Genomic DNA, 71,728 nt, shown 5'->3' with positions numbered 1-71,728 from the left:
AATCACCAAGTCAGAATTTGAACCCAGATCCTCCATTTTCTACACTACTACCCTGTCAGTAGAAGGACTTGAAATCAGGACTTTTGACTACAAATGCAGTGATCTCACTACACCATGTTTTCCCTCAAAGCACATTTTTCATCATTACAAGTCATTCTTACGAAAAATAGGAAAAGTCACACATAACAGAGAGATGGCTATACCTACCTGACTGGCCAATGAAAAGATCCCAGTATCCTACTGCTGGATTTGAGAACCACCTCCAGCTCCCAGAAAAGGGAATATTCTGTATTTCATTACACAACTTCCTCAGTTATAACTGAACTCTGCAAAATCCTACCATGTTAGAAGGAGCAGGGGTTATTTTAGCCAACCCCTTTGTCACCAGCCCTGATCTCCTAGGCTAATATTGCCACCCTCCTTTCTGGGGTGGTTCCCCAAACCGAAACCAAAGAATACTCACTTTGCTACTACCCACTTGTGACTGGAGGGAAGGGGTGTGGGGGTGTCATGGAGGCCAGAACTCTCAAAGGTATACAGCAAAAAAGGGGAGGTCAGCCCCCCAGCTGATCCTCAATAAATATCCATGCATACTGATTATACCAAACTGGGCTATAATTTATCCAGAAAAGAGAAAGATCCTGCCCTACCCAGTCACCTGAAATTGTCTGATCTGGCCTGGCCTTAAGCAATCTAGGAAAACCCAGCATCGAATGGATACCCTAGTTTATGTGTAAAGATAGAGATGGTGACAGAGCTAGGAGAATGGCTCTGGCCTTAAAAGACTAAAATAGGGCTAATGATATTTGGTTATGCCAGCAGCTAAACAGCACCCAACACACACTTCCCCTGTGGTTAAGAGCCTGTCCCTCCAGCAATGCCTAGGCACCTCCAGGAAGATTCCCCATGAGAAGGAAAGCATGTGAGCATCTCACCCACCTAGGCTATGAAAACAGTGCTAATTCACTCTCCATGGAAACCTGCTCAAGAAAGTAGGTGTCCTGGCAAAGAAACTGATTAAAAGGCATTTCCCCATCCCACCCCGCTCCAGCCCAGAGGAGGGAGACGGAGGATTATCTATTATTTTTGTGTGCGAATATTAGAACAGAATGTCTCCTTCCACACAGCAGTTACTCATTGGCCCTGGTAGTAGACTTGGTCATGGGAGAGTCAAGTGTCCTTAGAGGTCAAGGAAAATGTGTTTAGCCGCCCCGGTCGTTCTAAGTCCTCAAAGTCAGGGGAGGCCTTGCACCTGCTCCCAGCTCTACCCACACCTGAGGGTACTTCTAGGCTGAGGTTTGGTTTACGTTTGGGTTTTTTTTTTCTTCTTAAACTGCCTAAAGCCAGGCCAGATTGGACAATTTAACAGGACCAGGCTGGGAGGGAGCAGGGGAAGCAGTGTGGGCACGTCAGGCCAGTGGGCAAGAGCTGGCTGAGTAAGGTGAGCCTGAGGAAGGGGTTTGCTCCCCGTCCCTCTCATCCCCACCCCGGGAACACGGGTGGTACGGCCCTCCTCCCCCTGGCCCTTTTCCCACGGGAGGTAGGGGTAGGGGGCAGCAGAGCGCCCTCCCTCCGTTTCTTAGGCTTAGGACTTACTTGGGTTCCACTGACCACGAGCCCTGCCATAGTGGGCGCGGAGCCAGGGGAGGACCTGGATTGGGCTGGACTGGGCTGGATGGGAACGGGATAGGCCAGGGCAAGCGCAGGGCGTACTGGGCAGGAGCGCGGAGGGCAGAGCGAGCTAGGGCTCGGCTCCTCTCGACTCGGCTTGGCTCAGCTACCGGGCCACACTGGCCCCAACTCCTTCCGCACGGCAAGGTCAGCTGATGGGGCGGAAGGCGGGGGCTGCAGCGCGCTACGCTCCGAGGCGGACCGAGGCTCCTAGCCGACCACGGTCGGGCATTTGAGACGCTGGGGCGTCAGCCCTCCGGGAGGCTCGGGCAGCCCACGCCACGCCCTCTGTCAGGTGAGAGACAGGGACTGGGGCTGCAGACAGCTGCACAGGACTGCCCCAAGTCACCGCAGCGGGCTTGTGGGAGAGCCTGGAGAGTGTCAGGACAGTGCAGGAAATGCTGCTTAAGCGCCCACTGTGTGCCAGGCGCTGGGGTTCAAAAGCAATAGAATCCGCATTGCTTAAGCACCCATGGTGTGCCACAAAGGGTTACATAGGCAATTGATCGCCCTCTCTATGCGTAGGATAGAAGACAAAATGAAAGGACCCCTCCCCACCCCCGCTCCAGGAAGCTTACAGTTTAAGGTGGTGGGGAGAGGAGGGAAGCATGCAACCATAGATAGCTAGATTCAAAGGAATTCAAGAAAGCAGTGACAATCTCAGCTCAATTAGTCAAGTCAGACCATAACTCAAACCCAGGGATCAGACTCCCAAGCCAATATTCTCTTTACACTTACACAGGCTTATGCCTACAATACTTTCCTACACGTTTTCCATGCTATAGTGTCATAGATTTCGAATTGGAAAGGAATTTGGTGGGCATACAATCCAATGCTCATCACTTTACAGATGAGGAAACTAAGGCCTCCCAGAAGTGAAGTGACTTGCCCAAGGTCATGCTTGTAGTAAGTGGCAGAGATGGGATTTAAACTCAGAGCCTGACAAGGGAAGAAGTAAGAAGGAGTTATAAAGAAAATGTTACTGGAGAAGGAGCAAACTCCTGGAACTGGAAGAAACCTCAGAGAACAGGAGAGACTTGAATTCAAAATCTCTGATTCTTACTAGCTGGGAGGATTTGTACAAGTCATCTAACCCCTATGAGCCTCAACTTTCTTGCCTGTAAAATGTCAATAATATTAATATTATTGTTGGCCTAGAAATCAACACTCTCATAGCACTGCTGCAAGAATCAAATGAGATAATATTTTGAAATTATTTAAGCAATATGCAAGTCAGTTATTGCTATAAGAATCAAATGAGATAATATTTTGAAATGATTTAAGCAATACATAAGTCAGTTATTTATTATCTGCCTGGAAAGGTCACCCTTGAATCCTGAATCCAAAGCACAATAGAGTTGAAATTTCATCTCAGCTCTACCAACAGAATATTCATGTGTCAGTTTTCCCTCAGTCTCACCAACATCTGTCATTTTCCTTCTTTGCAAAGTTTGCTGTTCTGGTGCATATAATACTATATCTCAGAATTCCTTTAGGTTGAGGATATAGTTCTTAGACTTCCTACTTCTGAGGAAAAGACTGGATTTGCATTTCGAATTAAATAATTTGGAACCTTTTTCACATGGCTAGTGATAGCTTGCATTTCCCAAGGCATTTGAGAAGGCTCTAATGTAACTGAAAATGTATTTTGAAGGAAATAGAGAATATTCTAGACCTAAAGAGCAAGAGAGAGATGATTCCAAGTGAAGCCATGACTTCTTATTCTTTATCTCCCTCACTGACATCAATCCCTCCAGCTTTGTCATGGCACTGACTTGGCATGACCCGCCTGAGTCCAGCAGCATGTGATAATGGTCCTGAGGTTCCCGGCACCCAACCAACTGGCTTCAGCCACTGTAAGGGGGGAGGGAGAACTGGGGCCTTTCCTGTGTTTCACAATCCTGTGGTATAACAGTCCCTAACAACATCAGCAGGGTCTCACGTTCTACCCTGGCTCAAGAACCAACCTTTGGGAGAAGAAGAGGTCAGAAGGTTGACAAGTAACTAGGCAGAGAGACATCTGCCTACCCCCAGATCCCTGTGGATATTGGACTCTGTAATGGTGGAGCTGTCCTCATCCTCCACCCTTCTGTGCCTTCTCACTCCACATACCATCCATTCAAGAGATAAAAATCAAGAAGCCAAATTTTAACTTAAGTGAACAGAGGAAAAGAATAGAGACAGAACCTGAACACTGGTACAGAGAAGTCTGGGTGAGGAAACACCCTCCATCAATACAAGTCAAATCTTCTCTACAACTTCTCAATCTTAGGAGAGTTGAATCCAAGTATAGTGTAATCCTAGCTATAGGAGAGGATAAGACTGGCAGATCTCTTGGTTTGGGAGCTGCAGTGGGCTATACCTAGGTTTCCTCACTAAGTTGGCTATCAATATGGTGAGCCTCCAAAGTTGAGGGAGGAACACCAGATAAATAACACCAAGTCACCTAAGAAAGGGCAAACTGAGGGATCAGCTGAGTAGCTCAGTGGATGGAGAGCCAGGCCTAAAGACGAGAGGTCCTAGATTCAAATCTGACCTCAGATACTTCCTAGCTGTGTGACCCTGGGCAAGTCACTTATCCCCCATTGCCTAGCCTTTACCACTTCTCTGCCTTTGAACCCATATACAATATTGATTCTAAGCAAAAGGTAAGGGTTTAAAAAAATGGAGCAGGTCAAAATTCCTGTACCAATTAATAGTCCAAATGGCTGGCAAGTAGAACCAAGGTAAGGAGGCCCAGTCTTGAATAAAATCTTATAGAGTTGCCTAGAGGACTGGAAGGAGTTATTGCCCCAGTAAGAATTTAATCAGGGCCCCTCATTTTACAATTGAGGAAATTGAGGCCCAGAGGTTAAAGGTATAATCCTTACACTCCCTACTTTTGAGGAGAAGTCTTTGGAAAACTTCTAAGACTCATAGAAATGTTATAATTATTGGGACTGATAAATCCTAGACACACTCCAAGAATGGCACCCCCTGCCCAAAGAGGAAGTAACCCCAGGAAGCCAAGACACCAGGCGGAGAATCCAGGTGCTTAGAGTTCTAGAGTTCTAGTTTAGAGTTCTAAAACTCCTTCATTCTAAACATGGTGTCTTACACATGGTGGGTGTTTAATAAATAAGTGCATGTTCCCTGGAAAGGAATAGATGGGCCTCAAAGTGTGGATCCCCTCCCATCCTAAGCTCATATCATTCCCCTCTCCCTCACCCTCAGCATATGCAAAAAATACTTCGTTACATCTTCATTTTTGTTATTTCTTCAGTCTTTTTCCCCTCACATTTCACCCCTTCAGTCAAATGGGTATAGGTACAATATTATAGAAGAGGGAAAACTGAGGCCTGTTTTGTGTGCCAGTGGGCCCAGAACTTCACCTCCACATAATGGAACACAGTTTACTCAACCAGTTGCTTTTCATTTCTGAATTAGCAGTGTTCATGGAATGTCTTTGATTGTTCCCTGAGGCTGAGCCACATTTAGATGCTGTTGATTATTAACAATGATAATACACATTTCACTGACATTGTAACTACCCCCAAAGATGCTGGGGTTTGGATTATTATTATTATTATTAGCATTAACATTAGCATTAGCATTAGCATTATTGATCTCTGTGACTTCTGACCCCTTCCTGCTCTTCTACCTGAAGCAGCAGACTGAAGGAAGAGCCACAGGAATACTGGATTGTTTTTTTTTCCAGGAGTTGGAGGAAACCCAAGCTGGGAGATTCAACAGAGCAAAATAAAACAAGCCCTCTAGAGATAAGGGAGATCAAAGGAAAACTTCCCCTGGCCTGTTTCCCCCACCCCTCTTTCTATTCCTCCTCCTCCTTCCTTTCTCTGCCAACTTCTTGTCTCTTTCTTTCCATTGTTTGACAAGGGGATGCTCCTGAAGCTTTTATTTGCTTTCCCTCCCAAAAAAGAAGGAAGTAGGATCAGTTGAACTCTGGTCTTGATCTTTGCCCCCTGCATGTCCCCTTTCATCCAGGGCTCTCCCAGAGCTGCTTTCTCAGACAAGAGGGAGCAGAGGAAGGAGCTAAACCAACCACAAGGGCAGACTTCCTGAGAAGTGTAAATAGAGCTCCAAGAACATGGGGGTGGGGAAAAGAGGGAGGAACTCCCAAGATCCTTTCATCCTGAATCAGAGAGGGCCAGGATAGAAGGAACCTTCGAGATCATTTAGACCAACTTCCTTTTTACAGACAGGAAAGGAAGCCCACATAACTCAGCTGACTTGCCCATGGTCACAGACTGGAGAAAGTTGAACTCCACACCAGATCTGATTATCAACACTTGTATTCTGTCCTGTGTCCTCCCTCCAGGCAGGACATTGTCCTCTACCCCTAGCATGGGCATAGAGTACTGCCAGCATGAGCTCTGTTCATATATTGTGTTCATCTTCCCCAATGGTGCTGAAATGAACAGTGGCCCTTCTATAGGTCCTCCCAGAAAGGGTGACCCAGTGCTGTCCCCAGGGTGAGTCATTCCTGTTCTGTCTGTGTCTCACTCACATCCTTTCTAGACGGAATCTTTGCTTAGCTCAGCAAAGTCCAGAGAGAGGAGACCCACGCTGTCTGCTGGAGTCAGAGAAGCTATAAGTTGTTTCTTTCACTTTCTTTCCCATCATCTCTTTCAATTTCTTAGTAGAGATCATCCTTAGAAAGGAATCCAGTACTGACTCTGGAGTTACAGGGTCTGAGTTCAAAACCCACCTCCTAGTATGATCGTTGGCTATTCACTTACCCTCCAAGGATCTCAGTATCCTCATCTGCTAGGTAGCAGAGTAGCAAGAGCACTGGACTTGGAATCAGGAAGTCTCATCTTCCCGGGTTCAAATTTGACCTCAGATACTTACTAGCTATGTGATCCTGAACAAGTCATTTAATCCTGTTTGCCTCAGTTCCTCATCTGTAAAATGAGCTGGAAAAGGAAATAGCAAAGCACTCTAGGATCTCTGGTAAGAAAACCCCAAATAGGGTCATGAAGAGTCAGATGTAACTGAACAACAACAAACATGGGGGAGCTGGACTCTGAGTCCTACCAAAGCTGGGGCTACTTCAAGGATGTGAGTTGATCAAGGAGTTTGTCCTTCCTCCAGAGAAAAGAAACTTCCATGCCCTCAGTCACTGGGCACTCTGCCCATGGTTTGACCCCTGTGGCCAAACTCAGCCTAGGCTGATCTTAGGAAGGCAACCTGCCCTAAAAAGACACCTTTGGAGGAGAATGGAGGAGAACGTGAGGAAAAAGAGAGAAGTATTTTCACTAATATTTTTCTTGTTCAGTCCCCAAACAGGGTTTCCATCTGCCCCCTTTGTTCCAGTGGAATTTTCCTTGAGATTTCCCTAGACATATATTCCCTAAGGGGGTTTAAATCTTCCCTGGTCACATTCTGGGAAGGAGATAACCACTTAAATATTTCCCTTTAGAAGGAAAGAGTGCATTAATGAAGGCTATTTTCTGATTGCCCAACTTAAAACTCTCCTCCAGGAAATCTTCCCAAATTAGCCTCCTCCCTACTCTGTTATTCCTTTATTCTTCTTCCCTTCTGTACTTTTGTCCTCTGTTTGAACTCTTCATTTGTACCTGTTTGCTTGATGCTTTCAGTAATGGGTTGTACTAGACAGTTTCTAAACCAGCTCTGAAAATCTGTGATACTGTTAATGGCTCAGTTGTGTTCATGGGCATACATGTCCCTTTCCCCATTAGATATGATCTTTTCTCTTTCAATTCCAAATTTCTTATTGGATCCAGCCGATGTAAGGCTCTATCCATAGCATAGAAGTACCGTCACAAGAGGAGGAAAACTAAAGGTCAGCTTGCCTTATTGTCTACACCAACCTAATCACCATTGCCTAGGCTCCAGCTCTAGCCCTTTTCTTGAACCTGGGGTCTACAAGGCCATAAGAGAAATTGATGAGAAACCCCTGAACACCACTGATTATGGCATGAATGACCGAAAGAAAAAATACTTCCAAAATCACTTGGATCAACATTGTCTAATCCAACTAGGTGACAAATAAATATTTGGTGAGATCTCTGGGTAGATTTATGCTGGAAGTGATGCAAAGAAAAATACAGCCTCACCCACAAGAAATTTGCCAATCAGAAGCTAAAAACCTGCCACTGCTAGATCTGTGATTTCATCAACCCATGTTGTATTGTCTCCACTATAGCAAATAGCTGCCCATCCAAGCACTCATCAATGTGGATATTGCCTCTATTGTTACTAATAGCAGTCTTTCTATGTCTTCTCCTATGTGATTCTTGTCTGGGTCTTCCCATGAATCCTCCAAAGAGGGTCCACCCAGCATGTTAGAGGTCTCCCCTTTGGTTCACTTAGAACTGGGAGGGGCTTTGGAGAACATTCAGTACAACACCTGGATTTTATCAATTTTATACTTTTAAGATCACATAGGTAGCAAAAGGTAGGATTTGAACTCAGGTCCTCTGACTCTAGAGTCATTGCTATGTCATGATAGCTGCCTCCTTTTTTTCTTTTCTTTAAAAACAAAAAACTTTTTGGAGTACTAGTGCAACCCTAGAACTGGCTACCTTTCATCCTTTGCTTTGGCTGAATGACCAACATATCACCCTTTTCTGATCACATATTTCCTTGATGATATGTTTGGGTTATTTGACATCCTTCTTCCCCCAACATACCTGAAAAGTTTTAATCTGACTTTGGCTTAAAGGAAATAAAGGGAAATTCATTCACTACCCCAGTGAAGCTACCCCAAGTAGCTTAGTAGTACTTATAGGACAGATAAATGTCACACTGGATCAGACTAAGAGTCAGAAAGACTCATCTCCCTGGGTTCAAATCTCGACTCATATTTACTAGATGTGTGACCCTAGGCAAGTCACTTAACCCTATTTACCTGAGTTTCCTCATCTATCAAATGAATTGGAGAAAGAAATGGCAAACCACTCCAGTATCTTTGCCAAGACAACCCCAACAGTATTCCAGAGTCAGACATGGCTGAACGAACAAAAAAGTATAAGGATGTTTTTTCTTTGATCAAACCTAAATTTCTTCTTGGTAACTTCTGCCTGATTCCCTTATTCTTCCCTCTGGGGCCAAATAGAATAAGTCCAATACCTCTCCCAGATGACAGCCCTTCAAATGTTTAAAGGCAGCTCTCGTGAAGCCCAAAGTGATCTCTTCTTCAATTTGTTCAGTGGATCTGTATATGGCATCAACTGGAGGCCCTTCGCCATTCTAGTTGGTCTCCTTGAGCTGCTTACACATGGGTATGTAAAAGTCTAATTAACAGTCATCTTAATTTGTAACAGCAATTATAGGACTTAGGGAAGTTTTCTCAAAAAAGTAGGATGAAACAGTAATGTTTCAACCAACTTCTCTTTGTTATGGCACACATGAAGTAATCCAAGGAGACACCCAAGACCTTTGAGAAAGCATCCAGGAACACAGGTGAACAGGGACAAGAAAGGAGGGGTTTGGGACCAAGAATACAAAGTAAAAAAGTATTGACTCTGGAGTACAGGGACCTGGGTTCAAATCCTATCTCTGATACTTTGGATCTCTATGTTTTGGGGCAAATCACTAATTATATCTCCCTAGACCTTTTTCCTCATCCATAAAATAGTTGCATTAGTCTTTGAGGGTCTTTTCCATTCTATCTAGATCTTGGATAGAAAGCAATGGTTCTCAGCCTTGAAAAGGAAGGCATCCAGATCTTTAGGCCACTAGGAATTAGGAAGCAAGAAGAAAGTCAATGACAGTCTTGTGAGGTACCATCCTTGGACTTGGCACATCTAGGTTCTACCAAGTTCCCCTTACTCCTCTTTGTTGAAGAGTGAGATACCTGTGTCTTTTCTCTCCACTGGACCAAAAGCAATTCAATCATTGAAGGCTTATGGATTTTATAGAGGGAAGGGATATTTTTTAACGTTTTCCTATCTCAGATGACTCAAAGATGCCATGAAAATCCTTCTTCTCTCTACAAGCATGGGCATGGAAGTTTCTAGAAAACAAAGAGGAGAGGAATCAATAGGCATTTAGTAAATACCTATGATGTGCCAGGAACTTTTAGGTTCTGGGACTAAAAATTAATAATCAGTCTGTGTCCCCAAAGAATTTTACTTCTATGAGGGTAAAGAAAATGTGCTCATATATGTAAATATATGTGAGGTTTATACAAAGTAATTGTGGAGTACAGCAGAATTGTGGACAGAATTATAAAAAGCCTCATATAGGAGGAAGCATTTGTTTTGAATTTTGAAGAATGCTATAGATTCTAAGAGATATTGAGAATGGCATGGCCAAAGGCATGGAGATGAGAGATTAAAAGCCTTGGGCAAGGAGTCCAATGGAAATAACAACATTGTTCTCATGGAGCAATGGGAAATTAGGTTGGATAGCTAGAGCAAAACTACAGGAGGCAAATGATAGAATGCAAAGAGAGCAATGGGTCTTGGAATCAAAAAATCTGGGTTCAAATCTTGACTGCCATTAACTGACTATGGGGACATTCAACTAACCTCTCAGGCCTTAGCTCTGTAAAATGAAAAGATTGGATAAGATTGACTTTTATGGTCTCTTCAAGATATAGGTCTCCAATCTTAGATTGGAACCAAATTGAAAAAGTCCTGAAATGCTGGAGCTGAAATGCCTTTGGACTGTCTTGTGGGAGGTAGGGTAATTTGGTTAAAATGAAAAAATCAGTATCAACCTTACAACATGTATCTTCCTTAACCAGAAAGGGTAAATCTCTCCAAGGCAGCAGTTCCTTTAGTTTCTTCCTCTGCCAGGTGTCCTTTCATAAACTATTTTTTGTTGGTGGTGGTCAAAGCTTATGACTTTATGAGTGTGGAAATTCTTTTTAGAGGAAGGAGGGGATATCCCTCAGCAAGAGTAAAAAGAGACCCACTCCTCAATTTATGATCTTAAAGACTAGCCAGGGTTCACCAAGAAGGTCACCAGTATCAGAAACTGGGCTTGAACTCTGGTTGATCCTGAACCTAGTCCCTAACCATTACTCTATGCTGTCTCTAAAATGCTTGGCAGCTCTGAAAATAAAAAAGAAGTGGTATAGGAATTGAAAGGAAAATCAAATAGAAATAACAGCTATGAAAGAATCTTTCTGAAAAGGATTGGCAAATAAATGATCTCCAGATAACCACTCAACTCTAGGGCTGGGAGGGATGGGAAGTCAGACGGAATCTGAAAGAAATCAGGCTATGAGTGAGTACAAGAGGTACTTGTAACTGAAAAATGCTTGTGCTGGTAATGGGTAGAGACAACCAGAACTTTACTTGATGGGTTTTCCCTCTTTGATATAATTAAATTCAATTTTGAAAATTTATTAAATCCCTACAATGTACCAGGCACTGTGCTAGGTGCTAGGGATACAAAGACAAATAAAAAAGACCCTGCCCTCAAAAAGCTTACATTCTATTAGAGAAAAATGTTACACATATAGAAAATTAGAAACAAAAAATATATACAAAGTAATTTCTGGGTTTTTCATTGGAACCAGAGGACATTAAATTGTTGAACCTTTTACAATAGCAATAGTGATGCAGATTTTAATATAGGGCGTATTCATTCTAAGGAAACCAATGGACAGGGACTTATCATGTATCTCTATATTTCATTTATCCAGACTCTTCACCTGTCCCTTATTATAGCTAGTTGAAAGTAGGCTTGAATATTATTATGCCCTGCTTCAGTACCACATGGCAAATAAAAACTTGACTCTCCTTTCTTGTTTCTCTTCTACTAACTATCATTTGTAGCAACCTCTGCACTTGCTTCACTTGAAGGCTCCTGGAGGGCAAGAGTAATCTATAAATAGTCATCCCCTTCAGATTGACCAAAGCCCAAATAATGTGTACAGTTAGTCTCTTGAAAGTGGGAGGGGGAAGTATATTGTTTTTGTTATTATTGTGATTGTCCGTCTTCTTATTTCATTAAAAAAGGCTCTCTGCCCAGAGTTCTTCCTCCATCACATTCCACTAGAGTGAAAGGAAGATCCTGTTTATTTCCTGTCTAAGGGATTGATTGTGGGGTTGGCCAGAGCTCTAAAAACAGGAACAAACTCTAACTCTCCTGGTCCCCAGCCAAGGAGTCCAAAAACTGACTGGGTCAGTTCAAAAGGATAGAGAGGGTCAGGATGGATTTTCCATTTCTGATCAATTTCTACTGAGCCTTGCTTCATTTCTTTCAGTCCTAGAACATTGGATAGCTAAACCAGTAATCCATGCTGAGATCTGGGGTTCTGAAGCTAATGTGCCCTTTGGTTCAATGTGCCCTTTTCCATCTTGAAAAGAATGGAGTATTCGGGGGTCTGTTCTGTACAGCACTAAATATAGTTAGTTTTGAGATTCTCTCTTGATGTATATTTAATACGTGGATGGTATGATTAGAGAGAGAGGAGGTAAGAATCTGCACCCTCATACATCTCTCCTATCATGAAAAAAGCACTGGATTTGAGGTAGGAAGTCCTACTCCTCTGCTCTTCCACTTACTACTTATGAGTCAATCAATACATATTTATTAAGTACTACCTACTAGATGCCAGGTATTGGGAACACATCATAAAAAAATAAATAGCACCAACTGTCAAGGAGTTTGCCTTCTCTCATAAGGGACAAGATATACAAATGTGTATTCTCTGGACCAGAGTTTCTTTATGAGGGGTTGGACTGTATAGGGATTCTTAACTTTTTGTGTTATGGATTCCTTTGGCAATATGGTGAAGCCTCAGGACCTCTTCTCAGGACATCATTTGTTTCTTTTCAAAATTCATAATTGAAGGATATGCTAAATAACAAGTGGAAGAAGTAGTGCAAATAATGATGAAATTTATTTCCATCCAAGTTCATGAATCTTCTGAAACCTTTCCAGTATGAGTGTCTGTGGATTATCGGTTGGGAAATCCTGGTCTAAATGGTTTCTAAGACCCTACCCTGCCCTAAATCTGTTATCCTATGGCCTCACAATACTTAAAATGTCACCACTAGGGATTACTTAGTTTTTGTTCCTATGGAATTTTGTTCTATCATAATGCAAACACTCCTGGGAGGAGTAAGACCATAAACTTCTATCTGTCACTAATGTGGTTGGTATTAGTTTAATCTGCTGAGACTACAAAAGAAAGCATTGTAAAATTGGACCATTTTCCCAACAGCCTCCCAGAGTTTACCCTAATCAGAGAAAATGAAGACAGAAGATTTGTTTGGGTGTGTATGGATGGGTCTGTGGTTGACTGGAGGTTGGAAAGGCAAGATGAAAAAGAAAGTTATAATGGACTCTTCAAAATCAAAATGGCAGCTGGCATTTATATGAGCTTCATCATTTTATAACATACTTTAGATATATTATTTCATCAGATCCTCCTGGGTAGTCCCATGATTGTTAACCTCATTTTATAGATTGGGAAACTACCTCTGAGACTCTGGGGTGATGTTTTGGCCCCAGGTTGCATAGAAGGTTAATAACAGAGCCAGCACTCAATCCTAGACCTTTTGAGGCCAGTATTCCTCTTCCCTTAATACCTACCGTAACCTCCAATGACCTGTTCCCTTGGGTGGGGAATACTTTTTCAAAGAAACATGAAACAGTGGGAAGATTATCAACTCTAGAGTCAGAGGACTTATAGTGCCTGCTTCAGATCTTTACTACCTGTATGCCTTGGGCAAATCACCAAATCTCCTTGGGCCTTGGTTTCCTCAACTATAAAATTAGAGGGTTGTACTAGATAGCCTCTGAAGTCCCTTCCAATCTAGATCACGATCCTATAAATAACAATGGCATGCAACCTTGGCCAACCTCCCCAGTGGCCAAGCCTGGACTTCCTCTCACCTTTGTCTCAAAATCCCTAGTTTCCTTCAAGGTTCAGTTCAAGTTCTGCTTTCAATAAGACTTCCTTGATGCCCACTCCACCCACCCACCCAACTCGTAGTATTTTGTATCTAATTAATTACACAAATGGTAAATTACACCAAAGCTAGGTGGCATAGTACATAGAATACTAGTCCTAGTGTCAGGAAGACATATTCCTGAGTTCAAATCTGGCCTCAGACACTTACCACTGTGTAACCCTAGACAAGTTACTTACCCATGTGTGCCTCATTTTCCTCATCTGTAAAATAAAGTGGAGAAGGCAATGGCAAACCACTCTAGTATCTCTGCCAAGAAAACCTTAAATGGGATCACAAAGAGTTGGACAAGAGACTAAGACAACTGAACAGCAGTTTTATAAATGTTAACTATTATCATTGTGATGATGGTGATTATGCATGTTTTCTTCCCAGGAAAATGTAAGTTCCTTGAGGACAGGGACTGTTTTCACATCCATCTTTATATCCTCAGCTCCTAGCACACTCCCTAGAGCTTAGGGAATTGGATTTGTGATTTTTTTTGGAATACGGAGCTCTAGAGTCTGGAATGCAGTAGGTCTTTAATAAATGCCTGTAGTTTGATGGATTGATTGACTAATTGGAGAATGTCCCAGTCAACTCAAAAGAAGGATATTCAGCCTCACTTCAAATCCAAGAATGCAGAGAACTTCGATCATAGTACCATAGAATGTAAGTGCTGAAAGGGACCTTTGAGATCCCTTATTTTATAGCAGAAGAAACAAAGGTCCCCCCTGTCAATAAGAGGTCCAAAATCATAAAGCTTTTAAGTGGCAAAAAGGGGACTGGAACCCAAGGCTACTTCCTATCTTGGGGTATGGGCTGGGGAGAGAGGTTCGGGGAGCTTACTATTCTATAAGGAAGAAAAGTAACCCCAGTAAGAACAGGGCAGGCATCAGAGAGGAGTGTGTAAGAGATGCCATTTCATATCTAATCACTTCCTGTCACGTTGAAGCCATTTTCCTCATATGGAACCTCACGCTGATGGATCAGAAATAACATTTTCAAAGTTATATCTGCAAGAAAATGGCTATTAATGTTCTTCCTCTCCTTTTAGAGCACTGAGGAATACATATTAATTTTCTCTCTACTTATATTGCCTATTTGCAAATTGTATTCACTACCCAGTGCTATAATTTGTCTACCACCAAAGAGATTATGATGAATAAATGTGCTCCTGGAAATATAATAAAATAAAACTATTTGTCACCGAGATTTATTTTTATAATTATTTACAGGGATTATTTTAGGATATATGGGGAACAATAATAATAACACTCATGCAAGGGTTTTGGCTTGATTTACCAATATTAATTTCAGGAGCCTCTTCTGACTCCTGAAAGATGGGCCAGGGCTCTCTCTGCAGCTCTAGGCCAGGAATAAAATAAATGTCACTTTCTGGCTCTGTAGGTCAGCAACTGGAGGAAGAGAAGGCTGAGGGCAAGAGATGAGGAGCTATTTAATAATGCCTTATGAAATGATATAGTAGAAAGAGCACGGGCCTGGAAGGCAAGGGAGCAAAGTACTAACCCCAGGCTCTGCCATTAACCAGCTCTTAGAGCAGGAGCAACCACTGAATTGCCTGGGCTCTAGTTTCCTCTTCTACAAAATAAGGGGAGCTGGACAAGATGATCTCTAAGGTCTCTTCCAACTCTAAAATTAAATAAGATTAATACATTAATTTCCCCTAAAAAGAATTCCAGGGCTTTTGACTCATATTCTCCTTTTCTTCTCTTAATTTTGAAGTGCCATTTCCTTCAGCAGTATGTCATTTTTCAGACAAAGACTGGATACACCACGGTCAGAGCTGAGCTTAAAAGAGTAGAATTGGAGTCAGAGAATTGGGTTCAAATTTTGCCTCTTTTTTCAGTTGTTTCAGTCATTTCTAACTCTTTGTGACCCCATTTAGGGTTCTCTTGGCAGAGATATTGAAATGGTTTGCAATTTCCTTCTCCAGCTCATTTGACAAATGAGGAAAATGAGGCAAACAGGGTTAAGTGACTTGTCCTGGGTCACATAGCTAGTAAGTATCTGAGAGCAGATTTGAACTCGGGAAGATGAGTCTTCCTGACTCCAGGACTAGCACTCTATGTACTATGCCACCTAACTGCCCCAGTTTGAACTCTGCAATTTGTGATTTCTGTGGCCTTGGACAAGTGTTTCTGGGCCTCAGTTTCCCTATCCATAAAATTAGGAGTTTTGACTGGATGATGTTCCCTAAGGTCTCTCTCTCCCTGCTCTAAATCTATGATTTAGTGATTATATTTCCTGGGCTTTGAATTTTTCCTTCACTGGCAAGTCAGATGATGAGCAGGCTTTGTGCTACTGGAGCCAAATGGGCAGTAGCCTTCACAGATTCACAGAAGGTCCCTCTTCATAAATAATTGCAGCCCCTTATGTTTTGTGTTCCTTCTGTTGTCTCATGTGATTTTTATAAAGAGAAGAAGACAGGGAGAGCAAGAAGTACTAGAGGACCCTCATTCCTCAGAAACTGGTTCTAGTACACAGATATTCACAGAATCACACATGCATGATGTGCTATGCAAAGACATACAGACTTGCCACAGTTACATACTGAATCCAAATAGGAGCCACTCTTGCTCTGCTTTATGGTGGCTGGTCACTCTTAAAAAAAAAATAATTATCTTCTATGTATTGGTCCCAAGGCAGAAGTATGGTAAGATGTAGGCAATAGGGGTTATATGACTTGCCCAGGATCACCTAGCTAGAAAGTGTCTCAGGCCAGATTTGAACCTAGGACCTTCTGTCTGTAGGCCTGGCTCTCAGCCCACTAAGCCACCTAGCCACCTAGCCACCCCCAATATTGGTCACTCTTAACCTTGACCATCTCTCTTACAAGTACTGCTTACTATACAAATGTAGCTAATATTTTTAAGTCTGGGAGAACCATTCTTTGCAGACAGTCTAAGAACTTTAGAGGCAATGTGACAAAATGGGAAGAGCACTTGATCTGGAATCAGGAGATGTGAGTTCAGAACTCATCGATGATATTCACTACTTGAGTAGCCTTGGACAAGTCACTTAACTGGTACTTAGTTTCCTAATCTGAGGGGTCTGCCAACTCTGTTTCTATGATCTTATATCCTAGCACTTTCTAATCCCTTTTCCACCACTCTATCATCATCACTGTGGAAACAAAAGGCACCTGCAAAAGCAGAAGGTTATTTAATTTTTATATTTCATTGGTATCTGTGGCTAATTTTAATCACCTAGTGGTTAGTTTTCTGGATGAGTTTTTGATGACCATATATAGACCAGAGCAGGACCAGACTAGAAAAGTAAAAGATTCCTAAACTGGTAGAAGTAGCCACACCAATGAGCCAGATTCATTGAAGTATCAGAGACTTATAGAAAAGCATGAAATAACTTCTTGGTTTTGAGCCCAGAATGCCCCACTTGATGCTGACTCTTGCAATGGGTTATATTAGATCAAGGATTTTAACCCTGCAATCCATGGACTTTTTAAAAAATATTTTGATAATTATATTTCCATGTAATTTATTTCCTTTGTAATCCTTTGTATTTTATTTGATGCATTTAAAAACATGATTCAGAGAAGGGATCCATAAGCTTCCCCATGTAAGAGAGAAGTTGCAAAAAAAGAAAAAAATCAGAACCAGCTAGGCAAAGGAACAGTCCAATTGGGGGAAGGGCAAGGAAGACTCAAGATTCCAGGAAGGAACAGAGGGTCTGAGAGGATTCAAAACTGTCAGTTTACTTCTGATCAGCTCTCTCCTGGAGTGGAGAGTCTGAGAGGAGGACCTCTGAGGCAGAGGATCCCTCTAGACATTAACAACCTTCCAGTGAACCCCTAAATCTCTCTGGTTACAAATGAAGGCAAAAGTAGATTGGGACTTTATAGAAAGCCATCTACTAAGAAGATTTCTCTTTCCCCAAATTGTCCTGAACTTCCAACTCAAAGCCAGATTAGCTTAGAAGGAAGGACAACAACCCAACAACTGACCAAAGGAGGGTCAGGCAGACAGCCTGAACCCCTCAGGATTTGGAGGGAGGTCAGTTGTTAATCTATAGGGATTCCTATCTCCCTCTTTCCTCAAACCTTAGAGGTCACCAAGTCTAATTTTTACAAATGAGGAAATAAAAGCTCAAGGAGGTTGCACAGGGCAAGTAAGAATTAGAACTGATCCTTCTGATTATTTCCTCCATTGACTGTGTGTACCACTCATCTGACACATAGCAAATGCTTCTTTCTATTACTATTTATCATCTGATATGCTGTGGGTATATTCTGTGGACTGACCATAATAGCTCCTTCTATGAATCCTTTCCAGATTCTCCCATCTGAAAGTATTCTTTCACTGCTCAAATCTTTATAGACCACTTTCTCTAGAATAGAGATCTCTGAGCAACAAGGTGGCTCAGTGGTTTGAGAGGCAAGCCTAGAGACATAAGGTCCTGGGTTCAAATCTGACCTCAGATGCTTTCTAGGTGTGTGACCCAGGGCAAGTCACTTAATCCTCATTGCCTAGCCCTTACTGTTCTTCTGCCTTGGAACCAGTACCCAGTATTACTTCTAAGACAGAAGGTAAGGGTTTATTTTTTTTTTTAAATAGAAATCTCGTTTGCTTCCTCCTTTCTACTCTTGCCTTACCTATAGCCCTAAATGCATGTTTATTCGATTTAATTAAGGACCAGGCTTCACTCTTCTACCTCTGTCTGTTTCAAATGCCATGTTGAGTGGGTACTCTTCAAAAAAGGCCCGATGATGATAATGCCTTAATATTGTCCATACTGAAGATTCCTTCTGAATGAACCTGAGAGTTGGAAGTGACCTCAGAAGTTCTTACTCTGGGAAGTCTCTAAAGAAGGGCCTTCAAAGGAGTCCCTTCTGCTGTCTGCTCAGGCTAGTATCTCAGCTTTCCTGGAAGATGTCCAGTGAGGGGGAGCCTACTACTTTTCTATATATCTATTTCCAAAATTCTCTTTTTCTGTTAAAGATGCAACCATCCTCCGAATCTTTGAGATATTTCAGTCTCTTCTTCCTCCTGTTTCTTCTTCCCCTTCTTCCTCTCTTATATTTTATATGCTGTTTTCCTCTCTTTCCTTCCATCTCCTGGTGTGCCCAGGCACACACACACACACACACACACACACACACACACACACACACATCCCCCCAAGTCCTGTTGATCCTATCTTCATAATAGCTCTCACATCCATCCCCATACAGTGAGGAAAAGATAGTGGTTTTGGAATTTTGCACCTTACTATCTGTGTGACATAGGGCAAGTCACCTAATATCCCTGGTCTTCAGTTTCTTTATCTGTAAAATGAGGGGATTACAGTAGATGGCCTTCAAGCTCCCTTGGAGCTCTAAATCTCCTGGTCCTCTGATGTATTCACACACACACCCATTAAAGACCTCATTGCCTGGCTTGCTACAATAGTTCTGTCTCTCCTCAATCCAATCCATCCTCCATAGGCTGCCCAAATCATCTCAAAGCCTGCTCTCAATTCTGTCAAATCCTGGGAAGCTCAGACCTCCTGGGAGGAGGAGGGAATAGAGAGAAGAATTGTGTCCAAGGTCATCCTAGAGTTCAGGAAGAGTTAGCCTCTCTGGGATGAAACTCTCACTCCAGCAGCTGAGGGCAAAAGAGACACCCAAGTGACAGGTTCTACACAAGAAAGGATGACCTACCTTCAGGGGTCACAAAGACAAGGTGGGGTGTGTGCCTTTTAGCATTTGAGGGGGAGCAGGTTTACTAATTATCAGTCATTTCCACCTCTCAAGCTCTTGTCAGCCTTTGAGATGCAGGGCATAAAAGAATTCCCCTCCATTTTCTCACACCCCCCTTTCTTCTGCATTTCAAACAGATGACTAATGTTTGTCAGAGACTGAGTCACTCCACAGCAGTCCCATTCTCCCTCAAGTACTGAAGGATTTCTAGTTCAGAGAGGAGAGATTCTCTTTTGGGAGCCTTCTTGGGGGGGGAGGGGGCTAGAAAGAAAGGCAGCCAGGTGATTTCTCTGGACCCAGCATCCCTCCAGGAGGCCTCTTTGTTGAACATCATAGGTTCCTCCTCATAGAACTGGAAGAGCTTTGAAAGGTCATCTAGTCTAATCTTCTTCTTTACAGATGTGGAAAGTGAGGCCCAGAGAGATTAGGTGACTTGCCCAGAGCTCCAGAGAGGCCATCAAAGAGAAAATTTCCACAAGAGTCCTTTGATGCCAGAACCACTACCCAATGCTGCTTTCCAGCTTAGAAGAGTAAGTGGAGTTTGATTATTAGGAAAATTTGTGTGGAAATCTGTTATAACAGGTAATTGGTAATAAATAAATATTTTGTAAAAATAAAATAAAATTTGATAAAAAAAAAAAAGAGAGAGCAAGAAGAGTAAGTGGATCTCTGGTATTAGAAGGGCCATGGGAAGGAAACTTCATTAAATGGCTTTCTTTCTCTATCCCTCTCAGATTTAGCTACCTAATTAGTCTCTCTGCTCAGCAACAATTTCTGAGTTTAATAATAAGTTCTATCCCTAGAGCATTTTACTGGGTTTTTTAAAAACAGATATTATCTCACTTGGTGATGGAAATTAGTATTATTATCCCCATTTTAACAGATGAACAAAGTCTTATGAAACTTAAGTGACTTGGAAATGGTCACACAGTGTCTGAGAGAAGATTTGAACCCAGGTTTCTCTTGACTACAAATCCAGTACTATATGCCATGTTGCCTCTCTGAAGATTATCACCTTAACTAATTCACTGATTCTGGGAGCAGCTAGGTGGTTCAGTGGATTGAGAGTCAGGTCTAGAGATCTAGGTCTAGGGAGGTCTTGAGTTCAAATGTGATCTCAAACACTTTCTAGCTGTGTGACCCTGAGCAAGTCACTTGACCCCCCTTACCACTCTTCTGTCTTGGAAGCAATAGGCGTAATATTGACTCTAAGATGGAAAGTTAAGATTTTTTAAAAATTCACTGATTTAGCAAATTAAATGCATACTTTGCTCCTAGCAAAATTCTAGACATGCTGGGAACAATACAAAAACATAAAGACTTGAACCCTATTCTCAAGGAAATTATAGTTCAATTGGGAAAATGGAGTAGATACATGTAAAAATAAAACAATAATACAAAAATAATTAGAGGGTGGGAAAATACAGATGTCACAAAGATATATTTAACAATCAATATGAGCTACATATAGATTAAGGAGTATTAAAGTTTTAAGGAAGGAGGTTACTGTAACAACTTCTTGGTGGAGGTGATAGATATGGTGGTAAAAAACCCAGGAGAGTTCTGGAACTGTTTCTATGACTGAGTCACTTTTGACCTTGGGCAAATCCTTAACCTCCCTGGGCCTCAGTTTCCTCTTTTGTAAAATAAGAAGTTTGGGCTAGTTGATCTTTAAAGTCACTTCCAGTTGGCTATGGGGGTGGGAGGTGGGAGGAGGGGAGGGAGAGAACATGAATCATGTAACCATGGGAAAAGATTCCAAATTAATTAATTAAAGAAATAAACTTAATTTAAAAAAATAAAGTCACTTCCAGCTCCAAAATTCTATGATTCGAGGAAGAAGAGCTTGATCTGGGTCTTTTAAACTAGCATGGTTTTGCTAGGCAGAAAAATTTGGAAACCAGATGAAACATCTGTCTAATTGAAAGAGAAGACTTGTGCTAGGGAGTACCAGAAAATCTGGTTCATTAAAAAAAAATAAATTGTGGATAGAGGGTGGAGGATAAGAATTTTGGTCTGTAATCCTTATAGGCAGAGGAGGAGGCATGGTGTAGAGAATGGGCTGGCTTTAGAGTTTAAAAGTCCAGGGTTCAAGTCCCAACTTTGCCACACACTTTGTGACTTTGGACAAATCATTTAATTTTAGTGACCCCCAGGCAACCCTCTAGTACTTTAAGTTGCTGAGCTGGTTTTGAATTTTCCTCCCTGGGAGTTCCCTCTGAAATCACAGACTGGTTGGAAACAAATAATAGTGTATTTGTTGATTCTCATTGTCAAAGGGAGTTCCTCCCCACCACTGGAATCACAAGCCTTTGAGAATGCTTTAGGCAAAAGGGGAACCTTTGAAGCCTGTTTGTTTTTTAATCAGAATAGTCCTGAGCCCAAGTGATGTTTAAAGAAGATAAATCTGGTGGTGATACTCAAGATCAGTGGAAGTCAGTAGGTTCTAAAAGGAAAGAGACTAGATAAAAGGTTCTGCTTTGAAAAGATGAGGGTATGGACTAGGGTGGGAATAGGGAGAATGGAGGAGAAAGCTTGGTGTCTTTTGTTACCTCCCACCTTCTATCAGCAATAAAGAATCCTTCTAATCTGTGTCTAAAATAATGGACTCTTTGGGGGCAGCTAGGTGGCCCAGTGGATTGAGAGCCAATCCTAGAGATGGGAGGTCCTAGGTTTGAATTTGGACTCAGACATTTCTTAGCTGGGTGACCCTAGGCAAGTCACTTAACCCGAATTGCCTAGCCCTTACTGCTCTTCTGCCTTAGAACTAATACACAGTATTGATTCTAAGACAGAAGTTAAGGGTTTAAAAAATAAAATAATGGAGTCTATTAGTAGTACCCATAGTAATTTTGTAGTCTCTCCACCCTCTGTCTTTTCACTTCTCCCTTCTCCTTGCCCCATCTTCTGCTTGGTTTCACAAGGGGCATTTCAAAGAAAGAATCAATATGTTTAGAAAATGATTAGATAAAGAGATTGAAGAAAAAGGACAGATACAAAGTGGCTCTGGGCTTTGGAGCCTGGGAGGCTCTTTCCAAGGTCAGATGGCTATCTTAAAAGCCCCATAGACCAATCCCCAGGAGGCCAAGGCAATGAAAGGACAGTTTCTAAGAACCTGGAAATTGCCTTACCTTTTTCTTCAAACAAACAAACTCTGCAATATGGAATAAAAGTGGAGGGAGAGAGAGCTAAGAAGAGTTAGCAGGAGTGAGGGAGCCAAGGTGAGGTGGGTGACAAGACCTTGTGGTTTGGAAAAAGAAAGAATAGCACCTGTCCAGGTTCTGAGGGCTAGAAGAGCATCAGAGGAGAGTTGTGAACCTACAGTACCTAAAAGGGGGTATGGGGGGGCGGGGGGAGAATGCTTTCTGTTCATATCTTTTTCAGGAAACATCTAGATATGCTTTCTTTATCCTAACAAAGTTGGTCTACTTTCACTATGTTCTTGGAACCATAGTTCTGTTGAGCTATAACCTTCAATTGTGACTGAATAATGGGGAAAAGTCATTGGAGAAAAGTGAGAAAGCAGTCTGGCTCTATCCACAACCAGAGCAAACAATTCAATTGAATCAATTGATCAGCTGATATTTTCACTGATTTATAGAATTACAGAAGTCAGAAAGGTCAGAGATGATCTAACACAACTTCTCAGGAATTCCCTCTAAAGCATTCCCAGCAAGTAGTCATCCTGGCATCTCCTTAAGATCTCTTTTGAAGAAGAACCTACTATCTCCCAAGGTATTCCATTCTTCCTTTGCATAGCAACCTTCACCCATTGTAACTATTAAAGTAGAACACATCAAATTCTTCTGGGCAACTATGTGGTACTGGAGATAGAGGACCAGATCTGGAGTCAGAAAGATTCATCTTCAGGAGTTTAAATATGGCTTCAGTCACTTATTAACTGTGTGATTCTGGGAAAGCCACTTAACCCTGTTTGCCTCAGTTTCCTTCTCTGTTAAACGATGTGGAAAAGGAAATGCCAAACCACTCCAGTACCTTTCTTTGCCAAGAAAACCCCAAATTGGATCTCAAAGAGTGGATGAGACAGAACAATGACAACAAACCCTTTTCCAAAGGAATCCTTTAATATATTTGAAGAGTTTTCATGTACCCCCTTCCAAATCTTCCCTTTATGTCTAAGATAAACATTTATATGCTGTTCCATGAACTGATCCTCTTATAGCCCTGGTTTCTATTCATTTTATCATCTTGGTCACTGTTTTCTAGATGCACTCCATCTTTTCAGTTGCCTTCCTAAAATATGGTACTTAGAACTAGACACAATACTCTGGATATGGTTTGATTAGGACCAGAATATAATGGGACTATCACCTCTTTTAGTTGGGGCATTTTACCTTTCATGAATGCAACTCAAGCTTTGGAAGCTGCCACATCAAACTCCCGATTCATAAACTCTTGAAGTCCACCCAAATCACCAAAGCAATGGGCCAGTTGTCTTAAAGAATCACCATCGTTAAGGTTGATTTGTTGTCATTTGGACCGTCAATTGAGTTTGGTGATAGGCTCCCAACTCAGTATCCCATTGCCTGAGCATTCTATTTATGATCTTTGACTCTGAAATAATTACTGTCTGAGATAGCTTACAAACCAAATAAGAAACCCAGTCTTGGTTAAATATGGAGACTGTTCCATAGTGGAGAGAGGGATTGATGAGAATTAGGAAGTTCTAGTCTTGAATGCCACCTCTGACGTGCCACATCTGTATAATGATCATGGATGCCATTTAACACTGAGCCTCAATTTTCTTCACCTGAAAAAAAATGAGGATAATAATATAAATATCATCTACTTTGCAAGGCTGATGTGAGGATGAATAAGATAAAGAATTCAAAGTGCTTTGCAGATATTAGAATGATATACAAGATGTCCCAGAAGTCTTAGTGGAATTTAAATCTATTAAAACTTAAAAGTGCACTAAAAAGTTTAGGATATCCCATATTATGATCACCTACTACTTTTATTATTGTATTTTTAAAATATGAAGTTGTATTACCCAGACTTGGGCTCCCAAATGAGGAAATTTTAACAAATTTACCAAACAGACTTATGGAAAAGGGCACACTTGAACTGATGTTTAAGGAATTTTGTGGAAAGAGGACTGAGTTCATTAGAAATTGGTGTGAACAAACTGAGAATCCTAAAGGGTATTAAAAGGCAGTTCAGGGACATTTTGTTGGACTGTTCTGTCTGCTTATAGTCACTATACACTGACGATATGATTTAGAGAGGAGTAATGATTTCAGCAGTGTACGGAACTCCCAGTGTGGAAAATCACTCCAATAATGCAAATCTGCAATTCATCTGTAACTTGTAATCTTAGAGAGTTGCCTGAGACATTGAGAAGTTAATCAATTTACACAAAGTCCTACATAACCAGTATGTGTCAGAGATAGCACTTGAAGCCAGGTCTTCCAGACTCCAAGGCTAGAACTTTATCCATTATGAGATTATATCTCATTGTGAGCATGGAGGAATATAAGTAACTCCATGAATTCATGTCAATCTAAGCATAATTTTTACTTACGTAAATTATATCATATAATTTTGTTGTCTGTGAACTATATTGTATATTATATAGAAAAACTGTTATGAATCCAAAAGGCCACTCACTTTTAGGTGAGTAAGTCATCTAGGGGATGAATCATTAGAGAGAATCTGGAAAAGTGGTAGAGTTTATGAGCCTGAGATGGAAAAGGCTTGATCCCTCATTGAGCTCAAGAACTGGTGAACATTCCTGTTCTGCCAATAAGATGAAGATTGGAAGCATTTTTCAGCCAGGAAATCTAGTGGTCCACAACAGTACCTAAAGTAGAAAAGGGTCTGGGAGTCTATTTTTCAACACTGGAAGGAGCTGGAAAAGGTTGTTTTGTTTTTTTTTCCAGTAGGCTGGAAAAGAGGACATCTACCATCAGGATGATGTGGCTATTATGACTACTCCCCGGTGCTAGTTTTGAACCAATAAAGGAAGAAGTCAGGGTTTACCAGCAGGTAGAATCAGCTTTCTCATCTCATGAACCCTGCCCCAAGGAAACCAAACAGAAGAGAGAGAATAGTCCAAGGGAAGGGCAGAATGATGCAGGGATATGGACCCATAGAGCCTTCCAGGTCAAGAGCAAAGGAGTCTACAAAATTAAGGCTAGATGGTCAGCAAGAGAGCAGGAATTGTGGGGAGCCAGGTGAAGTTCCTTCCACAACCAGGGCTCAGGGCAGGACAATACAGTAGATATACAACTCGACCTAGAGCAAGGGTAAGGCTATAACAGATAGAACCCAAACAGAAATAAGTAGAACAGGTTCTACGAGTGAGGGAGGGCCTTCCCCCTTCTTATCTAAAAGTAGTGCCAACTCAAACCTACCTCAGGCCAAAACTATATAGGTTTGTTTAGCTTTGACCCCCTCCCTGAAAAGAGTTTAAATGAAAGAAACTAAGGGATGGTAGCATTCCAGAAACTGTGTCTGCTGAGTTGGTCTGTGGCCAGGTCACAGTTTCTATTAGTTTTCTTTTGTTTTCCTTAGATTCCTTGTAAAAGTTCCTTCCGTAAACTCTCCACCTTATCTGGGATGAATAGAAAGGATTTTTCCATATATCTGCCAGTATAGGTGGAAGAAACTATGCTCTCCTAGTAGTCAGTAGAAATGGTAATGAAACTGTTCCTTCAACTCCAGAGCCAAAAAAGAGCCAGTGAATCTGGGATGAGGGCAACCGAGAATCCAAGAGGACCATGAGTAGGATATAACTAGAGGAACTGATTTCTCCTCCCTTTTATCCCCTCAATTGTTTTTTTTTTACTTCAAACACAAGCAAACCACTTCTCCCTTTTCTCTGTACATCCTTCTGTCCTCAAGCTCAAGTCTTGACTTCTTCCCTAACCATCCCATCTCACAGTGATTTCTCTCTCCTCTGAAGTGGAATCTGCATAGTACTCAGGCCATGTACTATGTTAGCACTTGTCATATTCAGCCACTAGCATCCTAAGATATAGAAACTTGACAGGGCCTTGTAGACAACTAAATCCCAAATCCCTCATTCCACCCACAAACTCGAGGCAACCAGGTATAGTGGATGGAGAACTTGACTTGGAGTTCATCAGATTTGGGTTCAAATCCCACTTCAGGCATTTATGATGCTAGGCAAAGTCTTAGCCTCAGTTTCCTCACCTATAAAATGAGTTTAAAGATAACTGTAGCATGAACAGAAGGCACACTGGATAGAGTATCTGGCCTGGAGTCAGGAAAACTTGAATTTAAATCTGGCCTCCAATACTTACTACTGTGTGACCCTGGGCAAGTCACTTAACCTTGTTTGCCTCATTTTCCTTATCTGTCAAATGAGCTGGAGAAGCAAATGACAAAACACTCCAGTATCTTTTCAAAGAAAACCCCAAACAAGTTGATGAAGAAGAGTCAGACATGACTGAAAGACAATGAAAAACATATATAATCTTATTATCCAGCCCCTCTCATTCTGAAAATGAGGAAACTTCGGCTTGCCCAAGGTCACACAGATGGGAATTGGCAGAATCAGGATTCAAACTTACGTTGTCAGACTCTAAATCCAGAGTTCTGCATTACTTTATTTGTGACTTTTTTTCCATGTGTATATGCTTTGTCTCCCCAATTAGAATGTAAGTTGCTTGAGGGCAGCGTCCATATCTTCTATCTTGACCTGTGCCTTGAACCTAATAGAGTCACAACAAATATGTGTGGATTAATGGATATATATTTTCTGAGTAGTTTTGTCCATGGAGATTCATACCCTAGAGCTGTTATGGTGAATCTATGACATACAGAGAGGGCATGAAAAGGCCTTTCTGTGGCGCATGCACAGTTCCCTGCCAGAGTTCATTACTAGAAAGGTAGGGGGACTCTGGCAGAGCTTCTTCCTTCCCCTTTTCCATCCTGCCTGTGGACATTTCTCCTATTACCCGACCCCTCTACCCAGCAGCCCAATGGGAGGCTTCTTCCCCCTCCCCATCCTGGTTAAGGAGAGAAGCCCCCCCCCCACCTTGATCTGGGGGGGGGGGCATGGCACCTCTAAGAGGTTCACCATCACTGTCCTAGAATCTGTAATCTATTCTCCCTCCCACCCTTTTCATAATGAGAACTCTCCAGGACTGCTCATCTCTCTTTTTTTTTTTCTCCGAATCTACACAGTAAGCAATGGAAAGTTAAGCACATATGTAAAGAAGGGGAATAAGAGAGGAAGGCCAGGCCAGACCAGGGCTAATGGGGGAAGGGAGGAGGAAAGAAGCAGCAGGCCCTCTCCAGAGGTACATTTTGTACTTTTTACCTTGTGTAGTAATAACTTGAAGTGTTTGAATTTTTTTTTTAAAGGGATGGAGCAGGAAGGGTAATCTGCCCAGTGGCCAGGCCTGAAAGGGCTTTGGAAAGCTCATTCAATTTAGTTCAGGGAACATTTGTCAAAGACCTTCTAAAGGAAAGATCATAGGTGCTAGAATATCTAGTTTCCTTCAAGGCCATCTCCTTTAAAGGACCTTATCATTATTCCCTCTACTAGTAGACCCCCCCCAACCTAGAAACTTTGGGGTATATTTTGTATGTGTGTATCTGTGTATATATTCTTCCCTTCTTTAGGGAAGAGATCTTTCTGGGGTTTTTTTTTGTTGTTTGTTTTTTAGTCTTTTCATCCTCAAGTCTGAGACTTTAGGGGTCCAATTTGTGATTTCATGGGTATATAGGGCCTCCCAGTAAGGAACTCAATCTCTCAGTCCAATTCTCTGAAATTTACAGTCTTAGAGAGTTGCACTGAGAGGTTGACTTACCCAGGGTCACACAGCTTAAGGTGTCTGTCGGAGGCAGGGCTTAAACCAAGGATTTATTGATATAGATACTGGTAATCTATCCACTATGCCATGATTAAGGAATGAAGGAATGAATGAGATCCATTCCTGGGGTACAAAGATGGGGTCGGGGGAAGGCTGTGTCCCTGGATCGGAGATATTTAAGTTCTGTTCCAAAAGGACTAAATAAAGGGATACAACAAATACAAAACTGAGTGAGGTGGGGGCAAAGGAGAACTCGGACAAGATGCTCCAGGAAAATAGGAGGAATGAGGACACGATCTATTTTGGAGAAGTGGGGCAGAAGGATATGAGGATGTGGGTGCAAAGGACAAAAGTGGGTCTTCTCAGGACAAAAGCCCGGGGAGGTCGGAACCAGACGTTCCTCCCCCAGAAGTCTGTCCTGATAGGACCTTTTGTCCTAGCCCTGGAGGTGGAGGTGCCAAGCACCAGAGATGTCCGACTAGTACAGAATATCACGTTTGCCGGAATGGAGAGCTAGTGAGGCGTGTTTAAACATTAGTCATATTTCACAGATTCACAGAAACTTACCTCCCAGGTGGGATAGAGGGAGACAGAGAATTTCTGCAACTCCCCGAGGGCCAGGCGACACTGGAGGTGCGGGGCGGCCCCTAGTTGAGCCAGGCAGGAGGTGCCCGGAGCCGAGGGAGGCGGGCTTAGGGGGTTGGCTGCAGGCGGCGAAGGGGAGGGCCAGGCTCGCGTCACCGGGCAGCACCCTCCCCTAGCGGAAGTGTCGCTGGTCGCCCTTCCCTCCTCCCAGCCTGCCGGCTTCCCCTCTTCCCTTCCTTGCCTTTCCCGGGTTACCCCTCCTGGCTTGCCGGGTCCTCGGTACCCATTCGACTAGGGTCCTAGCACCCTGTGGGGAGGAGAGAAGGGTGTCTGCACCCTCCTGCGTGTGTGCGTCCGCCTGTCCGTCTGTCTTTGGGTCTGCCTCTCCCTCTTTCACCTTTCCTACTTCTCTCTCTGCGGCTTGGGCTGGAGCAGCCTCCGGGGAGACCCGCAGGTAAAGTCTCCGCAACTCTTCAGCCCACGTGTGGGTGCTACGGGCCGGGGCCCTGAGGGAAAGGAGGATAGGTAGGGATCGCGTTCATTCATTTTGTCGATTTCTTCCCCAATGACGTAAAAGCCGAAAGAGGAGTAGCTGGATAGGGGAGGAACACTGCTCAGCATCGTGGGATTTATTTTATTTTATTTTATTTTATTTTTGAGGAGGAGGCGGCACATTAGAGTGTTCAAGGTTTAGGTTTTATTTATTTGTTTTTAATACCCTTGTCCTGGTTGGAACTGCAGCTGCTGAACCCGCTGCCACCTCTGTGGATGGGGAGGGGGTGCTAAGGAGGGAGGAGGTGTGAAAAGGGGATTGGCCTGACTGGATAATTGGAGGGAGTTCAGGAAGGGCCCTGAGGCGGCGGCGCTGGAGGAGGTGGCTCCCCACTTCCCTAGTTCCCAGCTCCCGAGGCCTGAGATAGGGGTACGGGAACGACAGCGCCCCGTCAGTCTGCAACCTTTTCATTGAGGAATCAAAATCAATAAAGAATTGATTGAATGAAAAATGTTGGGTTATTATTGATGGTGGGAGCGGGGGTAGTTTTACTTTTATTTTTTTTTGGATCTGACCCAGCTGGGGGTGGTGTAGGGGAGTCCTAGAGTCTGCAAGGGGCTACGGACTGAGCCTCCACAAACTTCCTCAGTCGTTCACTTTTCCCTGATTCGCGGTCTCAGGTGAAGATGTTTGTGGCTACTGAGAATTTGGGAACCGGTGATGGTGTCCCTCCCCCCTCCCAAGTCATTGTTCAGTTTAGGGAGGGAGGGAGGTACCCCCCCCCACACACACACCCCACACACACCCCGGCAGTTCGCTCCTCTTCCCCTCCCCCCCCGCGGTCTCCCCGGCGCTTTAAATAATGATATTTGCATGCAGGGAGCGATTCATAAATATGTCAGGGAGGGTGAAATATAGGCAACATTTCAAACTTTCTATTTAAAAAACATGAATTATGGCCGCGGAAAATGTGTTCCCATTTAAGGGCGATACGAAGTATTTGGTGTCTCGTCCCCGGGCCCATCCATCACGCAGACAATAAAGAGAGTTTTTCGCCCTGACACCCACGATTTATGGGCGCCCTTCTCTGCCCTCATCACTCAGCCGCCGCGGCCGCCCCCATGACAGGCACCGCAGAGATACCGCCGCCCCCCAGCCCTGCGCAGCTCCGCGCCCCCGCCCCGACCCACGAGGAGCTGCTGCTGCCCATAGACCCCTGGCCAGACAACAGTCGTCTATTTTAAGCTCCCATCTCCTTTGAAAAAAGAAAAAGAAAACAGCTCCACCACTTCTTTCGCTACCACCCCGAGGCCTCTCCCTGGGGGAAAAGACCCCTATCTCAGGAAGGAGAGTTGGGATGAGGGAAAGGGATTTCAGAGGGAAAGGGGGCCTGCCAAGCCACTTTTGAGGGGCAGAACGATAGACATTTCCAATCTCTTCTGGGAGGCCAGAACCAGGGCGGGGGTAGGGAGTGGGGGGGGGGGCGAGCAGAGTATGAGTAAATCGGGGAGAAGGGCAAGGCAGGCCGTCTTTATTTTCTTAGTTATTTCTCGCTTTTCCTCTCCAGGACTCTCCATCCCGGAGAGGCTTCAGAACCCGGGTCTTGGGGTTTGGGGAAAGGACATCCATCGCCTAGGAGGGTTGGAGCAGAAAGAGGAAGGGAGGGACAAAGTCTGGGACTCAGGTTTGGGAATTTCTCTCCAGAGTACGAGGTAGAGAAGTTCTTTTGCTGTCCTCGATGAAGTTTCTTTCGTTTCGTGTTTCTCTTCAGTAAGAGGACACACAAAGCCATCTCCAAGGCGAGCACAGCGCCTTCTCCCATGGAGGCAAGAAACTCAGAGAGGAGGTGCATCCCCCCCCCACCCACCCATACACCAACTGAAGCTTCTGGGGCGCTGAGGTTATTTCCAACTTTTAGAAAATAGTGCATCCCCATATTAAAATATAAATGGATCTTGATAATAAATGTCTACTTGTAAACATTTTTCCTCTTAAGTACAGAGAAAAGGAAGGAAGCAAAAGAACGAAGAGAAAGAGGAAGCAAGAATGAAGAGAAGGATGCTTGTGAATTTATTCCCTGCCGACTCTACCCTGTGACCCCCGGGGACCAAATCCTTCCCAATGTAACCATCCTGTCCCTCCCTTCCTCCGCTGCTCCCCCCACTCCTATCACACACTCCCTAGGACATCTCTCTTCCTGCCCGGACCCCCCCCCCCCTGACGTGCCAACGTCGTTCCTTTAAAAAAGCCCTTCCCCAAACTCGGCTGGAAACTTACGAAGATGAGAAGGCAGGACCAGGGTCTGCAATTTCAGAGAGGGCTTTGCTATTGTTGGGTTTTGTTTTTATTTTTTCCGCTGGGGAGGAAAAGGCTTGATTTCCTTTTCACTAGCACGGACGAAAGTCTGCCCGGGATTCCTTGTCCCGCCTCCCTCGAAGGCTAAGGCTCAGCGGGTGCGCTCTGCTCTGCTCTGCTCTGCTCTGCTCTGCCGATTGAGAAATTCTGAGCCCCGCGCCCTGCGCACGACTGCCGGCTGGGAATAGGTCTTTCTTGTAGCCGGATCTGGACAGAAAGCTAGAGAAATAATGCGAGATCTAGATTTATTCGGATAAATACAGAGCCCACTGTCTAGACTGATACTTTCTTTTTAAAACTGACCTGGAGAAACATTAAAGCGGGATCCCTAGGAAAGTATGGCGATAGAAAGGCTAGCAATGTAAATAGGCACGCAAATGCCCAGATCCAAAACTAATGAGGTAACTCCAGGTATTTAGATTCACCTATGACATACTGGCTCTGAGCGCACATATATGAGCAGGACTATATCTTAAAAATCAAGTTTATAACTAGATGTAAAAGATAAGGATCTCCACAAAGACTCTTTATACAGTAATTTTGTAGATGTAATAAATCGGGACTAGATACAGTCTTTAAATAGACACTGCATAGGTTTAACATATCCAGTTATATAGATACTCTCATAATGGCAAGGGTACAATATGTCTAGCTATATATGTAGCTATGTAGCAGCAGTGTGCACTATAATAAATCCAGCTATATAGGTATCTATGGAAGGCTAGACGTATAATAAATGCAGCTCTATATATAACGATGGGACGGCATGAAATAGAATGCATATCTGGTCGAAGTCTCGAGTATTCAAATGACTGTGAAAGTGTACTTACTCTTAGTCTAGTGATATTCTCCATGCCTTCAAGAGTCGATATAATGCATCTGGCTACATCTTTGTGTGTCTAATAGAATGGGCATATGATATTCGATATATCGAATAGGTACTATGAGGAGAGTGCCATTCTACTTGAGAAAAGCTAGCGAGGTGGAGGGCTTTGGGACTGCTGGCCCAGCTAGGAGGGGGAGAGCCTGGGAATTCTAATCTAGTCTGAAAAGTGGGGTTTGAACGTCGGGGTACAGAACTGAGAATCCTCCGACCCTCCCAGCCCATTTCTGCTCCCCTCCCCATGAAAAATCCCATCCAACCACTCACCACTCTCAGCTAGAGAGAGAGTTTAGCTTCAGCCTTACAAGAGGGAGCAGAGCCCAAGTCTTGGGGCCTGGGGCTTTGAAGCATATTTGGATTGGGGGCTGGGAAAGTTGACAAACGAGCAGGTCGGGTTTGTGCCGGTGTCTGAAGGAAATGCTAGAACCCCTAAGGCGACATAAGGAGCACATTTAGCACTGCTTGGGGGAGCTAAGGCCCAGCCGGTTAGTCTCAGTTCTAAATCTTGTATTTATTTTGCAAATGTTAAGTGCTCCTCACTCCTCACATAAGCATCCCTTAGGGCAGAAGAATGACCAGCTAAAGAGAGAAAACCCCGGGAACTAAAAAGAAACCCCAACAACAACGACAAACCCCACCACGGCAGCGATGTTAATAGACTATTAAATAATAACTCAAGAAATACTGCAATACGACTTCATATCCTTTCTGCTCCGATCTTCTCCTACGCACACTACAACCTTGACCTTTACTTGGGAAAACATCCCCCCCTCCCCAACCACTGCCTTTGAAATATTTGAAATAAATTCCGAAGGGCACACTTAGTGCGTCCCTGGAAAATACACTGAGTTCCCGAATCGGCTTTCCTGCAAGAGAAAAGCAAGCAACCCGGACTCTGAAAATAATGCATTATCTATGATATATAAGACAGACTATGCATACACATATATGAAAGAGCTAAGGAGAAGGATAAATAATTCTCTCGCTCGCAAGTCAGGGAGATGAGAGGAGAGGGGGAAGGCGAGAAAGAAGGCAAAGAAATGGAAAAGGAGAAAAAGGAAGAAGAAAGGGAAAGGAGAGAGGGAAAAAGAAAAAATAGAGAAAGGAGCAAAAAGGAAAGCAGCCGGAGAAAGAGAAAAAGAGAGTCTGCAACTGAGGGGCGCGCCCAGGTAAGGTGGGGGCAGCCAGGTCTCAAGGTCTTGGTGTTTTCCTTTTCTTTCCACGCACACAACCCCTGGAGTAGAGAGGTAAGCAGTTGAGAGACCCCAGGGCTAATGGCCGAACAGTAAAACAATAGTTTAGTTTTCAGGTCCAAAACCAATCGCCAGGGTTGGACAAATTGGTCAGGGAGTGGGTTGCTTAGGTATGGGTTCTTTCTATCCTCTTCCTCTACCTCCCAGGAGGACGCTGGGGGTGAAGAGTGGGGGGGGGGGGGGGGAAGAAGGCGCCGGTCCGGGATTTTTTGGGCGCTCTGGGCCAGGGTTTCCAGCTCGCCGGGCCTGACCTGTCAAGCGGATTATCTTAGAGGGAGATTAATAGGGGAGGCGGGCTGCAATAATAATCGTTTTGTTTGATGTGACAACTCTGATAGGCGTTGATTTACTTACAAACTGATAGGCTTTTAATTGAGCGCCTCCATCGAGCCCGAGATGAAAGGGAAGCGGCATTGAAAGGCTGCCCGCCTGCCCTCCAGCCTCAATACTGATTAGCCATCTCGACAGTGAATAGTTCAAGGCGTTTTCAAACTTTTTTTCCTTCTGCCTCTCTCTCCCCTTCTTCTTCTTCCTCCTTCCCCCCCCCCTCCTCAAATATCTGCCAGCCCACTCTTTTTTCTGAGAAAACAAATCATTTCCATTGTGTGCAAATAAAATCGGCTTGACACCCCGGCCAATAGCTGGTGCTGAGGGGGAAGGAGAGTGTGGCCTGAAGCAAGGTAATTAATTTCTCCCCCCACTTCCACCCCACAGTTCCCCTCTTGGGCCTCCCTCACGCTATGGCCTTTTTTGCTAGGTGCGCTAGCCTCGAGGACCCTCTTCTGAGATAATTCCAAATAAAGGGGTGAATCAGGGCATCCCTTTCTTCTCTTTTTGTATGTTATTTCCTTAAAAGAAAATACACAAAACAAAGCCACAACATAATCCAGACCCACAGAAATACAGAAAGGCACACAGCACAAAGAAACGTATGCTGCAGAGACAAACGGACTCCTACAAAGGTACATGTTGTTCTCTCTCTCTCTTACACACACACAGAGGCACACGCACACACGCTGAAGGGCCCAGGTCATGTATTCCACTCCAATTCCTAGTGGAGCCTGGGGACCAGGGGACATGGGGAAAGAGAGAGGATCCTCGCTTCTCTGTGGGTGAGAGATCAGATTCTGTGTTCAACCGAAGGAACAGGAAGAACTGACTGAAGCAAAGGGATGAAGGCAACGTCCCTCAGATGGAGAAATGAATGGGGTATGGGTTGGGAACGGCTCCCTGGAGTTCTCCTAACTCGCGTGACTGCTGCCCCTTCTCTTCTTCAGATCCTCACCACTGTACCTAAGACGCTGTTCTCAACGGTTCTCTCCCCCCTCCCTCCTCTAGATCCCGGAGAGGCCAGTTCCCCCTCCTTCTTCCCCCTTCCCACAGCTGACTCCTCCTCACACCCATTAATCTCCCAGCTCCGCTAGGGGAGGCTGGACGGAGACTGTGGGACAGGAGAGCTGTCCCTCAGTCCTGGGAGCCCAACAGCTGTTCCAGGCGAAGACACACAGAGACACATACAGACTCACTCTCAAAAACACACAGATACAAGCAGACTCTCTCCTTGATCTGTTCACATCCTCTTTCTCTCAAACACGCACGCACGCACACACACTGACGTACAGGAACATACACACAAACGGCTATGTACACTCGCGCCGAAAATCACGCACTGTAGTCCAGGCAAGCACTCACAAGCACACGTGATAGAGACACAAGTACACGCGCTTCACGCTCTCTCCATTGCCTCAAAACTCTACCTAGGAAATTACCTTGCCTATAAAGTTTACCAACGGGTTGTACGAGGATAGGATAGAGAATTAAAAACAGAAAAAGAAAGCAAAAGATTAAAACTCACCACAGAAAGTTGTTGGTACCTGTGCGGTGTCTGTGTGAGTGGGGGATGTGTGTGTGTGTGTGTGTGTGTGTGAGAGAGAGAGAGAGAGAGAGAGAGAGAGAGAGAGAGAGAGAGAGAGAGAGAGAGAGAGAGAGAGAGAGGAGAGAGAGACAGAAGGGGGGGAAGGGGGGAGAGAGAGCAGCTAGGAGGGCAGGGCTGGGCCTGGATGTCTTCCGTACAGCAACCAGCCCAATGTGAGCGCCCATTCAGCAACATCCTATACCTTCGCCATTCTCACACCCATCCCCACCTCCGCTTTTCTCCACCGACCCTCTTCTCTCAGCTCTACAGCACAACCATTTATCAAAGGAACTTGACAACAAAAGAAGAGCCTGGGGAGGAAAAGGTGGGGGAGGGGAGAATCAAAGTCTTTCCAGTAGCTGGGTGGGGGGTGGGTAAGGGCCAGAGAAAGGGAAAGCTTCTCTCCAGCTTTCCCATCTCTAGTTTCGGTAAGTTTGCAGAGGTGACCTGGGATGTCCCTCCCGTGGCCATCGAAGCCTTGCGAAATCATACATAAGAATGGGTAAGTATAGGTACATAAAACCCTGTACTACTGCAGACGCCGTTCCTTCACTTCGACTTCAATTCCAAAACACCAAGAACTACAGTAATCCGAGAGGGAAACGCCGCGATCTCGCACCAAAACTGTCCAAGTTCCCGTCGTTGACTACGTGAACGTGGTTACCCCCACCCGCACCCTGGACCATTGCAAACGACACCCCACTACATCCCCTGACAGATCACTAACCCGAAAGGCTTTGGAAAACCTGCCTGCAAACAATCAATTAATTCGTCAAAGACAGCCATTCGGTCACTGAAAAGAAGTGGGGAGGGGAGGCCGGCACCCGAAAACTTCCTTGGCGCTCAAAGGGACCTAGGGCGCTAAATTCTCTCCCCGGCGATCCGTTCTCCCCGTTCTACACAAAATTGATTTATCAAGATGCAGCGGAAAACTAGACTCGGGTGAAGGTGCCAGGGAATGATAAGGAAACACTCGTAAAGCCCTCTGGGACTTCTTCCCAATTTAGCCCTCTGGGAATAGTGTCTTTCGGGGCGCGGCTCCGAGTTTGTGGCCCAGAAGCCTAAATGTACAGGGTGCTTCCTTCCACCTTATGCTTGGAACCTGGACGTGGCAAGAAGAGTGGGTGGGTGGGAGTGTCAGGGGCAGCCCACCTCAGTCTTCTCACTGAACTCGCTGCCCCGTGACGCCTTCAGGGAAGAAATTTCCCCAGTTAGACACCACTGTCCCCTTCCCCAGCATCCCAGCTCTCCAGAAATCCACGGATCTAACAGGGAGGTGCGAAGGCCCCTCCGTGCCCTTCTCAGCGCTCTGAGATCGAACGCGCAGTTTACTCTTACGATTTATTTTCCTGAAACAGAACGACTCCTTTTTCTTCTCCTAGTCTTTTTTCCTCCACCCGTGAACCGCCCCCACCCCCCTTCCGCCCTGTTTCCATTAAGCGGCCGCGACTGCTTTCCTTTTCCCCTCCTCCGGTTCCCTTTCGGGCTCTTCCTCTCTGTCTCTGTCTCTCTCCCTCTCCCTCTTTTTCTCTTCAAGTCGCACCCGCCTTGTAATCAGCAACAAAAGCTGACATAAATCACGGGCGGATTGACAAGAGCTGACAAATAACTGATTGATTGCGGTCGAGGAACATTGACAATTGATGGAGGGGTGGAGATGCCCGGGGGGGGGGGGGAGAAGGGGGACAGGCAGAAGAAGGGGGGGGCGGAGATGTGTAACATAGGAAACATGTGATCCCCGCTCGTCCCCCAATCTGAGCTCCCCAGTTTGTCACATGGATAGGATAAGGGAGGGGAGTTGGAGTGGGCAAGGCTAGGAGAAGCCACCGCCGCCGCAGCAGCAGCCATAACTCCTGGTTTCTCTGGCTCGGAGCCTCAAGAAATCATAGGCGGGCGGGTCGTCTTCCTACAGCACCCTACTCACAGCTCACTGTTTTTCCTTTGATCTGGGATCTCGGCAAATCCAGCTAGCTCAGAAGAAGAGTCTTTGCAGTGTGATGCTCCCGATCGCTCCTGAAGCTAATTGACAGAACCGTAGGACTCACATACTGTTCCTTCCTAAGGACCCTCATCCTACTCTTCACGCCCCCAGCCCTGCCCCGGGCCCTACTCTAGACTCCAGTTTGTTTCCGATCAGGAAAAAGGGGAAGAGGGGAGAAAAACGAGTGAGGCGGCTGACGGCAAACGGAAAATAAACTCCATACTGTCCTCCCAGCAAAAACTAGGGAGGGGATGGGGAGGGGGAGCTGGAAGGAGGGAGCTGCACATTAAAACCAGTGCGGAGAGTCCCGGCGGCGGCGGCGGCGGCGGCGCGAGGCGCGTCACATCCCCTTGACCCTCCAATCACCTCGGGCTCCCATTTGATTGGAAGGCGGCAAAGGCTTTAATCTCCCCCTAGATGCAGCTGCTTTTGAAGTGAGTTTCCTCGCCAGAGCCCCGGCTGGACGGGCAGCGGCTCACATCGCACCCAAGCGCAGCACTGGGCGGCGGGTCGGACAGGAGCGCAGCGCTGGGGCGCAGCCAGTGGCTATACGGATAGTGCAGCGGCCCCACCAAAATAGCATCGGCAGTGTCTCCTGCCCAGCCACGGCTCTTCTACGAGGCCCCCCAGGATTATTTGCTTCTTGCCCGAGGCGCCGAGAAGGCGCACTGGACGCCTGTGGCGGCCGCTCCACCTCCTTCTCTGCCTCCTCCTCCCGCGTCTCCTCCTCCTGCTCCCCGGGCGAGCGCGCAGCCCCGAGCCCGCCCCGCGCCTCCCGGAGCCCTCCCCCCGCTGCTCCCATGCGCGCGGGTGGGTCATGAGCACAGCGCCCTCGCTTTCTGCCCTGAGAAGTAGTAAGCACAGCGGCGGCGGCGGCGGAGGCGGCGGCAGCGGTGGCGGCGGCGGCGCGGACCCCGCCTGGACCAGCGCGCTCTCTGGAAATATCTCCTGCCCCGGCCCCGGCCCCGGCTCGTCCTCCGCCGGTAACACCAAGCCTTTCCTTCACGCCGTGCCCCCCTCGGATCCTCTACGCCAGGCGAATCGCCTGCCTATCAAGGTGCTAAAGATGTTGACGGCGCGGACGGGGCACATCTTACACCCAGAGTACCTACAGCCTCTGCCCTCCACTCCTGTCAGTCCCATCGAGGTAAGCCCCCTCCTTCCTCTCATCCCCTTTATCCTCGCTTCCTCGAGATCTCCCCATGAACCAGTACTCTAAACACGGCCCGGCGGGGTTTCATTTTCTCTGGAATGGGGTGGGGGGGGGGGGGCGGGCAAGTGTCCGGAGTGATTCAGCTCCCATGGGGGACAGCGCTTCCGCAGCTGAAAACTAGGTCGGGGAAGGGGAGGGGGGCTCGGATGTCAAGATTGGAGAGGTTTAAATGGACGGTGACTTGGAGGCCAACTTATTCCCCCCACCCCACCCCCGTTCCCGTTTTCGCCATCCTCCCACCTCCACCTTTGATTTTCTGGGTCTTAGGGATGGAGAAAGGATTAAAGACCTATAGGTTCAGAAAATATTTAAGGACCCCCCCCCCCAAAGCTGGTAATTGTAAATAGGCTTCGAATCTCAACCCGTCCCTTAGGAAAACCTTGAGTCCACGATCGGGAACAGCCAACTGCAGAAAACCACATTTTGAGTTTTTGCAAATCCAATTAGCACCCCCCCATTAAAAATAATAATTTGTGGGTGGAGGGTGACTATGATTAATAAAGATGATGGATGCACGGTTTCCAAGGGTGTTACTTTCTGAGAGTGGGAGGGAGGGTCTCTTCGTACCCTTTTCGGGTAACCTCGGAGGGGCTTTGCATGTCCCAGGAGGATAGAGGGCCTCAGAGGGTTAGGGCCCAGGAATGGCTATGTAAGAACTGCGGATCCTAAAGGTCTCCTTTCTGTCTTTCTGTTTCCCTTCTCGTCTGACCCCCGCAGCTCGATGCTAAGAAGAGCCCACTGGCGCTGTTGGCCCAGACGTGCTCCCAGATCGGAAAGCCTGACCCATCGCCCTCTTCCAAATTGTCCTCGGTGGCCTCCAACGGGGGCGGTGCCGGGGGTGGCAGCGGCGGTGGTACGGGGAGCGACAAGGACACCAAATCGGGCCCCCTAAAACTAAGCGACATTGGGGTCGAGGACAAGTCGAGTTTTAAGCCCTACTCCAAACCAGGCGCGGATAAGAAGGAGCCGGGAGGCGGTGGCGGCGGCGGTGGAGGCGGGGGCGGGGGCGGCGGCGGCGGCGGCGGCGGCGGGGTCTCGGCAGAGAAGTCGGGATTCCGAGTACCGAGCGCCACCTGCCAGCCATTCACGCCCAGGACAGGCAGCCCGAGCTCCAGTGCCTCTGCCTGTTCGCCTGGAGGGATGCTACCCTCTTCTGGAGGGGGGCCCGAGGGCAAGGATGACAAGAAGGACCCGGAAGGCTCGGGCGGCAGTGGCAAGGGGTCTGGGGGCTCCTCAGGCGACGGAGGCCCAGGCGGGCTGGCCCACGGCCGGATTAGCTGTGGGGGAATTAACGTGGACGTAAACCAACACTCCGACGGGGGTCCCGGGAGCAAGTCCCTGGGCTCTGACTGCGGTAGCTCTGGTTCCAGCTCAGGTTCCGGCAGTGCCCCGACTTCCTCCTCGGTTCTGGGTTCTGGACTGGTGGCCCCAGTATCCCCATACAAGCCGGGCCAGACAGTCTTTCCCCTGCCCCCCGCGGGCATGACTTATCCTGGCAGTTTAGCCGGAGCCTATGCTGGCTACCCTCCTCAGTTTCTACCACATGGGGTGGCCCTGGATCCCACCAAGCCAGGGAGCCTAGTGGGAGCGCAGCTGGCCGCTGCTGCTGCCGGCTCCCTGGGATGCAGCAAACCTGCCGGCTCTAGCCCCTTGGCAGGGGCGTCTCCTCCTTCAGTGATGACTGCGAGTTTGTGCCGGGACCCCTATTGCCTCAGCTACCACTGCGCCAGCCATCTCGCCGGGGCAGCTGCAGCTAGTGCCTCCTGTGCCCACGACCCTGCAGCCGCTGCAGCAGCTCTCAAGTCCGGATACCCATTGGTGTACCCCACGCACCCGCTCCACGGCGTCCACTCGTCTCTGACTGCCGCGGCTGCGGCGGGGGCTACCCCGCCCTCGTTGGCCGGCCACCCTCTTTACCCTTATGGCTTCATGCTCCCTAACGACCCGCTGCCCCACATCTGCAACTGGGTGTCGGCAAATGGGCCCTGCGACAAACGGTTCGCCACGTCGGAGGAGCTGCTGAGTCACTTGCGGACGCACACGGCCTTCCCCGGGACGGACAAACTGCTGTCCGGCTACCCCAGCTCTTCTTCCCTCGCCAGCGCGGCTGCGGCAGCCATGGCTTGCCATATGCACATTCCCACCTCGGGAGCTCCGGGAAGTCCCGGAACCCTGGCCCTGCGCAGCCCCCACCACGCGCTGGGACTGAGCAGCCGCTATCACCCCTACTCCAAGAGCCCCCTCCCTACTCCTGGCGCCCCTGTGCCGGTGCCGGCTGCCACCGGACCCTACTACTCCCCTTACGCCCTCTACGGACAGAGACTTACCACAGCTTCGGCGCTGGGCTATCAGTGAGGGGGGGTGGGGAAGGGAGGGGAGGGAAGGAAGTCGGGGTGGGGTGGGAAAGGGGTGGGTTTTTTGGGGGAGGGGAGAAAGCAGGGAAAGGGGGGGAAATTTGAGGGAGGGGTGGGATGGGGGCCCGAAGGCATACAGATTACCCAACATCGTGGGGAAGATGGGGCAAGAGAGGAAAAAAATATACAGTATATATATCTATCTAATCCAGCAACAGCAGCAGTCAGAGATCCGATAAACACCCCTCTTTCCCCACTTCTCCTCTCCTCTCCTAAACTTTATAAAAGTTGAAAATATCCTTTGACTTTTTATAGAAAAAAATTGAGAAAAGTGTTCATCTGAGGACTGCATCGGAGGGCACTGGTATTTATTTATGTTAGCTCCAAGCGGACCCGTGGTTCAGAAGTGCATTATTTAGCTCAAGCTCCGTAGGTTTAAAGGAGGAGGAGAAAAAAAAATTTTAAGCTCGAAGGAAAAAAATGGAAAAATCCCCCTCTCCCATTGTAGATTATAAATAAAAAACCATCACAGAACTAGAGGTCTTTTCTTTAATGTTACTTTAAAATTGCTATGATTGTATTGTACGTTCTTATTTAATGTCTGATGGAAACGACAAATTTACATGCATGTTTGTTACTAAAAGAAAAAACAACAACTCGCAATTTGTCAGCTCTGGTTTCAAATTGCAATTATTTTTAAGGTGTATACCATTGAAAGAGAATGGGTATTTTTTTGTATGTATTCTGGAAGAAAAAAAGAAAAAAAACAATTCTATTCCAAAACCTCATTTGCCTTATTTTGTTCTTTGAAAGGAACACTTAACTATTTTTAATTTTTAAGTCCACCCGCTGAGAAGGGGACAAGTAAGGTTTACGTCATGTACTAAAATAATAGACAATGTATCGCTTTAAAGATTAAAATTCCGTATATTTGATGTATTAAAAGGTTCTACTTCTTATCTTTTTTTTTTTTAATAGCAAAAGAAGAGAGAGGGGGGAGGCTTCTCTCTAATCTGTTTGCAGTCTCCTCTACAGCTCCTCCTCTCCTGGGCACTGGGTTAAATTCCTTATTTTGTTTTGGTTTTTTGAATTGGTGGTTCGGGAAGGGGGCAACTGTTGTTCTTGAGGTTGGGGGAGTAAACTTAAATATCGAAGGGAAGTGCACTTATCAGTTTATTTCGTTTTGATTTTTTATCTACTGCAGCTAGTTTGGTGAGAAAATAGCCCAGGATATTTTCCCTCCCGTGTTATTTATTTTTTAATTTCGTGGTTCCATTTTTCGGGACGGGAACTAACGCCGCCTTCATTCGAGGAGATGAAAGGAATCACCCTTTCCCCCCTTCCCTTCTCCCAGTTCTTCGGACAGCTCCAGGCGAAGGTTTGGGGAGAATCCGAGGAATAAAGCATACAGAACCCTCTCCCAACTCCCGAGGGGAAAATGAGTTTCCTTATCCTTTCTTTTCCCTGCGTGGTGGACTGGAGAGGGGCTTCACTGCACTTAACCAAGACTTTTCTTGCCCCCTTTCCTTCCCACCAACTTTTACAGCTCACTACTTACCCTGGCCTCAACAAGCGCCCTGTTATAATATCTGGGTCCTTCTCAGTCAGCTCTGCGAGAAACTAGTAATCCTGTCTGCTGGGACTACCGGCCAGGATTGGGACTCGGGGACTGTGGGACGCCCCCTCCCCTCTTTTCTAGACGAGGCTCTTCTCTACCTCTTCCCCAGCCTGCTCTGGCCTGGGACAGTTGTGGGCAGGGGGTTCGGCATCGAGATCCACTGCTCCAGGAGGACTTCCCAAGGCTTAACCAGACTGATTCAGTCACAGGAAGACACCCGAAACCCACAGGAGTGGTGGGTTCTCTGTCAGTCTCATATGGTCTTTTCTCTGATCCTTGCTGGGGTAAGTAAGAGTAAGCAGGGGAAACTGAGTCTAGAGAACTCACGAGGAAAAAACCTGGGGAAAATCAAGCAACAAAGCGGCTCCGCAAACTTCCCCTCCCTTTGCAGATAGGAGCTGGGGTTCTCCTTGTCCCCGGTCTAGCAGTTTGGGGCGCGTTGACACCTGGATGCACCTGGAGGTGCTTTGCCCCAGGCTTTCTCTAGAGGTTGAGTCGGAGAATGGAGGGGGAGGGGAGAAGAAGAAAGCCCGAGGGGCTCCCAGCCCGGAATTCCAGTCGTATCTACTCCCTTCTCCTCTGCAGACTTGGCCGGCCTCCGCTACGTCTGTCTCCTGCCCCGCGAGTCTTACTGGGGAGCTCCGCTCCGCTGGGATCTCTTCCTTTAGAGCCGAATGGTGAAGAGAGCGGGGAGAGACTGTCCCTCACAGGATTTCGGGCCTTTGCGGGGTTCACTAGCTGTTTTGGCTGCTAATCTCGTTTCTTATTTATTTGTAATTTCCCTCCCACCCTCCCCTGGCTGCGCTCCCTTTGCCTCTTTCCCGGCTTGGACGTAAATCGACCAGTGTGCTTTTCCCGGAGGCCTCTAACTCCCGAGGCCCTGAGCGTCCTCTCGCTCCCGGCTCTCGTCTCGAATCCGAATCCCCTGGGCTTAAAGGGGTAACTTTGGGGGGGGGGGAGTGGGGGAGAACGGCGAGGCAGGAAGAGGACAGAAAACCCCCAGCGAAACTAGTGGCAGGTCCTGAGGCCCTGAAGGGTTCGAATAACAAGCGCTGCCTGGGACCTGTATGCCACCGCCGTGCATTTTGAGGTTTCTCGGACATTCTCTTAGCTTTGGAGATGAAGTCTAGTCTTTGACCCTGAAGTAGTTCAGCACTTTAAGGAAGAAAAAGGTCACCTTGTCTCCTCTTTTATTCTCCACCTCAGAAAGGACCCAAATTGTAGCGGGGTGGGGGAGAGACAATTCAGTTAGATGCTAAATTCTGGGCCTGAGCCTCGTCGTAAACCAGTTCGGGGGCGGAGAACACCACAGTGCAGATATTGGGACTGTGTCCTTTTTTAGGAACAAAGATGACCTTTTACTCCTTTCATTCGCCCCCTTCCTGCTCACACTAACCCTCTAGTTCAACATACACTTAGTATTTTTCTTTATCCCTCTTTTTCCTAGATGTTGCAGGAAGGTTAGGGGAAGGAGAAGATTCCTTTGTACCCCTTGGACCTCCCCACCAGATTTCTGTGCCGCAACAGCCAAGTCAGGGCTGTATCTGGGCAGAACTCAGGAGTCCCTTCGAACGTCTGACTTTTCTGTTCTCTCCTCCTTTAATAGTATTAGTATTTTTGGTGGTGAAGGCTACGTTATGACATTTTACAAACTTAATTCCCCGTGGGGTCGTTGGCTTTTGTAGCTGAAAACGAGAGGACAACATTGGGGAGTAATAAAGGGTGCCCCGACGTAGAGGATACGTCTAGTGTAAAAACCCAGATCGAGGAAGAAAACGAGGGTGTGGGTGTGGGTGTGAGTGTGCGCGCCCCAGTCCAGAATGGAGATTTAGTCCCTGAGCGGTGGTGGGGTAAGGGGTTTGGAGGAGGCAGGAGAAAATAAAATGTTTCTGTTCCCGTCCCGCCCCCCTTCCTTCTCCAGTCCCTGCAGTTGGATCCGGGGATGCGTCGGCCCTCGGAGCTTTTAAGTCTAGCTTTCAGAAGCCTCTTCTAACCGCCAGGCGGCGCTGCGGAATCCGGCAGAAAACCAAGCAAATTCACTTAGTAAAGGGGACGTAGAGCAGCAAAGCCGGGAGCCCAGCTCTTTCCTTCCTCTTCTGAGGCTAGTAATGACTCCTCCAACTACGGACTTCCTCAGACGACCATGGCTGAAAAAGAGGCTCTCTTCTCCCTTCCTGCTGACCATACACTCCCCTATCTACTCGAACCCGCACTTGTAGCTCTCTCTCCCTTCCTTCTCTTCCCCCTTTGGCTATTTCTCCTTCTATATGGCAACCCCTCTTTCTAAGCCCTCTCTGCCCCCATAGAACCATCTAAAGGAAAGAAAATGAGAAAAAGATAGAAACGAAGGGAACAGAATTAGGAGCATTGGACCAATGAGGGGAAACTGCATTCAGTTTTGAAAGCCCAAAGCTGGTCCCTTAATAAAGGCGTCTGTATGTCTGTTGAGGTTATGTGTTTCCTCCCGGTGACTGTCAATCTCTGGGGGTCTCTGGAGGGCGTTTATCGAGGATTTGGTCTTCTAGTCTTTTCTCCAAAGCCAGTGCCAGGGATGGACAAAGTGGGAAGAAGCAAGGTAGGAAAGGGAGAGCACTATTATTTTTTTTTATAAATGCATGTATTTTTTATTCCAGAAAATGATGGTCTCTGTGACACATTTTTATTTTCCTAAGTCATGGGTGCTAAAGTGACTTACAGCAACCTGGCTGGGAAGGATCCCCTTTTCCCACCTACCCCCAATTTCCCACTCTTGCCTAGGACTTGCAACTGGTTTGTCCTGCTCACCAGCCACTCCCTTACCCAAATGGGAAGGGTTAGCTGAGGTAGGGGTGGTGGAAGAGGAAGAAATAAAGTAGAGGTGGGAGGAAAATAAGCTTCAGCCATGAGAAAAAGCCTTGTGGGTTCAAAGCTTTCATCCTTCCCAATCTCTACTCCCCAGCGCGCTTCCTTGTCCTTCTAGCAAAAGGCAGCATCACTTAGTATCTTTCAGATCTGAGACCTGGTCTTGCGTCTTTGGAAAAGAAAGTCTAGACCAAAGGCTCCGTGGCAGGGGGATGTACTAGTGTTCCCTAAACCCCTCGGAATAAGCAAGCAAATTATGACCATGCTTGTGCACACATATACAAGGACACAAATGTGCATACAGATGAATAAAATGCCATGTTGGAGCACACATAATGTGTGTTCATCTAATCATATGCATGTTGCATACAACACCCTGGCTCAAGCACACATTCTTGTACAAGTATGTAGATGAATAGAAAAGTGGCAAAAAGGATGCTAAACACTCCCCTCCTTTAGCTGTTTATCTGTAAAATAAAGGAGCAAGAAGATTAGACATCCTTTAAGATCCCTTCCAGCTCTAACTCTGTCGTCCTATCACACTGTACTCTAAGCAGTGAGAAAAGACAGATATGAAAAATTCTCTCATTGGATGGCTCTGGGAAATCTGCAGAAAACTACACAAAGAGTGAATGACATCGTCAGTGCGTTCATGTGGTGTCCAGGCCTTTGTCGGCCGCATATCATAATGTTAGGCCTCAGTTTTATGGGATGGTGGTGTTTTCAGAAAAGAAAGAATACCAGGGCTGATGGGGCCTTACAGAGAACAACTGCCCTACCTCTTTGCCTTCATACAAGATAGATTTTTTCTTCAGGTCCTTGATAGAAGGAGATGAAGACAGAACAGCCTGGCCCATTTTTTCCAGTGTCTTATACTTCTCAAGGCCTGGAAGTTCTACTCACCTAAATAACTTCTGGTGTAATTCAATTCAGTTATATTCAACAAGAATTTATTGAGGGTCTAATTGTGCTCAGCACTGTGGGAGTTATAAAAAGCCCTTGTCTTTATTCCTTTCTGAATAGAGGTGGAGAACAGCTTCCTCAGTCATGTGCAGATCCCATATAGTTATCTAATAGGAGAAAAATGTTAAGGATCTCTTTGTCTAATGCATTCGAGTAGGTGAGTTCCCTGAAAGGACCTAGGAACCCAGTCACCATTATTAGAGTTCACCCAGGAAGGCCATAATCCACCTAAAGCAACATTTCAATAATAATAATAACTAATATTCCATAGTACGTTAGGGTGGTGAAGTTCTTTATCTCATTCAGTCCTCACGGCTCCTCTGTGAAAGGGAAGTGCTATTATTATTCCCATTGTATAGATGAGGAAATAGACTAAGTGAGAATAAGTGGCTTGCCCAGGGTCACACAACTAGTTAAATATCTGAGGTTGGATTTGAACTCCATCTCTTTACTTCAAATCCAGCACTACCAACTGTGCCACCTAGTGGTCCCATAGCTACTATGGGGATTATACTCATTTTATACATGAGAACATGGAAACTCAAGAGAGACTAAACACACTGTTTATTAATATACAGCTAATGAGGGTAAGAAAGAGGATTTGGACACAGATTTCTTTTGACTCCAAATCCATCTTTCTTTTTTTTCTGTTTTCATCATATCGGTTTTTCCTTTTTCTCCCCATGTCAAGAAAAGACAGCAACTCCTTAGTGCCCACTAGGTCAAATTCAGACTCTTCAGTCGGGCATTTAACTACTGACCCTATTTTACCTACCCATCTTTATCTCTAAGTAATCTGTACAACACCCTGGCTATATTGTCTCTCAGAAATCTCCTCTGGCCAGCACATGTTCCCAGGGAAAACAGGATAATAGGCTTTGGATTTTCAAGTTGTCAGAGGACTTAGAAATCATCTACTCTAACAGCTTGTTTATCAATCAGTCAGCAAGCATTCATTAATCACTGACTATGTGTCAGGTACAAGGCAATAATACAAAGGCAAACATGAAACCTTTCCTGCCTTCAAGGAGATTCCATTCTATCAGAGGAGACAGCATATATAGCAATTGGTACAGATGAACTAAATACAAGGCAGTTGGAGGGGGGGATGCTAGCATTTGGGCAGGATGATGAAAGGTGGCACATGAGAAGAGCTTTGAAGGAAACTAGGGATTGTGAGGAGCAAATGTGAGGAGGTAGTGTGTTCTAGGCAAGGTGAGGGGAGAATATGTACAAAAATGAAAAAATGGAAGATGGAGCATCAGGTGTAGATTCTGCCCTTACAAGAAAATTTGCCCCTGCCAGGGAAGGTACCAAACACAGCCATAGTGTAAGAGGTCTCCCAAGAAGAAGAAAATGCAGACACAACTCACAGCTACTTCCAACACCTTCCTGCAGCTCCGTGCCCTAGGAGGAAACTTGGAAAGGTAGGATGAAGTCATCTTGTTCTTGGGGACTTAAATTTCCTTTCTTAACAAGCAGCATCTCTCTACTACATACCAATCTTTCTCTTCCCTGGCATTCCCACTTTCTGATGTACTGGTGCTTAGTTCTCATGGGTAAGTCATCTCTCTAAGCAGACAATAAGCTTGAGGGCAGGGAAAGAGTTTGCAAGGTACTTGATAACTTCCCCATAGTAGTATACAAATGAATTTAAGATTACTGGGTTGATGCTAAAGGACTAAGATCACTCTGGCCTGTGGTTATAGACTACATCTATGCATATTTGTGATCACAAGGAGGATCAGAATATTATGTGGCCCAGGGTAAATACATCCCTCTATTGGAAAAGGAAATCAAATCTGGCTTCAGATACTTACTAGCTATGTGACCCTGGGCAAATCGCTTAATCTTTGCCTCAATTTCCTCACCTCTAAAATTGGGATAACAAAAGCACCTACTTCCCAGGGTTGTTATTAGGATCAAATGAGATAATATTTGTAAAGTGCAGAGCAAAATGCATGGCATATAATAGATACTTCATAAATATTTCCTTCCTTCCTTCCTCCCTCCCTCCCTCCCTTCCTCCTTCCCTTCTTTCCTTCCTTTCTTTTATCCTTCCTTCCTTCTTCTTTCTTTCTTTCTTTCTTTCTTTCTTTCTTTCTTTCTTTCTTTCTTTCTTTCTTTCTTCCTTCCTTCCTTTCTTTCTTTCCTTCCTTCCTTCCTTCCTTCTTTCCTTCCTTCCTTCTTTCTTTCTTTCTTTCTTTCTTTCTTTCTTTCTTTCTTTCTTTCTTTCTTTCTTTCTTTCTTTCTTTCTTTCTTTCTTTCTTTCTTTCTTTCTTTCTTTCTTTCTTTCTTCCTTCCTTCCTTCCTTCCTTCCTTCCTTCCTTCCTTCCTTCCTTCCTTCCTTCCTTCCTTCCTTCCTTTCTTTCTTTCTTTCTTTCTTTCTTTCTTTCTTTCTTTCTTTCTTTCTTTCTTTCTTTCTTTCTTTCTTTCTTTCTTTCTTTCTTTCTTTCTTTCTTTCTTTCTTTCTTTCTTTCTTTCTTTCCTTCCTTCCTTCCTTCCTTCCTTCCTTCCTTCCTTTCTGCCTTCCTTCCAGTGATAAGGCAGGAGCATCATTTTTCCTAAATCAATAATATCACCAAAGACATTCTGTGAATACATTAAGTCTCTCCTAAATGCTTGTGGATTGAAGTGGGGAAAAGCAGATTAAACCAAAAGGGAAATGACTGGATCACCTGGGTGACGTTATTTTCAGTAGGAGTAGGCAAAAGGGAATTTCTAGGTGTCATTGATAAATTTTCTCTCTTGATAGATCATTTATGGTAAAGGGGGTAGAGAAGAATTTGGACATACATGAACTACATTTACATAGATGCTCATATTGGGCATACATGGGAAACACACTTTGGATTCAGGATTGGGGAGGAACAGGAAGCAAGCACATAATTTTAAAGATCAATCATGTGTCTGTTCCATTCTTCCTCCCCAAATACAATTAATTTCAAAGGGAAATAAATATGGTTTTGGGGTTTCTACTCTGGATTAGCTTTCCACTTTCATGGACTATCAAGATTTGGTAAATAAAAAATGTAAATCCTATCTGCAATAAAGAGAGGAGGTCTCCCAGGCCTTGATTCCTGTTTTAAAGAGCCAGAACATGTATCTTCCTGAGACTCTGGCAGTATTAGATGGAATAAGAACTGGAATGTTTTAGTCTAAAGACCTTCATCATGGGGGCAGCTGGGTAGCTCAGTGGATTGAGAGCCAGGCCTAGAGACGGGAGGTCCTAGGTTCAAGTGTGGCCTCAGACACTTCTCAGCTGTGTGACCCTGGGCAAGTCACTTAACCCCCATTGCCTAGCCCTTACCACTCTTCTGCCTTGGAGCCAATACACAGTATTGATTCCAAGATGGAAGGTAAGGGTTTAAAAAAATAAAATAAAATAAAGGCTTTCATCATGTGGAGCTAGACTGATTTGTGCATATAGGTTAGCATAACCTAGGAGACACCCTATATATTCTGTCATAGCAAGAGTAGCAAGGGAGGCCTTGAATGGGACCCCTCAGTCCTGAGGTGTTACTTTAAGAAGACTCTCAAACATCTCTTCAGGGTGAAGAGATGGATTTTCAGAACAATTTCTCTGTCAGAAAGTCTTTCTGGGTTGTCTCTGAATGGCCCCATTATTCTGCTCTTATAAGAAGACTGACCTCCAGCTTCAGGAAAGGTAGTAAACACAGCTCTAACCTCTGAGATCCTTATCCTTAAGAAGAGAAAAATGAAGATACAACCTTTGGCTCTCTCAGTTGCCTTCCTGCAGCTCAGAGTACCATGGGAAATAGATCAGGAAACTTTCTGATCTCCAGAGCTTTACTGGGTCTGCTTCTCAGTCTCCAAACTGAGTCCACCAGGAATGAGGCCAGGCTAATATTTCCCTGGAAAGCATGCATCCTTTTTCCCCCTTAGACAATCCCCTAAACGCTGCTTCTCCCAAACCACAGATTTTGTTGTTCTCAGGGCAGTTCACTTACTCTTTGCATCTCTCCTTTCCTTCCCCAGTTACAGTGGCTCCATCTCTGTTCTGATGGTATTTTGTCTGGGTCCTGTAATCCCAACAGTCAAATTTTGCATGGGTTCTAAATGCAATGTTGCAAGTGGCAGCGGGATGGTGCAGTGGATAGAACACTAGGCTTAGAGTCAGGAAGGCTTGTCTCATCAATTCGGCTTCAGACACTTACTAGCTGTGTGAACCAGGGCAAGACAATCTCTCTGCCTCGGTTTCCTCAGGTATAAAATGGTGATGATAGTAATAATACCTTCCTCACAGAGTTTTCATGATGATCTCATGAGGTAAGATTTGGAAATTGCCTGGCACATTCACCCCCATCTCTACCCACCCAGGGCATCTTTTCCAATCAGGTATCTCATGATCCTGGACTTTTTAAAGCAATGCCACAGTGGTGCACAAGGTCCAGAGGATGCTAGCAAGTTGGTCTATCACCCAGTTGATCACCAGCTGGTAGAATGAGAATTTATGAAGATTGTTTCCTAAAACACAGAATGACTATGGACTCTGTCACTGGTGATAGGATGTAAGTTCCTTGAGGGCAGAGAATGTTTCTTTGTTTTTTTTTCCCTTGAATTTCTATGCACATAGTAAGCAAACACTTAAATGATTTGATAGCATACTCTTTTTTTTTAACCCTTACCTTCCATCTTGGAATCAATACTGTGTATTGGCTCCAAGGCAGAAGAGTGGTAATGGCTAGGCAATGGGGGTTAAGTGACTTGCCCAGGGTCACACAGATAGGAATAGCATACTCTTAAAAAAAAAGGAATGATATGGAGATTAGCATGGTCTCTGTGTATGTAAGGATGTTCTGAATAGTATATAAGTGAATGAGCAAATAAACGAATGGCATGTATGAATTAATTAAAGCTTGTTGATTGATTGTTGGGCATACCCTTATTGATAAAACCCTAGATTGAAGTATTGAAGAACAGGATGCAGGTGACATGCCAGATAGGAAATAGTGTTTCAAATAACCATTTACCTAGAGATTCAGGCTTTGTCCAAGTAAGAATTCTGGCTTTCGTTCTCACTCCTTCTTTACCCAAGTTGCAAAATGCACAGGAGCTCAGGACCTTCTGTATTCCTAGGAAAGGGCAAAAAGAGCATGTTCCTTCTTCTCAATCCTGCCCTTCGTAGGGTTGTTCCATCTCCAATTATTCAGGATGGGTCCTGACCCAAAGCAGAATGGACTGTGGCAATGTAAATTTCAAACCATGAAGAGCAGCCAAACTCCAGGATTAATAGCAGTTTTTTAAAATAAGTTTTCCTGGTAAGTAGTACATATATATGGCATCACACATATAATGCTTCCATAATGACATGACTGGTCCTGTCTACATGCTGTTGTTTGGGAAAAGGCTATGTTTGTCTGTTGATTTGTATTTAGGAATCTTAGAAGATGGAGGAAATTGGGAGACTCCCAAAAGGTGTTTCTTGGCTAAGAAATCTATTGAAGGAAGCCTACTGATTAGCCATGACCTTAGCTTGGAAATACTCAGAGAAAGACAAGGCATAGAGTTGCCTTGAGTTTCTGGCACGAGGATCTCCAACTAAGAAGAGAGAGTCTTGCTTAGAAACCTCAGAGTCTGGGAAAACACAAGATAGCTACCAGACTGGTGGAGAGCCACTCTGTACCAAGTCGTTGAAAAACATGGTGTTCAAACAGTCCATAAAGTAGTCCCAAAAAATGGCTACTGGTCTACTGAAACCACTTGCTGTTCATAGTGGGAGTTCATTGGATTCTGTAGTGATGGGGAGGACAAGTGTGATGAAATCAGACAAGCAGGCTCTGAGAAAGGGCTGCCCTGGCCTTACTGTTTAGAGATGAATTATGGGATCTAGATAATGGATTATATAGAGAGGATCCAGATTATGACTTAGATGAAGAGATTCTTGCATGCCAGTGCCCTCCTGAGGGCAAGGGAAGTCAAGGAAGACTGCCCAGTCCTCCCCTACCCTCTTGAGAGCAAGGGGAGAGGTGGCTGGATAGGGAGAGGTGGAGGCTGAATTAAGAGATTGATCCTTTCCTGTTTAGTATTTGAACTATAGAGATCCCCAAAGAACAGAGATTGTTAGAGGGCCTAATTGAAGGCTGGAGGCAGCAATAGCCAGCCTCAGACATTCATAAATTCGGGATCAAGGCTATATAGGCAAGAGATAACTGAGGACACTGAGAATCAGTTTGGCCATGAGTTCAGGATTAGCATTGCAGGGCAGTGGGTCTTGTGATACTAAAAATGCAGTACTGTGGAGAGTCACTTTAGATGTATTAGGACTCTATGACCAGTGACTAGCTTGATTTATATTTTGGGTGTTAGAGGGGGTTATTTGTTCAGTTGATTTTCAGTCACGTCTGACTCTTCGTGACCCTATTTTTTTGGGAGGTTTCTAGGCAAAAATACTGGAATTTCTTGCCATTTCCTTATCCAACTCATTTGACAGATGAAGAAACTGAGGCCAACAAGATTAAGTGACTTGCCTAGGGTCACACAGTTAGTAAGTGTCTGAGTCTAGATTGAAGTTTTCCCGACTCCAGGTCCAGTGCTTTAACCACTGAACCATCTGACCACCTGACAGGGAGCTATACCTGTAACCAAAATGAACTCCATTGATGAAGAGTGGATGTAACATAAGTTAGTAAGTAACCTCAACCTATTAATCAATTATAGGTATTTACTAAACACCTACTGTGTGCCAAACCTTAGGGATACAAAAAACAAAAAAAGAAAAGAAAATAGTCCCTACTTTCAATGGATTGTGTGAATAGTAAAATCTATAAAGTATACATATAAATATATACAATATATAACCTCTGTATTTGGTCTACCATAGGCAACCATGATGTATGATGCCATGTATTTATTACATTAAACCTATAATTATGCCATTGTATGTAACCTCTATGTTTGATCTCTGGCACTCAATATTGCTATATGTACTTTATGTGCTGTGTTCATAGGATCATAGATCTTGGGCTTGAATTGTCTGTGAACTCCTTATGCCTGCTGCAGTTCTATTGTGGATAATATGTACTAGGTACCTGATATGTGCTGTATTTTCAGGATTATTGCCTGTGGCTATATTGTCTGCCAAATCACTGTATTGCCAAAAATATCCACTATCATGATTTTAAGGAGATTTTTAATGGTACCACAAAAGTTGGAGGGCAAGGAGATGAGAAGCACTGGTACGGAGCTCTGTTGTCTCTGAAAAATTAATCACTAGGAAGGAAATGAATGCAATTGGCAATAGAGCTCAAGTATGGAGACACACCTATTTAAAAGGGAGGCTGGAATTACCCAAAGTTGGAGCTTTCCCTTTAGCCTTGCTTGGGAAAGCCCACTGTGAGTATGTCATGAGGCAGAAACCCACTGAAAAAAGAAATCTAGGAATGACTCCGGCTGCTTGCACGAGGAGTAGAGAGAGATAGTATATTAATTATACCTGACTGCCTACATCCCTTGGAGGATGTATGTGCAAGACTGGATGGGGTATGCCTCATGTACCTGATAGCACAGGGTCTGGCACCTAAAATGCATTTTATAAATGCTTGTCGACTTGACTTGACTTGGGCATGGGCATGAAGACCGTGTAGCCACCTGGTTCAACTCTTTGTTTTATCTAGGTGAGGACCTGAGACCCAGATTGGTTAAATAACTTACTTGTAATCACAGAGAAAACAAGTGGTAGAGTCTGGATTTGAACCAACTTTCTTCATCTAGCACACATACCACTGTAGTACGCACTCAAAGATGCATATTGAATTAAATGAAATTATGTGGTTCAACAGGTATTACTCTTTTCATGCCTACATATGTTCTTGTATTCACTGGGGCCACAAAGCCATGTAGGAGTAGATATATACAACGTGTTGTGACAACAGCCATTCCTGAGTCCATACATCTACTCCAACACATGGGAGATCCATTGGAGAGAATGCTGAAAACCCACTCCCAGCCCTACCTAAGTCTCTCTTTAAAAATATACTTGGTGAAACCCTCAACATCAACCATTCCTCCCTCTGTAGGTCATCAGAGCCCGTCAGACCAGCAGGGTTTCAAGCACAACTCAAGATTGCCTCCCACTGGAAGCTTTTTGATGATAATGGACCCATTCTTCAATTTATATACATTACCTAATCTCGCCACTGTTATAATATAGTTATTGTGTCTGTCTATCATTTTCAAGTAAGTCTACCCCATTTAGGCTCTAAATGCCTTGTGGATAGGGTGTCTGTCTGCTCTTTGGCCTCCATCCTGTGGTCTCAATGTAGAAGTGATGATTGTCTTACCTGATGAGTAACTGAAGGCAGAGAACCTCTTCTTATATGACTTTTTATCCCCCATAATTCTCAGCAGTCAGTCTTTTACATAGTAGGTGCTCATTTGTTGAATTAAGTGACTAAGTGAATGGACCTGTAACTGAGAAAGTGACCAGGTGATTGGATTACTGAATGACTGAGTCACCGGATGCCAAACCAAAGCACAACCCAATGACTAGATGATGAATGGAGTGATGGATGAAATTATTATGTAACTGAGTGACTAAGTGTCCAAGTAACTGGATTACCAAATGACCAGTAGCCTAAATGACCAAATGACAAGCTGATACAGTGAGTGGCCCAATGGCTGTCTGGCTAAATGACTGAAGGAGGGGCAGACTGCTTAGACAGGAGGTGTGGGCTCAGGTGAGCCCAGTTCCTTTGCCTTGAGTGCCTCCACCCTTACCCCAAGGCAGGTAGGAATATATAGTCCTGATGAATGGAAGAGCCACAATGGCCTCAGTGTCCCAGAAGGCTTCCAGCAGAGAAAAGAATGGGGAGGGGTGCATCCTAATGAGTCTAGGAAAAAGAAGGGGGACTCTCAAACCAGGCTGATTAGCACCCCTGTGGATAGAGTACTAGTCACTAGGAGAGGGCTTCCCACTAAAGCCACAGCTCACATCTGATTTGAGTGCCCTTGCCTAAGAGAGCTAGCCAAGACTTGTGCCAATGTTTCTATTTGGGGGCAGCATGAGGACACAAATGGGTCTGGGTTCCAAGGCAGGGGAGAATGGGGCTGTGCAAACATGACCTTCTCTCTGTAAAGACAACCTTTTATTGTAGAGTTTATGGGGGCAAGGAGGCAAATTTGGTTTATACCAAAGAAGAAAAGAAATACTTTGGATGAGAATTAAGAGAAATAGGGTATTTTAAGAAAGTGACCAAAGTGTGTCCTGGGATGGGATAGGTAACGGTAGGGACTGCCTACTGTCCAGGGCTGTAGGGAAAGAAATTTGCTCCACAAAACATTGAGGAAGGGGTTTCAAGTAATCCTAATCCCAGGTTATATTTGGTATATCTAGGCTGGCTCCCTGTGACCAGGATCTTCTAGAGAAAGAAGAAACCTAGGGTCTTAGATTAGGAAGGGATCCCAGAGGACACTTAATCCAATCCCTAACAAAAGCACTCAAGGGTCATCTTGAACTATAGAATGTTAGAACTGGGACCTTAGAGATCATTTCCATTCTTCTTTTTTACAGATGGGAAAACTGAGGCCCTGAGAAATTGTAGTATTAAAGTTTACACAAAACTAATTAAGTGACTCAGCTGGGAGTTAAATTCCGTACAGGGAGAGCTCTAGAGTTGAAAGGAGTCTCTGAGATTGTCTATTCATTTTATTAATGAAGAAACTGGGACCAGAGGAGATTAAAGGGGCTTAGTCAAGATCATACTGCTAATAAATGTCAGAAGCAGAATTTGGACCCAAGTTCTCTGTCTCCAGAACCAGTACCCTTGGTTTTCTGGCTCTAAAAACCTTTGTCATTTTTGTTTAGTTGTTTTTCAGTCATGTCTGACTCTTCATAATCCCACTTGGTGTTCTTTTGGCAAAGTGGTTTGCCATTTCCTTCTCCAATTCATTTGACAGATAAGGAAACTAAGGCAAACAGGGTCAAAAGATTTACCCAGAGTCACACAGCTAGGAAGTGTCTAATGCTGGATTTGATCTCAAGCCTTCCTGACTCCAAACCCAACATTCTATGCACTGTGGTGCCACCTAGCTGACCCCTAAGTCCTTCACTTTTTCTATCATATCTCACTGTCTCAGTGCCTTCTGGGTACTGCTTGGACTTGTGTTTATTTTTTCCTTATGAATTATTTTTGTTTCTTGGAAGGAAAAATTATGAAACTGAACTGGGGGCAAAGTGAGGGGAGGGTTTCTCTGAAGAGAGGGGAAAAATCCAAATTCAAAGTCCCAAGAACTAAAAGGCACAAAATGATAGGGAGGTAATCTTTTCATACTGTTAGCAGCAAATATTGGTTTAAACTTTGTCTCTTTTAAAAATAATGAGAATTTATATTTATTAGAGAGCTTTTAAACAAGCTATGCTTTCTACACATTGTCTCATATAAGCCTATGAAACAACCCTGTAATGTAGATACTACAGGATCATGGTCTCCATTTTACAGATGAGGAAACTGAGTCTCAGAGAGTTCATCTGGCTTGCCTATGGATACCCATGTCATGAGCTTCAGAAACCCACTACACCCAGATCTTCCTTAATCAAAATCTAGGACTCTATCAATTAAACCCACCTACTAATTAATTTAAAAGCGTTTATTAGATGCCTCCATTTATAAGACACTGTGTGAGACATTAGGGATACAAAGACAAAAAGTGGAATTGTCCCTTTTCTCAAGAAGCTCCGCTATCATGGCTCTATGATTTTTCTCTTTTTTGGAGGGAAGATGCAGGGGGAGATGCTTTAGTGTGAAGGGTATTAGGAGTCAGAGAACTACTTTCCTAAAGATTATTTTGAGGCTTACACTTGGAAAACCCTTTTGTTTACATGAATCCCAGGGACATAATGCAACTGAAGCTAAGTGTGTGTGTAGAGTCTGCAGAATCCTGTGCTAGGTATTGGGAAGAGCCAAAGTTTAAGCCAGACACAATCCTGATCTTCAAGAAGGTTCTGACCTGGTAGGAGAAGACACTAACCTAAATAACTGTAATGCACCATACTGCATGACAAGGGCATTGAAGTTACGAAATTCAGTGCCATTGCAGACGCTGAAAATTCAAAGGTTGTTACCAGATGGGGGAAACCGGGAAAGTTTCTAGGAAGAGGTACCATTTAATAGGAACTTTAAAGCAGTAGTGTCTAACTCAAATAGGAGGAGGGTCACTAAATTGTACATAAGGATCCCTGGAGTCTACATAGTAAATTCGAAAAACCACATATTAACATTATCTAGGTTCTATTATGTTTTAATTGTATTTTATTTATTATTTAATTTTTAAATATTAATCTGATTCCAGACCCAGTAGAGGTAGCAATGCCTATACCCCTGCTATACCGAGGACTTAGCTCTCCACTTAAATAACACAATTTTTTATTTGTTGTTAATATCAATCAACTAGCATTTATGAAGTTGTTACTTGGCATCAGGCACTACACTAAGTGCCTGCATAGTACAAGAAAGGCAAAAAACAATCTCTGCCCTCAAATAGATTATCTTCTAGTGGGGAGAAGGAAGAGAGAATAGTAAACATTCATATAGTTTTTAAAGGATAAAAAGCATTTTACATATCTCATTTGATGAGATGACATTTGCCCGGGGCTTGCCAGTTACTAAATGTCTGAGGCAGAATTTGAACTCATGTCTTCTTGACATGCAGTTCAGTTGCTCAAATTTGAAACATCTTTGGCCTGAGAGCATTTATCCATTCTTTAACCTGATTAAGTGCCCTTGGATTCAATTTATTCTTGTCAAAGTAATGCTTAAGCCATTTCATCAGAGGGTGACCCAAATATTCAGTCAGATCATAAACACCCTGGAGGAAGGCATGATGGAATTTAAGTCCAGACACTTTGGTTCAAATCCTTGCACTGTTGCTTACAAACTATATGAGCAAGTCACTTAAGTTCCCTGAGCCTCAGTTTCCTCATCTGTAAAGTGAATGGCATTGGACTAGATAATCTTGGACTCTTCAAGCTCTAATCTGTTATAAATTGAGACATCAATGATGAAAAAAAAACAATAACATATAAATTACCTTAACCTTGTTTCCTTAAACAATCTTCTGTTGCATGCCTTTAGATTTTAGAGATTCATTTACAGATTAAGGTAGTACATAGGAATATAGAATTTGAACCACAGGGGGCATTAGAGGCTATTTAGTCCAATGCCTCCCATTTTATGGATAAAGAAACTGAGTGCCAGGAAGGGGAAACTAGTAGCCTTGTAATGATCTGAATCTAGGGCTTCTCACTTCCAGATTTAACATTCTTTCCTGTGTACCCCAAACTTGCCTTGTAAAAATGTGGGTTTGTGGGTATATGTGTGTGTATGCTTAAGAGCAGCATTGCCTTTGGTTTTTGTTCCATCTTTTGTTACCTACCCAGTGCCCTCCCATAATGGAGAGTATTCAGGATATTGACAGACAAGCCTTTGAGATGAGTTTTAGGAAAGAGTTTTTGTAAAGGAAGCTGGCCACAAACCCTTAGGTGACCCTCCTTCCTTTCTCCTTGAGCTAGAATATGGAGACAGAGTGCCCATGATGACTTGATTCTTCTTGGAAGTGGAAACCAGGTTGGGGACTCCCAAGGACCTGTTGCTATTAGCACAATCCTCATAGAGCCAGCACTTCCACTCATTTTTTCTTGGGCTGCTCCATTGTGGCATAAGAGAAATAAACAAATCTGGATTTGGAGTTTTAAGACCTAGGTTCCAGTGCCACAACTTGAGCAAGTTCTTTTTACTGGCTAAGCCTCAGTTTCCTCATCTGTAAAATGAGACAGTTGGACTAGATCAGGGGTTCTTTTAAAAAATATTTTGAGGGGGAAGCTAAGTGGATAGAGAGCCAGGCCTAGAGTGATTCAAATTTGACCTTACACACGTCCTAGCCATGTGACCCTGGGCAAGTCACTCAACTCCCATTGCCTAGCCCATACCACTCTTCTGCCTTGGAATTAATACATAGTAAGTTTTAAAGGTAAGAGTTTAAAAAATATTTTGATAATTTTATTTCCATGTAACTAACTTCTATAATCTTGTATTTTCTTTTATACATTTAAAAATATTACTCTGGGAAGGGTCCTTGGGCTTCACGGGATTGCCTAGAGATCTAGGACACTTTGAATGTTAAGAATCCCTGCACTAAGATCAATCAACCATCTCCTGGCTTTTACTAGGTGCTGGTGGTATGCTCAGCGTCCCGTGAGAGGGGGCGGGGGTTAACAAAGGCAAAAAGTGAAAGTCCCTGCCCTGAAGGGGCTTGCATTCTCTCTTGACCTCCAGGGTCCCCTCCAGTTAGAAATCTCAGATCCTCGGGTGGCCACCCTTCATTTTGCTTCCAATGTGAAAAGTAACCAGCAGAAAGTATAGTTTGCTGACTAGTTTCCTTTGGGCTTGGTGGACTGTCATTCCCCTGCAGATTTATAGTAAGCATCCCTTGCAACAACAACAAAAAAGCCCGTTTACTTCCCTGTCTAAATAATAAGGTAATTTGTTACAGCTAATTACTCGAGGACTTCCTTAATCTCAATTAGAGGCCGGGGCATATCCCTGCTCCCCGAGTTGGCCGGAGATCCCCCAGATCGGGGTTCCAGGAAGACGACACTGCCCAGGCCAGTTTGCGGGGAGGGGACGGCTAGGGCGCACTCCGGACACCCTGGGAGGAGCTGCATCAAAAAATCCGTAGCTGCAATGGGCTGGGGTGGGGGGGAGCCTGTGATTGATCGCCCCACGGAATGTGGGACATTTCCCCAGCTTTTGTGATTGCGGTAATGAAGCCGTAAACCAAATAGCATGAAATGAGGCGAGGCCTTACAATTTAATCAGCTCGTAAACAGATCCACGGCATCAAGCAAATGACATTATTATCCATCCGGAGTAAATCATGCTAATCTCGGGAGATAAAATCAACACCGTTAATGGTCACATGTCATATTCATCAACACTAAACCATCCCTTTTGACAGATTAATCCTAACTACAGCTCCCAGGATGTATGGTAATAGGCCTTCGAGCATGCATTTCACTCGGCGCCGGGCTAACCAGCACTCTTAGACGGCTATTACAAATAATTTTTTTATTGATTTACATATTTTAAAATGCATTTAAGGTGAGACGCCATTAAAAACCCTGTCACCCGCCCATATTTCTTCCACCGCATTCCCAGTCTTTATTAATAGGAGCGGGAAGATAAACGCAGTAAGCCTTATAAATACTTTGTTTAGGGGGCTGCTAGGGGGTAATTAAGAGCCCCCGCTAAGGTTTGGGGGGGCAGATGAGGAGGAAAGGAGGGGGACAGTTGGAGGTTAAAAAGGCCGCCTAGGCTTTGAGGTTTAAAGAAACCAAGGCTGGATGGGGAGGACAAGGTGGCAAGAAGCGAGTGGGGTCATGTTTGAACAGCTGGACTCCGGTTTGGTGGGGAGTAGGGGGACGCAGGAGAGGGCTGAGTCGTTTGGGGCTAAAAAGCCTAGCCAAGAACTGAATCATTTGGGGGTGAAGAGCTGGATTGAGTTTGGGGGAGAAAGGGGACATTTTGGGTCGGGGTTCGGGGGAGAAGAAGCCTCCTTGGGGTTGGGGCAGGGGGGCAAAAATGAGTTGGGCAGAAGGCTGGCGCCCTCCAGAGCCCTCTGCTGTCTTTCTTCCGCAGGTTGAAGAGATGTGTTTGCTTCTAGGCTGCTCCTGACTGGTGGTTACTGATTTTTTTCTTTTACTCCCCCAACTCTCATCCCACCCCTATATAACTCCAGACAGTGTGTGTGCAAGTGTGTGTGGCCAGGACTGGGCCATTGTGTCCTCCCTGCTGACTTCAAACAGCAAATATATTTATTTATCCAAGGCTGACCAGGGATGAATGCTTCTGGAAAAGTGTCCACTATTCAAAATGTCACTTTCTTTGAACAGGCAGTGAATTATATTGACAGGCACATTTTCAAAGGCTGCTGAGTGATGGCAATGAATGGCAGCGGCAGCAGACGGCATTGCCAGCCCCTGACTGAGTGGGTGCCGAAATTATCTACAGCCTCTGGAGATCTGAAGCAGTGCCCCCTCCCCTGTCTGAGAAGGAGATAGATTCCTGTGATTAAGTGGGGTTACATTTATCAAGGCTATGCAAACATCGCCTCTACCTTTTCCCCCAAAGGATCTAGGGAATGGGACTCCCCACCTTCCCCCGGGGCAGTGGGGAGGGGCACAATGTAGGACAGCGCTATCTTCCCCCTCCTAGAGAGGAGTGGTGAGCAAGGAAAGAAGGATGGGGGTGAGTCGGAGCCTCTCCCAGGTCCTGATCACCTAGCTCCCAGGCAGAAATTTGAACAGGACTGGAGTGTGGGGATTTAGGAGAGGGAATGAATTGATTGTTGACAGCAACTGGCAAGGGCAGGGTCCCTTGCTTGATCTCTACTTGGGATGAGCTGAGCAGACCTCTCTCCAGCTTGAGTAGACATAGTGGAGACCCTGAGGACAGCTCCAGCTCATTGAAAACATGCTCCATTTATTCTGCCTCCTCCCCTCCCCCCAAGTGATTTATTGCAGTGGTGGATTTTTTTGATAGATGCAACAGGAACCTGAAAAACTACCCAGCCCAGGTCCATTTTTTGTAAAATTACGTCTATCGATTAGACAAACTAATGAAATGTTGCAGAGAGTAAATTAACTTCAGGGTTTAGGAGGCACCAAGGTCAAGTACTCAGAACCTGCTGAGCTTTAAGGATCTCTAAAGATTTTGTGTCCTGGGTTTTCCATGATACTTATTAAGGGTCCTTCACTTTCTAGTGTTTTTCTCCATTGGGTATTAAGGTGCTAAGCCTTTGGTCTGCTTTGGGGGGAGCTTTGTGTTAAGGGGAAAGATCTCAGACCTTTTATAGTCAATATGTTTTTTTGGGGGGGTACAGGGGCAGCAGGTTGTCAAGAACACCAAAACAAAACAAATGGAACTGTGGGAATTTGGGGTTAAGTGCCCAGGATGAGGTTGGAAATACAGAGATCCAGATTGGGGAGAAACAAAAAGCAATGAGGTCACAGGCAAAACAAGAGTTAACAATGTCAAGAACACCAAAAGTTACAAGAGGAATAGAGGAAGTACCATAGAGCCATAGCCTAGTGGACTCTCAGAGGGGCAGGCTAGACAAAGAAATGAATGCCTATCTAGGGCCCCTAAATTTTAGACCTTAGGTTGCCTCCTTCCCTTGCTCTGAGTTGGAGCTTACTCCCTATGCTTGGTTTCTACTTTAGGAAACATGTTTGGCTATTTCTTACCAAATACCCAGCTAATCCATGAAAAGGTTGCCAATGAGTCCTGTTCTCAAATGGACCCCTCTGTTCCTAGATGGAGTCCTGAATGGGATCAGGCTGGGGGAGTCTTTTTCTTCTTGCTCTCCATCCCTTCCATTGATACTCACAATGATTTCAAGATCCAATTGCTGTCAACTATATGAACAACTTTGGTCTATTTTATTTTTACTGCTAAGGAGTTAGGGCTTTTTCAACATGACATTTTAATTTATGCAAATCAATATACAAATTCTCAGAATAATGTCTATATATCTAGGCCCCTGGACTTTCCTGAAAGAGAGCTGTAAAACTTTCCTGGCTGATGGTTGTCTCTGGAGTGATTCTATTGCTGGGCTCTTAGGCCTATAGGAAGGGGTCCCATTTACAGCTGTACTAATGACATGGCTAGACTAAAGAGAGTTGGGATGCTTTCTTCAGAGAAAGTCCTGTGTTAGGCAGTAAAACAAAACCCAACAACCCAAAGCAAGAGAAGGTCAGATAATAATAACTAGAGTTTATATGGCTATCTCATTTGAATACCACAACAATCCTGTGGAATGTGCTATTATCAGTTCCATTTTACAAATGAGGAAGCAGAGGTGTAGAAGGCTAAGTGACTTGCCCAGGGCCTCACAACTATGTTTGAAAAAAAATTTGGACTCAGATCCACTCCTAGTTCTGTTCTCTAACCCTTTACCACCTAGCTTCCTGGGATATCTTTAAAGGTTTTGATCTGTTTGAGCAGCAATTGAATGCAATGGGGAGGGAGGTGGAGAAGGGGGTGGAATTCAGTGGTGTGAAAGTAGTATGGCATTATTCAATCACAGTCAAAGAATATTTATTAAGGACCTCTATTGTACAAGGTGATATGGTATTTTTCGGTAAGAAAAAAAAAAGGATAAAAATGATGTCTGCCCTCAAAGAGCTTAAAATCCACTTGGGATTCAATATATAGGTTTCATGGCTAGCATTTACATAATGACATGGTTTGCAAAGTATTTTACATGTTATTCATTTGATCCTCACAACAACCCTATAAAATAATTGCTACTAGTATGCCCATTTCACAGATAAGAAAACTGAGGCAAAAAGTAACCTGCCTAAGGATCATACAACTAGGAAGCATATGAGGCAGGACTATAACTTCATCCTTTCTGACTTCTAGGCCAGAGCCTTATCCATTTAAATATAAGGTAATTTAAGAAGGGAGAGAACACTAATAACTAGGGGGTTAAGAAAGGTTTTCTTAGGGAAAGGTGGCTCTTAGGCTGAGCCTTGCCCAGGGCTCTAAGATATAGAGGTAAGGAGTGAGTACATTCTAGGCAAAGGAGGGATGGATATGGAAAATGGACTGTGTAGTTTAGGGAACAAGAAGTAGGCCACTTTCCCTGACATATTGAATGCCTGAAGAGGAATAATGTGAAATATGTCTGGAAAGGTAGACTGGAGCTAGTTTGTGAAGGGTTTTAAATGCCAAGTTGAAGGAATTTTCTTTTACTCTAGAAGTAATACTGCTGAGCAGAAGTGTGACTTGGTCAGCCTCGTGCCTTAAAAAAATTATTTTGGGAACTATGTGGAAGGTGGATGGGAGAAAAGAGAGAGTGGAAGTAGGGAAACAATAATAAAAGGCAATAACAGACTATATAGATCCTGAACTAAGGTGGTAGTTTTGTTAGTAAAAAGGAGAGAGACATCATGGAAGGGGAGTTGTCAAGACTTGACAACTGAGAGGCAACTAGGTGGCTCAGAAGATTGAGAGTCAGAACTAGAGATGGGAAAGTCCTGTGTTCAAATATGGCCTCAGATACTTCCTAGCAATGTGATCCTGGGTAAATCACTTAATCTCAATTGCTGCTCTTTTGCCTTGGAACCAATACTTAGTATTGATTCTAAGATAGAAAGTAAGAGTTTGAAACAAAAGGCTTCAAAATTGGTTAGACATAGAGAATTGAAAGAGAGAGGGAAGAGTCCAGGATGATTTGGAGGTCACAAACCTGAGTGTCTAGAGGGCTGATGGGGCTCTCTGAAGAAAGAAGGAAGTTTGGAGGAGGATAGGTTTAGGAAAGATGACAATGAATTCTGTATTTAACATTGAATTTGAGATGTCTGTGTTTTAACCACCAGATGTCACTGCTAACCATTCACCTGAGCCTGAATGATGGGAAGAACCAGGATTTAGTAGTCCAGGGCTCACCTTGTTATTTATGGTGCTATACCCCACCTAACTACAAGTGTTGGAGAAGTGTCAGGCTCTCTATGGGTCTTAGAGAGGGGATGACCTTTTTTTTCCTCTGGGAGGCCACATAGGTATGTCTATGGTATGGTAATATTATGGTAGATTTACCTAATCATACTCTAATCTGAGCCCTTATCCTGTTTCAAAAACCCTGATTCTTCTTGAACTAACTGTACTTCCCTTAGTTCTAGTTACTTGATGTTGGCATAATAGAATCACCATTTCCTATAGAATCAGAAAAAAATATGCTTAGAGCATTTTACCCTTGATACAGAATCAATAAAGTCATTCAGTCAAGTAACCTTAATTTAGCAACTTACTATGTGCCAGGTACTGTACCAAGTACTGGGGCTACTAAGAAAGGTAAAAATTAGTCCATGTTCTCAAAGACATTAACAAATATCTCAAACAGAATATATATAAGAGTAATTGGGGCAGTCTCAGAAACAAGGCACTAAGATTAAGGAGGACTACAAAAGGCTTCTTACAGACAGTGAAACTCTTAAGTGAACCTTGAAGGCAATCAGGAAAGATAGAAAGAAGATGTTTGGAGGAAGAGAATTCCAAGCACAAGAGACAGTTAATAAAAATGTTCAGAGTCCAGAGTTGAAGTGTATAAAACACTCCTAAATGCAATAAAATAATATGTAATCAAACATCTTCCATGCAGCTCTATGCCCACAATCTCTCTCAGTCCTCACGAGCCCCTAAATGGTACACAGGCTGTTCCAAATCCAGGAATTCCAGGAAATGCATAGTTCAGATTGGTTAGTATATGTAGATGCTCTTCCTATAGATGGATAAAGCAGTAGAGACATTATTATATAGCACGCAAGTAATATTCAATTCACGCATCCAGGAGGGTCAGTCATTAGATAAAGAGGAACTAGGGGATCTTGAGGCACAGGGTATGAACTTGGGATCTGGTGGGAAATTGGAATTCCTTTTCTGTTCAATGTTCTGTCACTGGCAAAGACCTCCAACCACTTCTTATTATAATGAATTCATTAGGAAGCAGGAGAAATTGATTCATCAAAAAGCCCCAACTCAAACAGCCCGCCCTTATTTTTTTTTCATGTCTCTGGCCTTCAGACCTTCCATCTAACACATCTCTCTTCCTACCACATTGAGTCACTTTCTGTTCCATATTTCATCTGCTTTTCAGAGAAGTAGGGATGGAGCAGACTGAGTAAGAAAGGAGCTATATAAGGCATCCAGGAGGGTGGGTAAAACTAAATTGGTGGCTTAGTAGTAGCAAAAGCTGAAATGGCTCTGACAATCTTTCCAAACCAATCTATAAAAAGCACTTTAAAACAACAGGAGTCAAAAACCAACAGTAAGTCAGAGTAAAGGGGCTCTTCCACTGAGTATAGCTTGAAAGGTAGGCAAAGATAGTCAATTTTCATGGGATTTTCATGGGATAAGGGGGAACTGGAAGCAAAATTGCACACAGAGTACTGCCAGACAACCAACACCCCCATCCCCTACCTATTGCACCAAGTTTCAAGCCTGGGCATAGCCGCACTTTGAGATTCAGGGACCCTGCATACACCACCACCAACAGAGCACTCCAGATCCACCCCTTGAAGTTCCAGACCCTAGAACCAGTCTGTAGTGAGGCCCTGAAGGCCATAGAATTTGGCCCTTTCAAGCTTTTGCTGTGATAAAATCCTTAGCACCAGGGAAAAATAGATCTGAATGCTCAGACCTACAAGCCATCATCAGAGGAGATAGAATGAGCAGCATTTAGAACTCCCAGTCCACAGGCAAAAATAAAAAGGTAAGAAATTAGCAAACAGAAAAAGAAATATCTAACCCTACAAAATTTCTATGGCAACAAAGAGCAAAGCACAGAATCAACAGACAACTGTGAGATTCAAGCAACCACACACAAAACTTCAAAGAAAAATGAGAATTGGTCTCAAGATTTGGGAGAACTAAAAAAGAAATTAAAAAATCAAATAAGACAGGCCAGAGAAAAATGGGAAAAAGAAATGAAAGTAATGCAAGAAGAAAATAACAACTTAAAAAAAGCAAAATTGGTCAACTGGTAAAAAAGGCACAAAAATCTAATGAAGAAAAGATTATTCTATATAAGGCATCTAGGGGGGAAAGAGATAAGGAAGAAGAAATAGAAAGACAGGAAGAGCCAGAGAGACTGAAACTGAGAGGGACAGAGACAGAGAGAGGAAGAGAGGAAAAAAAGAAAAAAGGAAAAAGAGGAGAGAGCAACAGAGATGATTAAAGAGGTAAGCTCTTACAGAAGAGAGGAGGGTATGAGATGAAGTAAGAAACAGAGGACATGTCCTTGACAAGGAGAATCTCTTTCAGAGATTCAACAAAGGTAGAGGATAGAAGGATGTAGAATGATGTAGAGGAGTTTTGAGGTATATACTAGGAGAGAAGAGGGATTTAATGCTGAATGGCCCATTTTTCCTCAGTAAAGTTGGAGTCAAGTCCTCTAACTTTGGTAATGTCTAGAAAAGGATGGTGTAGGCAATCTGAGGGAAAAAGACAACATCTGGGAGAATCACTTTATGGATCTCAATGAGAGAGGATAAATTAGGGATTAATAAAAAGTATTTCCATACAGTAACAAATGCCCAGATAACGTAAAAATTTAGTGGACCAAGTCAGCAACATTGCATTTTATTGAAGAGTTCACCAACATGTGAATAGGAAAAAAAGAGGATGCTCAAGATAATCCTGGAACTTGGCAAAGCATGAGTTAATGATAGGTAGCTAGCTGACAGCATCTTGAATTCAAATCTCTGCCTTAGGCACTTACTAGCTGTGTGACTTGAAAAGAAATGTAACCTTTTCCAACCTCAGTTTCCTTATCTGTAAAATAAGGTTAATAGTATTATCTACCTCATAGGATTATACAGGTAAATAAATTAATATATTTGAAGTGCTTTGCAGATCTTAAAGTGCTTAGTGCTTTCAACTGTCATCATCATTATTATCATTCTGGTACAAAGAAGTCAATAATAATTCCTCAAGGAAGGAGGGAGAATGATATCATTGCCAGTGGATTTTGTAAGCAGAGATCTGGAAAGAGTGATATGCTAGATTCCTCAGGGCCTAGGTTGTTTTCTCACACAAACACACAAACAAAAATGCAGACATTAGGCCTTTATTAATGTATATTTTAATTTTCACAAGGGAAGGCCAAAGGACTCAAATGAGACAAACATGACAAAGGCAAGACAGGAACAAGCACAAGAGAATAGAGATACAAGATAAAGAGTACTACCAGGTCTTATCACCAGAGGATATAGACACAATTCTGTCTCATTGGGAATAGTCATTCACTGGAGCTCTAGATGCAATGGTCTTCTGGTAAGTCCAGAACTTAGCTTTATCAAGTTCTCTATTATTCCTTCTAGTCAATATGTGAGATGTCTTACTTGTCACCTCATAACAAGGCAGTTCATTCCTCCATCACAATCACAACTTTTTATAGAGATGAGAAATGAACTTGTCAACCTCAGGCATCAGAAATAAGGGGGAAAAGTAGGGACCAACAACTGTCAATCCTTATTTCACACTTCCTAAATGGAGAACAATATTCTTTCAGAAATTGTTATTATTATTTTCCCAATTATATGTAGATACAATTTTAGATACAATTTTTAATAATTATTTTCTGACATTTTGTGATCCATGTTCTCTCTCTCCCTCCTCTTCTATCTCTCCAAGATTGCAAGTAATATGATATAGGTTATATATGAGCTATCATGTAATACCTATTTCCAGGTTAGTCATGTTGTAAGAGAAGATACACTTATGTAAAAAAAAACTCATGAGGGAAATAAAGTGAAAAATGGTTTGCTTCTATCTGTATTCAGACTCCATTGGTTCCTTCTGTGGTGGTAGTTAACCTTTTTCATTAAGAATCCTTTGGATTGTCTTGGATCCTTGCCTTGCTGATAATAGCTAAATCATTCACAGTTAATCGTCATGCATTATTACTGTTATTGTGTACAATATTGGAGAACATTTTTCAGTGAACAAATAACTGATAGGAGAAATGACTGAAGATTGTGGCTTGAAAGTAAGTAGAGGTTAAAAAAAAAAAGGTGGGTAAGAGAAACACACACAGCAGCACTTCTCTCCATGAGATATCCCCTAACTAATCCCATCTCACATAGAATCTTTGTCTCTTCTGAATAATCTTGTAGCATGTAAGAGAAGAAAGAAACGTACTTATTATGTAACTGTTGCCTTCAAGTGGAAAATTTGTTTTGCTAGGCAACAGAAGATCAAGGCAGTAGAAGTAATGGAGAAGCAGATTTGGGTTTGATGTCAGGAAAAATTGAATAGCAACTAGAGTTTTCCAAAAGAGAAATGGGGCTGCTTTTTGAGGAAGCAGTCGGTTCCCCCTCATAGAAGGACATTAGGCCGAGCTAGATAACCCTTCACTGGGAATGTTGTAGAAAGAATACTTATTCCAGTATTTTTAGGTCATACATGTAAATCTAAGAGGAACCTTAGAGGCCATCTAATCCTACCTCCTCATTTTATAAATGAGGAAATTGAGGCCCTAAGAAATGAGGTGACTTGTCCAAGGTCACAAAGGTCATAAGTAATTGAAGCAGGATTTAAACTCGAATTCTCTGACTCCAAAGCCAAAACTCTTTCCACTAGAGCCCACTAGCCTCTCAAAAATCTGGAAAAGATGGTTTTTGAAGTTCATAGAATGGTCCTTCTTCACCATATTGCTACCTTTTCTCAAACAAAGTTCTGATTGAGTCATACCTCTGATCAAAGCCTTTCAATGGAATTCTATTTTGTGCTTAGAGAATTCAAATACCAGAGCCTGCAATCTATCACCATCCTACCTTTTTAGCTTTCTCTTTCACTCCTGACAATCCCAATTTGATAAAATCTACCTTCTTGAAATCTTCCCAATCCTTTAAGATCAAGCTCAAATGTCCTCTTCTCCATGAAGACCTCTCATCCTTCTTTCCTTCTGAATCCAGTCCAAAGCAACCCTTTCTCTCATGAATCTCAAATAATACTTTCTTCTCCCTTACCTTTCTCATATTTATTTTTAGAAACCTTTACCTTCTGTTTTAGAATCAATATTAAGTACTGGATCCAAGGCAGTAAAGTGGTATGGGCTAGACAATTGGATGTATTCAGGAGCACATAGTTAGTCACTTGTTTCTTTTTTAAAAAATATTTTCTTGTTCCTCTAATTATATATAAAAACACTTTTTTAATGTTAAAATGTTTTTGAGTTCCAAATCCTCTTCCTCTTTGTCCCCCTCTAAGACAGCAAGTAATCAGATATAGATTTACATAAATCTCATAAAACATTTTCCTATCATATGGATTTATTAAATATTCTTGACTTATAATTGTTTGTAGCCGTGCTGTAGTCCACGGAATCTGGACATGGGTTCAAATCACCACTCTGTCTATATTTGGCTTCTGTGTGACCTTAAGCAAATGCCATGACTGCTCTGTGCCTCAGTCAGCATTGATACTGTTTCCTCTCCATGGATACCCTTTCTTCCTTTGTTTTTTTTTTTATGATATAGTTCCTGCCTGCTTCTCCTCCCACTCTCTGACCACACCCTCTGGTTCTGTAAAATGAGGGAATTGGACCAGATGATCTCTAAAGTTCCTTCTGGCCCCAGATCCCATGATTTCTGAAAACAGAGGCTATGTCTTATTTTAAAATTATATCTCTCCCTTTGTTGTGCTCTGCCTCATTAAAAAACAAAGTAAACCTCTGATTTCATTGGCATAGGCATTCTTCCACTTGGAAAAATTCCCTCTAAAAAAGCAGGTCTGCATCTGCTCTGTAATTTATAGTCTTAGAGGGCAGCCTAGGGATATTGAGAGGCTAAGAGACTTTCTTAGGGTCACACAGCCAGTATAGGATAGGATTAGAAGACACATTTTCCTGACTCTTGAAGTTCAGCATCTTCATTTTTTTTTTAACCCTTACCTTCCGTCTTGGAATCAATACTGTGAATTGGTTCCAAGACAGAAGAGCAGTAAGGGCTAGGCAATAGGGGTGAAGTGACTTGCCCAGGGTCACTCAGCTGGGAAGTGTCTGAGGTCAGATTTTAGCCCAGGACCTCCTATCTCTCGACCTGACTCTCCATCCACTGAGCTACCCAGCTGTCCCCATCTTCAGATTTTTAAAAAGAAGATGCCTAAAAATTGTGGAAGTTGGCATTGGTGAAGTGTGTCGAGGAGATGGTCCTGGCTGAAACCATGGAATATGTTGGGCAATAGGGAGAAATAAGATTGGAGATGGAGGGTTGGGAGTACATTATGGAGGACCTTGAATACCTTTAATTGAATGGGATCTATAGACTGCCTTGAAGATTCTTCTTCAGGGGAATGACATGAGGAGAAAGACATGAGCATCTCTCCCCTTACCACCGGTGTGCCCCCTTCTCCCTGTAGGTACTTAGCTATTGAAAGGAAGACCTTGGAAGGTTGTGGAGAGGGGGAAGGCGGCATAGAGCTGGAAGGTAGCGAGTACTTTGGCCATAGCCTGTAGATTTGTTGCCTGGAGACTTGGGACCAAAACTCATTTGAGCCGTTTCCCTTCCCCCATCCCCAAACTCCTGGTCTTGAGCAATGACACATGGGAGTCACTGGGCTATTTAGCAGGGTTCATTTCCATAATTCCCTAAATGCCTGGCCCTCAGCCAAGTCTA

The 71,728-nt window shown here is 44.2% G+C and overlaps 1 protein-coding gene and 1 long non-coding RNA gene across 3 annotated transcripts; one reads left to right on the top strand and one right to left on the bottom strand.

Annotated features, from left to right (window-relative positions):
- Positions 1 to 23,322: 23,322 nt before the first annotated feature.
- Positions 23,323 to 35,603, bottom strand: LOC103093867 (uncharacterized). Of its 2 annotated transcripts, XR_001626466.2 has the most exons (4): positions 35,501 to 35,603; positions 31,432 to 31,728; positions 26,829 to 26,969; positions 23,323 to 24,040 (listed from the first exon to the last, which is right to left on the bottom strand). It is a non-coding gene; the product is annotated as an uncharacterized LOC103093867 (long non-coding RNA). The 2 variants fall into 2 exon arrangements; XR_001626475.2 differs by lacking the exons at positions 31,432 to 31,728; positions 35,501 to 35,603 and adding an exon at positions 28,644 to 29,909.
- Positions 35,604 to 38,356: 2,753 nt separating this feature from the next.
- ZNF503 (zinc finger protein 503) lies at positions 38,357 to 42,067 on the top strand. The gene is made up of 2 exons (XM_001364657.4): positions 38,357 to 38,688; positions 39,472 to 42,067. The coding sequence occupies exons 1-2, from the start codon at positions 38,359 to 38,361 to the stop codon at positions 41,107 to 41,109; spliced, it is 1,968 nt and encodes a 655-aa protein (XP_001364694.1). The 5' UTR covers positions 38,357 to 38,358; the 3' UTR covers positions 41,110 to 42,067.
- The last annotated feature ends 29,661 nt before the right edge of the window (positions 42,068 to 71,728 follow it).

The sequence above is a fragment of the Monodelphis domestica genome, chromosome 1 (assembly GCF_027887165.1).
Source record: "Monodelphis domestica isolate mMonDom1 chromosome 1, mMonDom1.pri, whole genome shotgun sequence".
Lineage (NCBI taxonomy): Eukaryota > Metazoa > Chordata > Mammalia > Didelphimorphia > Didelphidae > Monodelphis > Monodelphis domestica.
This window is presented reverse-complemented; position numbering and strand designations above follow the sequence as displayed.

Bases quoted from the DNA above. Each gene is read 5' to 3' on its own strand.
- ZNF503 (XM_001364657.4), top strand. From the start codon at position 38,359: ATGAGCACAGCGCCCTCGCTTTCTGCCCTGAGAAGTAGTAAGCACAGC. The intron at 38,689-39,471 runs GTAAGCCCCCTC...TGACCCCCGCAG, and splicing joins CTCCTGTCAGTCCCATCGAG to CTCGATGCTAAGAAGAGCCC.